Below are 72,089 nucleotides of genomic sequence, written 5' to 3' on the forward strand. Positions count from 1 at the left end.
AGATTGCAGCATCCCAACTTCAGTTGGTGGTGGAACTCTTGGCTTTGAGAAATGATTTAGATTGCGATTTGGAAATAGTCACCTTGTCTAAGAATAATTGGGTGGGTCAGCGCATCTTTAAAGTAATATGCTGAATTTTTTCCATCTCATTGATTTGGGGCTCGAACTCACGGACCTCTCGCTTACGCTCTACCACTCCGGTCTAGTATCATTTGACCATTTCGACAAATTATACACGGGTATTATAGGAGTACTGGTCTACTGAAATTCCACCGATAGAACAATATCCAAAGATTACGGCATACATGTAAATAACTTTAATCAAAAGATGTCGAGTATTAAGTAATTTATCAAAAAAGTGTACTAAACATAATTCAATTGTTGTATTTCTTTGTTTGATGACGAAGATATTCATAGTTTGTCAGAAGGTCTGTATAGGACTCCCCTTTCTTTACTAACAAATCAGATATAACTTCATTTCGTTCTCGCACTCTGCGAAGTTTCCTAAAAATGAAATATACCTCGATAGAGGATGAAGGAACGATATGAATGACTTCATGTAGTGTAAATTCTATTTTGTTCAGACCATAAATTCAAACCCCGTGATGAGGGAAGGACCATGTTTTGTACATGACTACAAAATCTCTTAATTAACGTCTCCCCTTTTCAAGAATCGCAATTCTTCAAGTAAAGTTGTTACATGGATACTAGTATAGGAAGTTTTGATTTTGTTTCCATACAAAGAGGAATAACCTCGATTTGGTATTCACTTATTCTGAATGTAAAACCTGCATTTCATGAAAATATGAGAACCACTTCTTTATCTTTTTAAGGACGGATTCTACATCGTCATTATGACTGAAGTCCTTTCAAAACATGGATGAAAACAAACATGTAGATATCAGCAATATTTATCCATTCATCTCAAACATCATTGCCTAGCTGAGTAGCTTAGTAGGTTAGCATGTCGACTGCTGAGCTGTAGATAATGGGTTCGAGTCCAGCAGGGATTTTAATTTTCTTTTCAGATTGATTTCTACTAAAACTGCATTTTTAAAAACTAAATAAAGTAAATGTGAAAGTTTTCAATTTCAAAATATTGTTGCACATATCCTCCACTTTTCATTCATATCAAGTTTTTCTGGTGTAGCATTTCTCCTGAAATTCCTAAATGTTTGATAACATATTGATTTTACTTTCTTTCTTCTTATTTTTCTCGGGCACTTTTTTCTCCGGAAGGGTTCTCAGAAACTACCCAAGATATTTTTTGAGATGATGTATATTATTTATACGTGTGCCACGAGAACGCCAATTTTGACTGAATATGCATTGGATTTTTGGTAGTCTATCTTCTGAATCGGTCAAACTTTTTTGCAATGAAATGGTTTGCTATATATCGGTATGTATTGGAACTCCTCGTGTCGTCATTGACAATTGGATAGAGGGAATGTGGTCATGTGATCATGATACATGTAGTCACATCATAAATATATTGATAGGATCCTTCATTAGTACGAACATGGGATATGGAAATCCCACCGATGGAACAATATTTGCAGTCTAGGACGAGGTTCTGCGAGTCCTAGACAGAGAATCTTGTTCCAGAGATGAAATCTCTCTTCCCTCAAGGATTATTTTTTTTTTTTTTTTTTTTTTTTACATTTTACCCACAGTTAAGAGCATAATTTCAGGAGCTTTCAGAAAATTCAAAATGATCAAAATCCTCATTTGAATTTCAATGCAGACAGACAGAAAGAGCATACCCAAAACTAGGATACACTGTTAATGTAAGGTACAAAACCCAAGATTGTCCATCACAAGGCTATATTTAAAGAAAACAATACAAAATATTTTATTTCACGGTATAACATAACTCATAGAAAATATATGACGTCACAATCAATGACGTCGCAGCAACGTAAGGCAGAAAATATCACATGACTGTTTCACCTGGGTACTGGTGATTATGTGAGGAAAAAAATATCTACAAGTTAGAATAGCAAAAAGGCAAATGCACACGTACATCCATGTGGATTGTCTTTCTTTGAAGAACCATAACTTTTTTCATCAAACTATTATTTTTCGTTTGAAATTTATGTTACAGATACATTTTATTATTCCTTACTCTTTCTTGTGTTCACATTTCCATGTACTTGCAAGCACGTGTATGCATTTGTGCTAAATTCCGATTTGAGGATTTCAAATCGCCAAAACTTTCAGTGCCATTATAATCATGAATTGTAAGCCCTTGGAGAAAGTGACCAGCCTCAATTACCTAGGAGCTACCCTGTCCAGAGATGGCACCTGCGCAGCAGAAATTCTAAATAGAATTAATTCTGCAACAGCAGCGATGGCCAGACTTAACAGGGTATGGAAGAGCAACATCAGCATCCAAACAAAATTCCTACTTTTTAAATCACTAGTGGTCTGTACCCTCTTGTATGGATGTGAGACATGGACACTGACGGCAGAAGTAGAAAAGAAGAATCCAAGCATTTGAAACTTAGTGATTGAGGAGACTACTACACATCTCTTACAAAGAGAACAAGACCAATGGCTATGTGAGGAGCCTGGTCAGCAGCAGTCTGGGGCCCAACGAACCACTGCTGGTGACAGCCAAACGACGGGAGATGACATGGTATGGTCATATCATCCGACATAACACATTCTTTAAAACCATCCTGTGAAGGAGGGCGCAGACCGGGTCGGCAGAGGAAGAGCTGGTCCGACAATATCAAGGAATGGACTAAAATGAATAATGTTGAACTTTATGTTGCAGATATATTTTTGTTTTACTCTCTATTGATTAGTGTCGTAAAATTTCCGTACTCGAAAGCACGTGGAGTCAAATTTGATTCGCTAATATTTAAACACCTATTACCTCTCCTATGAATACAAAATGAAATAATATTAACATCATAAGTACATACTAAAACAAACTACAAAGTGGGGATATTAAAAGTGCTGAAACGCATGCGCGTACATGCTCATGTATTGTTTTTGACTTCCTAGTTTGGACTCGCTCTTATTTCTTCTTTTCAGTTATCTTATAGTTATATATCAAGACTTTTACATGCAACATATCGATATGGTCAAATTACTTACAACCACGCGCATGCACGCGCGCTAAATTTTGCTTGGACAATACTTATATTTCTATGACAATACTTATATTTCTATGACATATCCATTTCTGACAATAACCTCTATTATGTCCAGGGGTTCGTGTTTGTTCTACTTTTGATATTGTATCCGATCAGGTAAACGGAGTAAAACGCAGTCAAAGTCAGTGTGTATAGAACGGCCTAAAAATTGGTATGAAACACGCCAAACAGCATTTGACCCAATGTCGGTTACATTGGTTACAATTTTAAAATAGTATTTAAAACGACAGTTTCAAATCTTAAGACGCACTATCCCCCTGCAAAAATATCATAATGGTACACATTTTGCTGTTTCTTTTTTCCTCTCCATTGTTTTAAATGAAGCAAAATACACATTTGTGAAAAATACGCTCATTACATGTTTCTAATTCATGAAAAGACGTCTCAGAAACAAGTAAATCATTCAAAAACAGGTGCCAATTATGAGGTGTTTGCGTACAGTTTGTCGTTTTGTTGTATTCGGACACATAGTATGTTAAAACCAAAAGATTCACCAATTTGATAATCCCAAAGAAACCAATTAATGATAATAATTTGAAAAATGTAATCATCAATGAAATTGTGGCACCTTATACGCCCTAATTCCCGCCGAATCCACGTCTAATTCGCCCACTTTCTTTGAGTAGAATTTTAATGTAAACGCAAAACTAAGCTAAATCCCATGATATTTTGAGTCGGTATAATTTATTTATTTTTTTTGGAAAATCAGATTTACAAATTTTCTTATGTTTTCATGCGCATCCAGATAAGACCTTGTCTTATCAGACTTAACATAGTTCACGTTGATTACCCTTTCTCATATAGTTTTTAATGTATCTAAGTCCATTCAAAAGACAAGTATATATGTATCAATTTTTAATTCATTTGACTGGTTTCATTATAATGTCTGATTAACGCCTTTGTAAGGGTCCTTTTCATTAATCCTCCACTTACACGAACATCTCTTCTCCTTTTCGCACCTTTTTCGTTATTTCCATTGCTTGCATAATTTAAAAGTTTATCTGTCGATCCATTGCGGTTTGATAAAAAACGTTGGTTACTGTTCGCTTCTGTAAAAAATGGTCTTGTTTTTGTAGATCCGTTTTTATCGTTTTTTCTGTATCTGAGTCCTGTATTAATTCTCGTCATATGCTGATGTGTGTTTTGTCGATAATGCTGGTACAGTTCACGTGTGTCAATTGGTCTGTCATCGACCGAATTTTGCTTTGAATTGGATGAAAGGGTCTCCTCTGACGGCAGGTCGGAAGGGTATCTGGTTCCTGTGAATGTATTAAAAAAACAATTGGCTCATAATTTGTTGACGATTACTTTTAACATTCATTCACGCTAGCATTGCATACCTGTATTACAATGTGCCTATTGACTTACTGAAATTTTAATCTAAAGAGCAGATCACACTTTGATCATCATTTTTGAACTTTACAACTATAAGCATTGAAAAGAATGAAACCTTTGTCTTGTAGATTTGTGATTTGTTTCAATATTTCCTTCTCTTCCTTCAGTCTCTCTTCCTCAGATATTTCCGGTGTCGAACCGCTTTCATCCTTCGCATTTCTGTATGTTTCCAGAATGTCTATGTGCTGATCCTTTTTAATTTTTTTCCGGAATGGATTCGGAATTTCAGTGATGGCAACAAGATGCAAAAATGTTCCCCATCTGATACAACAATAAGTAATTTTTCTAAATGATTAACAGCATAATTTAAAAGACAAAAACATTATTCCCATATTTATCCCATGTTATTTCATATGGCATTCCATAAGCCATTGTTTTGAATTTATTTGGTAATGAAGTGTTGAAGAATATTATAAGACTCTCTTATGAGTAGCCATGAAATATAAGGTGATTCCACCCGAGGGTTGCAAAAAAGCTGTGAAACCCGAGGCTTTGCCGAGGGTTTTACCGCTTTTTTGCAACCCCGAGGGTGGAATCACCTTAATATTTCATGGCAACTCATAAGAGAGTATTTTTCTCTCATATTTCTAGAGTTTTCCGTTTTCCTTGTGCCAAGCGACGCCATTTTAAGAATTTTCCAATTAATTAAATTTTCGCTGTACATCAAAAATAACACCAGAATTGAATTCTACGACCTTAATTTTGGCAACTACGTTGCCGACAAAAACTCGGCGACGAGTGTATAAGTGAATGATATTAGAGTTATTCCTCTTTGAATAAATCAATAATCAGGGTGATGCGTGACGTAACTCGACAGTCCATCAGCGCGAAACATTTTGACAGACCTAATCAGAATATGAATCCACAACTGCACATTTTTTTTCTTAGAGGAGCATTAATATTGATATTAATTGAGCAGTTATTTAATGACGAGTGTGTGAAGAGAGATTCCAAGTGGTTTTTGTTGGTGAATATGGGCATGGCTAGACTTTCGTTTTCCACGCGTGCAAGGACTCGAGTCTCATAGACATTGGAGGCACTTATTTCACCTGAGACACATATAGGGACAGTAGACGTTGACAGAGTGAATGTGGAGGTAGGCCTAGTACTAATAGACCGTGTGGGCTGGGTTTCTGTGAACTGGCATAATGCACCGAATGACATAGGTGTATGAGGAATTTGTGACTGTTGTTGAGTGTGCGGTAGTTGTTCAAGGAATGTGTAATTTTGTGTCCGGTCACATACACCTGGAGATTATCAGGGACATTACAATCTGCCATTTTTTGTACAAGAGCTTTGCAGACGCTAGTGTTCGTCAATCGAGGCGAGGCAAGTTACAAGCTAGTTGTGTATTGATTATAACGTCACGGGGTATGTAAGATAAACTCACGTGATATGAAAGATAGAAATATCTTACATACCTTTCTTTCATAGAATATCTGTATCTTACATACGTAGATATGAGAGAAAAGACTCTCTTATGAGTAGCCATGAAATATAAGGTGATTCCACCCGAGGGTTGCAAAAAAGCTGTGAAACCCGAGGCTTTGCCGAGGGTTTTACCGCTTTTTTGCAACCCCGAGGGTGGAATCACCTTAATATTTCATGGCAACTCATAAGAGAGTATTTTTCTCTCATATTTCTAGAGTTTTCCGTTTTCCTTGTGCCTAGCGACGCCATTTTGAGAAATTCCAAATTAATTAATTTTTCGCTGTACATTAAAAATAACACCAGAATCGAATTCTACGACCCTCATTTTGGCAACTACGTTGCCGACAAAAAATCGGCCGACGAGTGTATAAGTGAATTGTATTAGAGTTATTCCTCTTTGAATAAATCAATAATCAGGGTGATGCGTGACGTAACTCGACAGTCCTTTTGACAGACCTAATCAGAATATGAATCCACAACTGCACGGGGTTTTTTTTCTTAGAGGAGCATTGATATTGATATTAATTGAGCAGTTATTTAATGACTAGTGTGTGAAGAGAGATTCCAAGTGTTTTTTGTTGGTGGATATATGGACATGGCTAGACTTTCGTTTTCCACGCGTGCAAGGACTCGAGTCTCATGGACATTGAAGGCACTTATTTCACCTGAGACACGGACAGTAGACGTTGACAGAGTGAATGTGGAGGTAGGCCTAGAAGTAATAGACCGTGTGGGCTGGGTTTCTGTGAACTGGCATAGGGCCTAATGTACAGGATGGCATAGGTATTTGAGGAATTTGTGACTATTGTTGAGTGTGCGGTAATTGTTCAAGGAACGTGTATTTTTGTGTCCGGTCACATACACCTGGATATTATCAGGGACATTACAATCTGTCATTTTTGTACAAGAGCGTTGCAGACGCTAGTGTTCGTCAATCGAGGCGAGGTAAGTTGCAAGCTAGTTGTGTATTGATTATGACGTCACGGGATATGTAAGATAAACGCCACGTGATATGAAAGATATAAATATCTTACATACCTTTCTTTCATAGAATATATGTATCTTACATACGTAGATATGAGAGAAAAGTTGATCCATGTCGGCATGTATTCAAAATTTTATTTGATGAAAATTCAACTACTTCTCCCCGGAACTATTACGTGAAAGGTGAAGATAAGGAACAGTGATTAATCTCCTAACTCCTATAAGCAATACAAAGTAGAGAGAGTTCGGCAAACACGGACCTCTGGATATACCAGCAGTGGGATCAGGTGCCTAGGAGGAGTAAACATCCCCTATTGACCGGTCACACCTGCCTTGAACCCTATATCTTAAACAGGTAAACAGAGTTATCCGTAATCAAAATAATTGTGCCAAAAACGTTCAACCAATCGGTATGAAACAAGTTGGACAACATTTGATCCAATGATAGGTTGTATTGGCAAAGTACCTTTGTATCTAGACGTACTACAGTATATTGTGCAGACGCTTTCGTGACTGTAATCCATGTATGTTTATCAGAACTACCATAAGATTATCAGATGTCAACACATTGTACATAGATCTTACCTGTACATTATCAGATATCAACACATTGTACATAGAACTTACCTGTGCATTATCAGATGTCAACACATTGTACATAGATCTTACCTGTACATTATCAGATGTCAACACATTGTACATAGATCTTACCTGTGCATTATCAGATTCCGACACATTGCACATAGATCTTACCTGTGCATTATCAGATTCCGACACATTGCACATAGATCTTACCTGTGCATTATCAGATATCAACACATTGTACATAGATCTTACCTGTGCATTATCAGATATCAACACATTGTACATAGATCTTACCTGTGCATTATCATGCCACAGAACTGGATCAACATTATTATCAAGAAAAACCCTATAAATAGCAATCCAAGTAGCTCTAATCGCATGACGTAATTTTCTTCTTCGTCATCTTCACTGCTTTTCTGAAATAGCAGAAATTTTCAATTACGTCTTTAACCAGGTTTTACTTCTTTTTCGCTTAGGATTTTATAATTTGTTTTGCGGAAGAAATGATAATATTAAAGAAATTTGTTTTCTACGACGTGACATCGACAAACTGAATTCACTTTCCGAAAGGACTTATTTTATTTTTCGGTTTAAAGTTAAAAGATTACACGCATGTTTTCTATTTCGTGTATGAATACTTTAGATTTGATAAATCTCGTGATAAAGATAGCACAGAATTTGATCTGCTGATGTAATTGACTTCTAATTGTGTTATTTCTCCCCTTCTATTTGACAGGCAACTTACTGGAAGTTGGATTGTCACAACCGTCGGACTTCGTAATTGAAACATGAAGTTTATAGCGATCCAAAGTAGATTGACTAGAGCCATTCCGCCACACACATTATTCCTTAAATCTCGTAACTGTCCCCGGACTCGTTTCTCTTTGTTCTCGTCCCTTTCTAAAGGTTTCAGATATCTGAATAAAACAATACAATTTGCTATCCTATTATTTACGTCTTTGTAATTTTCAACTTTTACATTTACATTATTGTGCTATATGAACGCTTTTCATATAGAAATTGGAAGTAATAAAAGCCATCCAATTGTCGTTATAGGTACCTGTCTACAAATGTTTTCCAGAATTGGCTTTCCTTTTTTCTCATTTCAAAATCTGTCCCCTGGAAGGGACCTTCATTAACCCAGTCTGGCGTACCATAACTGACACTCTGCACAAAAAGAATAGATTTGGTAATTACTTGTAATATTGTTGGAGTAAAATTACTTGTGAGATTGTTCAGTATAATTACTTGTGAGGATATTGGTGTATAATTACGTGTGCGATTTTTCAAATAGTATTACTTTTGAGATTGGAGTATGTTTAGTGAGATTGTTGGATTCATTGATTGTATATTGTTTAACGTCCCTTTAGAGAATTTTTCACTCATATGTAGACATCACCATTGCCGGTGAGGGGCTGTAAAATTTAGGCCTATGCTCGGCGCTTATGGTCTTTGAGCAGGGAGGGATCTTCATCGTGCCACACCGGCTGTGACACGGTGCCTCGCTTTTTACGGTCTAATGTGAAAGACCGCCCCATTTAATCGTTTCTTACGACAAGCAAGGGTTACTGGGGACCTATCTTAACCCAGACCCCTACAGGACTGACATTGTTGGTATATAGTTACGTATGAAATTGTTGGTATGTAATTCCTTGTGGGACTGTTAGAGTATAATTACTTGTGGGTGTTGGAGTATGATTGCTTTTGAGATTGTTGAATTGCAATTACTTGAGGGATTGTAAGATTACAATTAATCGTGATATTTTAGGATTACAATTAATTGTGCGATTTATGTTTAATTTCGAAATGTTATTTTACATGTTCATGTCGTCCAATTTCCTTCCCTATCAGTATCTTTAGAATGGAATTCATCCTTAATATAAAAAATCACAAAATACAGTCATGCAGTTTGCTGGTGGCTTGATACCCTTTAATGTTTGGGCTTTAACCACGTAGGTTTTAAAATATCATAAAAAGTGGTCAACGGGCCTTATTAGTCACCTAAGTATTAATTATATAATTATCAATAGTCGCAAGTCCTATGAAATCTAGACAAAAAAACGTGTTTGATTACTAATTTTCAACAAAAGTAATAAACCCTTACCCCCTAGGAACATGAAACTTGTAATTTCGGTAAAGGACTACTTACTCCTTCTAAATTTTTATCCAGTTTCAATTAAGTATCAATACAATTAAAAACAAAGGTATTATTTAAATGGTTTACACATTTACACTGTATACACTTAAGTTTGGTCCCTTCCTGGAGTCAGAACCTCTAACCGTGGATCATGAAATTTACAATTTGTGTAGTAGACGGCATTATCTACGATGCAAGGTGAAGATAACGAACAGTGATCAATCTCATAACTCCTATAAGCAATACAAAATAGATAGTTGGGCAAACACGGACCCCTGGACACACCAGAGGTGGGATCATACTATGCATTTAGTTGTTCTAACACATGTGCGGTTGTAAAAAACAAAATATTCAAAAATTGGTCAATTTTTGCCCCGCCTCCCAGACCCCAGGGGTGCACAAGTCCTGAAATTTACGAATCTGTCCCCCTTGTCCCAATGATGCTTCATACCAAATTTGAAAAGAATTCGAATGGTAGTTATAAAGACGTTAGAAATGTTCTATTGTTCACACATTAATAACTGACCATTTTGGACCCATATTAATACTAGAAACCCTGCCCCGAGATCAACAAATTTACAAGTTTCGTAAGTTAGTCAACTGCTCTTTCTAAATATCCATTTAGTTTTAATTTAACGTCCATAGCACTGAAGAAGACGTTATTTCAATGTTTTAAATTAAGATGCTGCGTACCAAGTTTGGCCCCGCCCTGGGGCCAGAACCTCTACCCCGGGATCATGAAATTTACAGTTGTTATAGAAGCCTTTTTGTTCTACACTACTATGTATTTAGTTTTTCTTACAGATGTGCGGTTGTCGAGAATATTGTTTTTAAATGGTCATATTTTGAGAGTTTTTGCCCCGCCCTTCAAACTCAAGGAGTGAAGGAGTCCTGATATTTACAATTTCTGCCCCCCTAGTCCCATAGATGATTGAAACCAAATTCGAAAAGAATTGGAATGGTAGTTATAAAGAAGTTAAACATGTTCAATTGTTGACGCACGGCAACCTATTGGAATACATACAAAAATGTAGGTCACGTGAGTTTACTCGGGTGACCGAAAACCTTAACATGTGGTTGTGCACTCTAATTCCGCGCTTATGTGTATTCATGTGCTGGGATAGGTTATATTAAACGAGATCGGATGTTTCTTTTTGTGCGCGTGCAAAAATGTTTTTATGTTGTAAAAGGAGCGGATGTGTAAATGTTGATGTCTCATTATGTTGACTAAACACAGGAGTACATAATAAAATACAGTCAGCTATTCACAACACACCTTTTTATCAGGCTTGTTTTCCGGTTTGTTGTTGTTTTGCTGCTCATCTTGAGTTCCCGTTGGTGTAGTTTGAGCCACAGCATCTTCTGGGCCTTCTCCTGTTGAATTATGGCCTGTACTATTCCGCTTCATTCCAACAATATCACTCATCGTAGCCAGTAATTTAAGAAGAGTGTCATTTTCTGACGAATTTGGAGTAGATAGGCTCGACTTAAGCCTTGTGATGGGGGAGAAGATGTTGGAAAATAGTCCTTCATCTTCTTTTGGCTTATCTGTTGTCGTAGCGTTTTCTCTTGTTCCCCATGACACATCGTTTAAGTTGCATAGCGAATAAATGATTAACACTAGGAATCCCGATGGCACTAGTACATAATAGAGCATGCCATATATAATATTGCTCCATTCCCTCGGATGAAGCAATGCTGCTATTATAAAGATCGCGACGAGTCCCATGATAAATATGACACTTGGATGATATGGAGACTCTGTCACAGCAGTAATTATGACGCCAACGAATACTACCATCATTACTATGACGTAAAATCCGCTGAGAACTTGAGCTACAGCCAGCTGAATTTTTGTAGGGCATGTTACACAAATGACAAAATATAGAATCGCTGGTACTAATGATGCAATGTACGAATTTGTAAGGGTCAGACCAAAAACGGAAACAAAGGCCCCGGCTATCATCATCAGGATTGTTGCTGGTCCTATAATTGTTGAAACCATCAGGCAACCTAAAATGAATGTAATATTTAGGTATGTATGCATGCAATTTTTGCATTCCTACTGATTGAAAATTATCGAAAATTCTGCCCTAACGTCACCAGTACATCCTACTGAAAATGAACACTAATTCGGTCCTACAATTTAATTTCACAACATAATGAGCATAGCTATCATTTACAAGTCGATCTGGCGTAGTAGTAATTGGGTTGTTAGCGTTGCAACTGGGAGCTCCAGGGTTCGATTCGTAATCTCAAAACTGCATGAAACCTACATACTGTAGATTCAGGTAATGACTATATTTTCGCCAAGTGCGTGGCCTTGGGATCGAGGTATGGGCCTTTCGGATATGACATTAAAAACGGAGATGTGTTACGCAAATGACAAAGAAGTACAAATGTATCTGACGCGGTCTTGTGGATCATGCTAAGGGTTTTCACCTACCCATGGTGAGGTCTTTATAAGAATTGAAAAATTCTCAAATGAAACGTTAAACAACATACGAAGAAACCAGTGCCATTATAACATTACACAGACTTTGGCATAATTTTGAAGCTTGAATTAACTGGGGTCAAAGACACCGAGAGAGGCAATATCTAGTAATACAATTAAGAACATTGCAAGAATAAATACAACATATATTAACTTGCTGTATAAATGCAAATCTGAATGTTTCTTTTACGTCCATAAAACGCTAAAGGAAGAATCCACCTTAATGGATGTACTATATAAACTTCATTCTATTAATGTCTTTTTGGCGCTTGCATGCTTTACTTATGAAATTCGAGTATATGTACCACTTAGAACATACCCTGATACATGATGTATAATCTGCTGATATTCGCGTTTGCTTCAACTGTATGTTTGCCATCTTGTAGAAGAGACATTATATTGGCAAGTGTTGATGGTCCCCATCTCTTTCGCTGGTTGAAGTATTCTTTGAAGCCCTCAGGAGCGTAAGTATAAGCATCAGCTCCAGCGGCGTAGTCCACTCTGTATCCCTGCTGTAGGAGCAGAGTGCATAACCAGCGGTCCTCACCTAATACCATACAGGGAAACATTTATTGTATCATAATCCAAATATTTCACACCTAATACCATACGGGGAAACATTTATTGTATCATAATCAAAATATTTCACACCTAATACCATACGGGGAAACATTTATTGTATCATAATCAAAATATTTCACACCTAATACCATACGGGGAAACATTTATTGTATCATAATCCAAATATTTCACACCTAATACCATACGGGGAAACATTTATTGTATCATAATCAAAATATTTCACACCTAATAGTATAAGGGGAAACATGTATTGTATCATAAGCTAAATATTTCACAATAGTGGTGACTTTCTCTGTATATAAAAACTATCAGATTCACAATGAACAAAATTTAATTGTTTGAAGTTTTGAAGTAAAAAATGATATCTAAAAGTTAAGCCCTATATAATGATTCTTTTAAAAAATGAATATGTAGAAATAGAGAATTACTTCTATTCTCGGATAATTTTATAGGTTCATGCTTTGCAATCAAACCTACCCAAGTCGTACATAAGGATTTGTGAAGCTTCTAGAGGCAATAACGTGTATTTCTTCATCACGTTATCATCCATCAATGCAGATCCACGAAAAAGACTAAAACATCCCGGAGAACACAAAACGCATCCAAGAACATGTTCGGTAGCCTTCTGGAGCCAATGTGCAACTGCGTATTCAAATTTTTGATACCACACGATAGGCCCTGTCATTGAAAGGGGAAAGACCAATTCAATTCAACAATCTTATGTTTCTTAAGTTATAGTTAACGAAATTCATAATCAGGGCAATATTGATTTATACCACTGCCAATAGGATGAATTCTTCCACACGCAGCGCCGACTCGTTGATCCTTTTTCATTCGATCAATTAGAATTCTTACAGAGCCTGGAGTGAAATCAACGTCCCCATCCAAGGCAAGAAGGAATGTGTTATCGGCCTTCAAAATATAATATCTACATTTTTCTACCATGTTCTGTTTAAAGGATAAGAATAAAATAATAAAAATAGGATATCAAACTTTGGTTTCAACTACCTGAGAATGGTTTCATATTAATATGGGTAATTATGGCCTGTTGTTTTTAGAAGATTTTTCAAAGATTTATCTTATATATATCCCCATGTAAAACTTGTATCCCTTATTGTAGCCTCATCCTACTCATGGGTCATGATTTGAACAAACTCCAATCAACACCATCTGAGGATGCTTAATGCTTGCATATTAATATGATTATTTATGACCCTGCTGTTATTGAGAATAATTTTAGAATTTTTTCTTATGTATCCCCATGTAAAACGTTCACCCCCTATTTAGGCCCCACCCTACTCCCCGGGGGACACAATGCGAACAAAATTGAATCTGTATTACCAGGTTTTGCTTAAAATGTGTAATGTGTAGTCATGGCCTTGTTGTTTTGGGGGAAGATTTTTAAGATTTGTCTTATCAAGTAACTGCAAATATTCGAACAAATTTGAATCTAGACTATGAAAGGCAAAGATAACGAACAGTGATGTCAGAAAGACATGTAAATTTCAACTTTTCTGTATCAGTGGTTCTTGGGGAGATTTGTAAATGATCCTACCATATTTTTGCTTTTTCTTGATTATATCCCCTTTAAAAAAGGCATGAGCTTTCATTTCAACAAATTAAATTAAATCCCCTTTACTAACGGATGATTTGATGAAAACGTTTTATAAACGATGCCACAATTATTTTTTATTTTTTTAATTCTTAATTATCGCACTTGAATCCCCCTTACCCTAGCATGCTTTGTAGGAAGTTTGGGTGAAATAAATCTTGTGGTTGGGGAAAATAAAATTTTTAGAAGTTTACAGATAGACGGACGTCTAACAAATAGTGATAAGAAACTCACACTAGAGCTTTCAGGTCATGTGAGCTAAAACTGCACACTAGAATATGTTTTATTTTATAACTAAGTGATTAGAGCAGATGGTAATTTCTCTTCATATCCTTTTTATGAAAGCTGCAAACACATAGTTATTGTTTATCGGCAGGTCTTGAAACCATCAGGAACCCACGCTGAGTATCATTGTGTGAGAGGAGCTAGGCCTAAGATCGGTTTATCCTAATGTCTACTCCCATTTGGAATTGAATGAAATAGTGTTTATATTAAAATTATATCTGTGGTACTTCACCAACATGTACATCTGGTGACTTTTCGTTATGAATGCAAGGTGAAGATAACGAACAGTGATCAATCTCATAACTCCTATAAGCAATACTAAATAGATAGTTGGGCAAACACGGACCCCTGGACACACTAGAGGTGGGATCAGGTGCCTAGGAGGAGTAAGCATACCCTGTTGACCGGTCACACCCGCCGTGAGCCTTATATCCTGATCAGGTAAACGGAGTTATCTGCAGTCAAACTCAATGTGCCAAGAACGGCTTAACAATCGGTATGAAACACGTCAGACAACATTTGACCCAATGCGAGGTTGTACTGATGAACTACATCGTTATAACGACCATAGAATTTGCGAAATGCTGACTTCCCCTGTATCATCAACTTGTTTGTCAGTAGCTTGCCTCGATTTAAAAACTGACCATAAGCAGAACGAATGAAATATTCTGTGAAACAAACAACAAACCTTAGTTTTGAATGACTCATTGATATTTGTAGTTCCCTTCTTGTCATCAGACTTTGTTTCTATTTCATTTTGTATCTCGGTAGTGAGGCGATATCCCAACAAGTAATACAAGTACATCACCTGTTGACAACAAGATAAACACTGTCAATGTAATGCTGTACATATATATGTATATCCACATTGCATCAACGCACGACTTCGCTAGTTTGTTGTCGTTGCCATATGCGTTAAATATGAAGAGAATCAAAGAAAAGTGTACAGTAACATGAATCATACACTTTACATGTGATATAGATATGATAATTCTTGATAATCAGCATGGGACCCATGTAAAATAAGAAACACACCTGAGACCACCTCTTCTTATGTCGAATTCTATTCTTATCTTTCAGATGAATGAAGAGTAAATTTTCCCCAGGCATTCTGTAGACGACCTGTCCTCCATAACTCGTTGCTATTATAATTGGTTTCTCTAGTTGAATTGGTTGAGAGTGAACAGAACTGTAATTCAATAAACGGATTCAACGTGGATGCATGTATTCAAGGTTAATATATTTGTGATTCAAGGTTAATATACATGTGATTCAAGAGGTTGATAGATTTGTGTTCAAGGGAAATATAAGGATGATGTAAATGCATTTCAGTTAGATATATTTGTATTTTCGAACGATATATTTGTATTTAAGGATGGTATATTTGTATTTAAAGGGACATGCTTTGAGCTTTAAAAAAATTCAAATTTCATGTTACGTGTTTTAAAATGCTAAACTAAGGTATTCATAGTGGTCAGCTTAAATTCTAGTGTCAGTTGTCGAGGTACAAGAGAATTACTGAGCTCACAATTCTTTGTTATGTAAACAAGGCTCGTGACATGTTGTTGTTTATACATAACTTAAATATACTAGTAAAAGTTTCAATTAAAGCCGATTATCAACATAATTAAACATCTCATTTTGTTTTAAACATGATATTTTCTATTATGCAATCTACATGTATATGTCAACAAAAACATAGTACGAGCCTTGTTTACATAGCAAAGAATTGTGAGTGCTGTACATGTATATCACTTTTAACACAACAGCTGACGTCCAGTGTTTTGCTGACCATTAGAAATACCTTAGATAAGCACTACAAACATTACAAATGGGAAAATAAAATTTAAAAATTTAGTTCAAATGGTGTATACGCCCTTGATACATGTATATTTGTATTGAATTCCAAGGAAGGTTGTCTATATTCGAGTGTAGTGTATTTGTTGGACTAACATTCGTAGATATGTTGCGCAGTTTTTCTAGTATACATACGTGTATTACAGTCAATACTAGGTTTACATAAAATCCACAAGAATTAAACTATGTTTAATTGCACTTGATATCGATATTTATTGATTTACATTTGATTTGGTTCGTGCATGTACTACATAATGCATTAACGCTAATGACCAAAGCGCGCGAAAAGGTTCGGGCTAAAGCTATGCATTAGTCCAGAATTTTTGGGTCACAATTTCAGAAGTACCTCATCAAAAATGGCGGGGATATTACAAAATCATATTTCCTTAAGATTACAAAATTATTGAAAGTATATAAATTCCATCGTAATTTTGTGATTCCCTACATAATACACTGCCCGAATAAGGCTTAATGTATAACGGGATGTAGTACTGTGGGGATATGATAGATACGTTATGCCACGGTCTAAGGTTTGACGTAATACAACTGAAGCAATGGCAGAATTAAATTGGAAGTTAAAGGGTGAATTTAACCTCCACGCATGTGACAATACAATCAACCTTGCCACTTATACTATGACCGAGAAATTTATCATTTTATTAACTTTGAAATCATTTCAACAAATGGTCGTTATCAACTTGATTAATTCTAAGTTTATGAATAAATTTGAATATATTGATGATTGATAAATTTAATAGATACATTGATCATTAGATGAATTTTAAAGATAATCACCACCTGTTATTTTTTATCATTTTTACTATCCTATTGTGTAATTTTTCAGTACATTGCAGATTTCCCCCGTTTTTTTTCATATCAAATATCTTAATTCCATTGATGGAGGCATGTCAGGCACGCATATGTGGGGGAAAGAGGTTCCGAACACATCATCAATGGGATACGTAGGAAATAAATATGCATGTTTATTTGTAAATATACGCATTTTCAGTTGTAAAATAATACATATCCAAAGTTTCAATTGGACCTACAAATGTGGAATCCATTTTGATAGGGAACATTTCTGGATCCGCTTATCTACAAGTGATTTCGCTCAAACGGTAACCCCGTCACCATGTTGGATATTTACCTTGCAGCCTCATTCATGACGGATGCAAACGTTTCCACGTATTCATTTACATTCCCATTCTTGAATGCGTCATCAAACATAATGTGAGCTGAAATAGGTACCAACAATCATTATATACACAAATCAAAACAAATGTAAACACAGAATTCTCTACACAAACAGTTAAGTCTTGACTCTTCTTTTTATGGTTTTTATTGCACATTGTAATATAATCAATTGCCTGATATTGAATTACAATATAAAACAATGTATTCTATAAGTTTTACATTATGACCCCTGGGTCGAGGCCCCTGCTGGTGGACTGTTAGTCCCCGAGGGTCTCTACAGCCCAGTAGCTAAGTACTTCGTTACTAGCTTGAAAATACGAATGTATATTTAATTGCTGTTATAAAATTTAGAAATTCATTTCAAAATTAAGGATTACTGTAAACGTATTACATTTGGCGTGTGCGATATTTGGCGGAAATCATTTTTTCAACAAGTTAGCTAGATTTGATTTAGCGCATTCCTGAATTACATTAAACATCTAGATTTACGGATGGCATTTAGCGATGTACTTGATTTAGCGGAAGCTGCGTTCCACCAAAGGCGCTAAATAGAATACACAGCCAAATGTAATACATTTACAGTATGTCCCTCATGCATAGCTCGTATCCTTGGACGAATTTGGCTCCACTTTTTTGGCACGCTGTTTTTGGCTATATTTAGCTTTAAAACTTTATAGTTATTTCGGATTTCAAACATTTCGGTTGAGCATCACTGAAGAGACATTATTTGTCGAAATGCGCATATGGTGCATCAAAATTGGTACCGTATAAGTTTTACATTATGACCCCTAGGTCGAGGCCTCTGCTGGTGGACTGTTAGTCCCCGAGGGTCTCTACAGCCCAGTAGCTAAGTACTTCGTTAATTGCTTGAAAATACGGATGTATATTTAATTTCTGTTATAAACTTTAGAAATTCATTTCAAAATTAAGGATTATCTCCCTCATGCATAGCTCTTATCCTTGGACGAATTTGGGTCCACTTTTTTGGCACGCTGTTTTTGGCTATATTTTGCTCTAAAACTTCATAGTTATTTCGGATTTCAAACATTTCGGTTGAGCATCACTGAAGAGACATCTGTCGAAATGCGCATCTGGTGCATCAAAATTGGTACCGTATAAGTTTTACATTATGACCCCTGGGTCGAGGCCCCTGCTGGTGGACTGTTAGTCCCCGAGGTTCTCTACAGCCCAGTAGCTAAGTACTTCGTTACTAGCTTGAAAATACGGATGTATATTTAATTGGTCTTATAAAATTTAGAAATTCATTTCAAAATTAAGGATTATCTCCCTCATGCATAGCTCTTATCCTTGGACGAATTTGGGTCCACTTTTTTGGCACGCTGTTTTTGGCTATATTTAGCTCTAAAACTTCATAGTTATTTCGGATTTCAAACATTTCGGTTGAGCATCACTGAAGAGACATTATTTGTCGAAATGCGCATCTGGTGCATCAAAATTGGTACCGTATAAGTTTTACATTCTATATACAGGAATATGTATAATATTGATAAATGCTATGTATATTTAATATTGATGATAATCAGAAAAGAATACCTTCAAATCTGTAATAATCGTTTGAAAATTCGTCATCATTTGATATTTCACTTTCTTTCTCGCGAAGGAATTGATCTTCATCCAACCTAATAAGATATACAATGAATACAATAAATGTTTATAATCAAAAGCAACCCTATAAAACCAGACAAAACACTAACCTCACAGTCACAACCAGACAAAACCTTACACTAACCTCAGTCACAATCACACACAACCTTACACTCATTTCACAGTCAAAACCACACAGAACTTTACATCAACCACACAACCACACAAAACATTACACTAACCTCACAGTCACAACCACACGAAACATTACACTAACATCACAATCACAACCACACGAAACATTACACTAACATCACAATCACATAAAACCTTACGCTAACCTCGTCGTCACAACCAGACAAAAATCTTACACTAACCTCTGCCACAACCACACAAAACCTTACACTAAACTCTGTCAAAACCACACAAAACCTTACACTAACCACAAAGTCACATTCACAGCCACACAAAACCTTACACTAACCTCACATCCACACAAAAGCTTACACTAACCTCTGCCACAACAACACAAAACCTTACACTAACCTCTGTCACAACCACACAAGATCTTACACTCATCTAACAGTCACAACCACACAGAACTTTACATCAACCACACAGCCACACAAAGCATTACACTAACCTCACAGTCACCACACGAAACATTACACTAACATCACAATCACACGAAACATTACACTAACATTACAATCACATTAAACCTTACACTAACCTAGACACAACCGCACAAAACCTTACACTAACCTCACCGTCAAAGCCAGACAAAAATCTTACACTAACCTCTGCCACAACCACACAAAACCTTACACTAACCTTACAGCCACAACCACACAAAATCTTACAATAACCTCTGTCAAAACCACACAAAACCTTACACTAACCTCTGTCACAACTACACAAAACTTTACACTAACCTTACAGTCACAACCACACAAAACCTTACACTAACCGCAAAGCTACATTCACAGCCACACAAAACCTTACACTAACCTCTCCCACAACAACACAAAACCTTACACTAACCTCACAGTCACAACCACACACAACCTTACACTCGTCTCACAGTCACAACCACACCGAACTTCACATCAACCACACAGCCACAACCACACAAAACATTACACTAACCTCACAGTCACAACCACACGAAACATTACACTAACATCACAGTCACAACTACTCGAAACATTACACTAACATCACAATCACACTAAACCTTACACTAACCTTACAGACACAACAACACAAAACCTTACACTAACCTCACCGTCACAACCAGACAAAAATCTTACACTAACCTCACAGCCAAAACCACACAAAACCTTACACTAACCTCTGTCACAACTACACAAACCTTTATAGCCACAACCACACAAAACCTTACAGTAACCACAAAGTCACATTCACAGCCACACAAAACCTTACACTAACCTCTGCCACAACAATACAAAACCTTACACTAACCTCTGCCACAACCACACAAAACCTTACACTAACCTTACAGTCACAACCACACAAAACCTTACACTAACCTGTCACAACTACACAAAACCTTACAGTCACAACCACACAAAACCTTACACTAACCACAAAGTCACATTCACAGCCACACAAAACCTTACACTAACCTCACAGCCACAACCACGCAAAACCTTAAACTAACCTCACAGTCACAACCACACAAAATCTTACACTAACCACAAAGTCACATTCACAGCCACACAGAATCTTACACTCACCTCACAGTCACAACACAAACCCTTACACTAACCTCACAGCCACAACCACACAAAACCTTACACTAACCTCACAGTCACAACAACACACACCCTTACACTAACATCACAGTCACACAAACCCTTACACTAACATCACAGTCACAACCACATGCTACTTAACACAGATTCATAGAAATGTAGGTTTGCTTTTGAGTATGTCACACCAAACTCAATTTTATATGCTTTTCCGCGCCCCTTTTCTGCGTTATCCAGCTCCTTGTCTGCTTTGAGCTGCTCCTTATGTACTTTAAATTCGCAGACTGAGCAGCAGCTGTATATTTTAATTAATGTATATAATTCAATTAAGTAGTAAACACACTCCTCATTGTTATCATGAACGAAACTATATGCACGTACCTTGAATTTTGAGATGTACGTATTCACACAAACGCGACATCAATTTAACTCCAACTTTTAGTTACTTGTTTAAATTCAGCATAAAGAAACTAATTACATGTACAGTGTAATAACAGTTTTATACTAGAGTCTATTGCGTCTTCTAGAGTATATCGCGTCTACTAGAGTCTATTGCGTCTTCTAGAGTCTATCGCGTCTACTAGAGTCTATTGCGTCTACTAGAGTCTATTGCGTCTACTAGAGTCTATTGTGTCTTCTAGAGTCTATTGTGTCTTCTAGAGTCTATCGCGTCTACTAGAGTCTATTGCGTCTACTAGAGTCTATTACGTCTACTAGAGTCTATTGCGTCTACTAGAGTCTATTGTGTCTACTAGAGTCTATTGCGTCTACTAGAGTCTATTGTGTCTTCTAGAGTATATTGCGTCTACTAGAGTCTATTGCGTCTACTAGAGTCTATTGCGTCTACTAGAGTCTATTGTGTCTTCTAGAGTCTATTGTGTCTTCTAGAGTCTATTACGTCTACTAGAGTCTATTGCGTCTACTAGAGTATATTGTGTCTTCTAGAGTCTATTGCGTCTACTAGAGTCTATTGTGTCTACTAGAGTCTATTGTGTCTACTAGAGTATATTGCGTCTACTAGAGTCTATTGTGTCTTCTAGAGTCTGTTGTGTCTTCTAGAGTATATTGTGTCTTCTAGAGTCTATTGTGTCTTCTAGAGTCTATTGCGTCTACTAGAGTATATTGTGTCTTCTAGAGTCTATTGTGTCTTCTAGAGTCTATTGCGTCTACTAGAGTATATTGTGTCTACTAGAGTCTATTGTGTCTACTAGAGTCTATTGCGTCTACTAGAGTCTATTGCGTCTGTTGATGCTGTTTTTGTATGTCTGTGTTCAGTCTTAAAAGTACAAAGCAGACACAGAAACCAGACGTAATGTTTCTGCTTTAATTTGTCTTCCGTGGGGATGTGTCTGTCTTCTGTTGGGCTTTGTCTGGTTGGAACTGTACATACGTATTCTCAACTAAAGCAATGTTACTATATACCTAAACAACGATTTGAGAAGCTGTAACATTTCTTGACGAGTCTCATGCCACATAGTAGCGCATGCGTAAACAAGTGGAGGAGTTTTTGAAGATTCAGTTTTGTTTTCTGTAACTTCTGACGGAGATTGCATCCTATAAGAAAAGAAGCAAATAATCATGAATTTTTCCCTCCGCATCATCTAGAATCGCACTTACATCGCATATGATAAAAATATCAAATCTCTAAAACTTGTAGTAACAGATGCTGAATTATCAACTGTTTGTACCTTTATCTGTATGTTAGTGATATCTCCCATTTATCAACGAGACGCAGTTTTCATGAACGTTCAAATTGTTCATTATTTTGTACATTGCATGACATGCAAAGGTTATTCAAGAGAACCTTGCATTGGTTGACAATAAATTTTTCGTGAATGAAAGTTGGTAAATGTTCTATTTTGAGGGAGGGTTTATGCCCCTGTAACTAGAGATTCGGAGGCATCTAGTGTTTTGGACCGTCCGTCTATCTGTCCGCTAAAGGTTTAATTTTGGCGATAGCTTTTGAATGCATGGTGATATTGCTTTCATATTTCACATGCGTATTTTTGTGACAAGACCCTTCTTTAAGTTGCAAAATTTTTTAACTTTTGTACTTCACCTCGGGGTTTAATCTACTTTTGAAAAACATTTAACCTTGGCCATAACTTTCGAATGATTCGTGATAGGGCTTTCATATTTGCATGTGCACTTCGTTTGACGATATCCTTCGTTAGAAAGCAAAACCTGTATCCTCTTAATTTTTAAACGGTGAGTGGTGGGAGTTTGATATATCACAAGTGTATTTCTTGTGACAGAACCTTTCTATTGGTTCCAGATCTATATCTTTGTTACCATACAGGAGCATCAATGTTTCGCAAACACATCTTGTTTTATACTTTATATTTTGGTAATGACAAAGAAAAATCAGGAATCCAGTCGTGTACCATTATATATGTAAGTCTGAAAAGACAAAAACAGATTTGATCATTTTGGGAGCAAAAGGGGCATTTGAAATCCCGCATAAATAGTTGATAACTTACACGTATACCGTTTTCTCTTCTATTTCCTTTTTCATTATATCCTGATGACCACGCTTTCTGTTTAAGATTAGATGCTGCTCCAAAAGAACACCACAGTATGATGGGTTCACAAACAACCTGTCATATGATGAAAACGTACAAAAACATGACAAAAATCACATGTTAAAACTGTTTTTCATGTGCTGTGGAAATTCAAAAGTACGAGCCTCTACAAAATCTCGTATTAAATAGTCAGATGTAACAAAGGTTGTTCTAAAGTATGCAGATGTCCTGTGATATTACTGTTATTTTATTTTCAAAGAAGTAAACGAATGGTTGGCGGCGATTTTGTCTGTTCGTACTTGTTAGAATAAAGAGACTCATAAGCCTGATTGGGCCACAACGCATACCCGAGTCAACCCGGCCCTGTTGATCTTCAGACGAAGATCTAAAACTAACCTCTCTGTATTCTACAAAAAATGGAACCCATGTTATCCAAAGGGGGTCATGACTTAAGCTGACTGGAATCCATACAACATATCCTATATTCCCCTAAATTCATGTATCAATGTAAATGCTATCCCCGATTCTAGCCTCACCTTAACCCCAAGGTCAAATTTTCTCCCATACATGAATTCTCTGTAAGACTTTGTATCTGTATTGTGATCCTAACATATCCACGGGGCATTGATTTGAAGAAACATGAACCTGCACTACTTGAGGATGGTTGTATATTGAAGTGACTAATTCTCACCCTGCTGCTCTTGACAATAGTTTAAAAAGATACTTTTCTGTAGAACGTTGATTCCGTATTGCGGCCCCCGCCTACCCTCAGATAGAACTTGAATAAACGTGAATTAGAACTACCCCAGGAAAGGCTTACATACCCTGCTACTCTTAAGGATATCATCATTAATGTTTTCCTGTCCAATTTATTAAACACTTCCAATGTAATCCTATCGTGGCCCTTCCTACCCTTGGGAGCATTGATTTCAAAGTCTTTAAAAATCTTCTTCTTCTGAACAGTTAAGCTATCATAAATCTTATTAATAGGCAGGCAGGTAGTATAGATTTGAATTGGCTGGTGAAGTCTCAATAAGAGAGAAATTCTCGAAGTGCTGTAAACAAACAAAATCCTATACATTCTAACTGAAACATTGATTTTCTACTGCGGTCCCGCCATAACCCTGAGGCCGTGACAAAATTGAAGCTGAAAATTTTCACACAAGTTTTGTCGTTTCTGTCTCAGTGGTTCTTGAGAAGACTTTTAAATTACACCACCCTATCTTAACATATATCCACGTAGGGGGACAAGAATCCTAAAAGGATACTTTGTGTCGACTTTAGATCACATTGCCGTAATAGTTCTGGAGAAGAAGATGAAAATATAATAAAATTAGAGACGGACGGACAAGAAGACGAAAGACAATTAGAAAATTCTCAGCTCAGGAAAGTTATAAACTTACTTATAAAATTAAATGTTTTAAACAAAAATCATTAAAGGCTAACCAACAATCAAAGAGCATTTAAACATAGCAGTCCAAAATCACATCAGTTTTAGATTAACTTTTCCGTATTCCAGGAAGTGACAGAAGATGCTGTCTTCTTCATCATTAAGTAGTAATTCCATAAACATGAAATGATTGATGTTCATATACAGGTAATGTCTACTTATCTTACCGTTTGACTTTAGCAAGTCGTTCTTGTCGTGGAAACCAAATGTGTTGAGCGACCCAGTAAGTGGAGAGAAGCCATAGTGATGCCATCGTCACGTGGTACCAAGGATTGTATATGGCGGCATTACATTCGGAATCGCTTTCAAAGCTGAACACCGTGGACAGATAATCGTCATCATTCTGACAATACAGTGTGAATAGAATGGCGGAGACTGGTGTGGATAACAGACAAGGCAGCGAAAAAGACAATATTTGCATCTGCAATTTACAGGCTATGTAAGCAACATAGTATCCGATAAAAGCGGATCCAATGAGACACAAGATATCCGTATAATCGGTTAGAGTTTGCTGCGATAAGGCGTCCCAGAATTCTAGTTTGTAGATTGCAAACGAATTCCCTACCGTTAAATACGTGGCAACAACTGACGTCACAATTTTCAAAACGGACACAAAAATGTAAATGTAAGATCGACTTTCTTCTATTTCGTACTTTGTTTTGAGTAGGAATTGTTGTATCCTGCCCGTTCCGTTAACTTTGTCGACGAAATTCTCCCACCACAGAACAGAAGTTAAAAGCAACGAAAGCACGATTTTACAGCCCTTTTCTGTATCGATTTGCCATTCCTCAGTAACGTTTACAGTATCGTGATCCACGTTTACAACCACAGTGGATGTTTCACAGCCGTGTAAGTACTCTATATCAGGTAATAATAAGAAGGGCAATACTGATAACTGCAAAAAGAATGCAAGCATGTTCAACACAAACAGCGCTATCCTTTTACGTGTTCCACAATTCCGCTGAACGAACGCTGTGTCTTTGGTGTAAAACAGTTTCAGAAAACTTGGAATAATGGTTGTTGCACTCAGTACGCATGCTCCACGAATAGGTGCCAGATTTGGCAATAATTGGAATACCAACAAGCACAGTCCTATAGAATGGGATACCTCAACTACAGTGCACTGCAAAAGTGTCAAACAAACAAAACAATTTAAAGAAGACAACTTTACAAATACATGTATATCTAAAACAAGTAGAAAAAACTGCACTAGTCAATTAATTTTATTCTATCGACATTTTTTAGAAAAGATTTTCTTATTTCATAAACTTCATTTCTTTGCATTTTTTTTTCTATGAATATAATATATGTTGAAAAACTATACCAAATTTGTTAAAACTACCCGGTATCTATAAACGATGCCTGCTTAAGAATAGGTTCCTTTGATATCTATTGGGCGCGTTTAAATTTGATATTATGTATGGTATACTATAGAATATACCCGAGTACCGTTGTCCAGGTCAGTTTTAACACAATGTATGAACAAATATATTTTGTTTTACAAAGGAGAAAATACCTAATCTAAAATTCTTGACAAACAAAATCAATCTAAATCGAGGGGTGGGGTGGGGTGGGGTGGGGTGGGTTTGGAGCATCTAAATCTACGTCAGTATTTTGCTCGGGCTTCAATTTCTTAAATGGGGGGAGGGGGTCATTCTTCAATACATGGTGTCAATATTTTATAATTTCAATATCCCCTGATTCTACGTGCATGAATAGAACAGCATTATAAATGTGCACTCATATACAGCTGACACATTCATAAACAAAATATGTCATACTTCACGTACTGTATGCTTGTGACGTCTCTGTATGAATGGGGAAAAAACTCACAGAGGACAACATATAACAAACATTTACCATGATGATGCTGGGAACACTAGGCCTATCGACATTTCCAAAACAAACTTTCCAGAAACTGGAGATGAATGTTAATACATAGGGTGTACAAATTGCGACAAGGAGCAAAAAGCTGTGCACGTCAGATTGTGAGATCTAGAAAACAAAACAGAAACAAATACAAGCATCAATAAAAATATGGATAATCCCCCCCCCTCCTTCAATGATTTGTAGTACACATGAAGTCTGAATATTTGAATATTTCATCTTGCTCGCCCTTTGGCTGCAAATGTACAATGCACAATGTGCTGTTATTATTATTGGAGAGGGGGCAATATATTTGAATGTCCTAGTTACCCTATATCTCACGAATTCAAAACACAATTTATGTAATGTTTCACTGTAAAATCTCCATGTCCATGACGATCCATCTACATCCCAGTGATCTTGGTTTATTTCATCATATGACGATTGTAAGTAATCTGAAGATACTTGATGTTTAGAGGACTTAATGTGTGACCCGTTCACAATCTGAATGTTAGAATTATATGTACAGTTGTATACACAGTTAACAGAAACTAATCATCAATACCTGCTGGTCCACTCCCTCAGCACCAGCCGTTGTCAGATTACCCACTGGATAATTATTTTGCGACCGTAACTTGGAGGTAGCGATGACTAGACTGATTTTCTGTACTACGAGGGATGCAAGCACCATGATGAACAGGAATGTATACATAAATAATTTGATTATTTGAAAACTGGTATGCATGTGTACATCTCTGCGTTTTCTGTCTCTTTCCATGATACGGAAAGCATCCCACGGTCTATGAAAAGAGAAAAGAGGTGTCCGTATAGCAAATGATTTATTTAGTAATTCATGCCTGATTAGGATCAGATTCTGCATAAAATATTTACGAGCATCGTGTTCAATTTTATTTATTTAATTATAAGGCAATAACAGTTTTATTTCACGAATTTGCGTACGACCAACTAATCCCCCTTTTGAAATTCATTTTGCGACTAAGCTGATATTCTACAAATAGACATACATAGAAGCACACCCTATATAGTATGGTGGAACCATGACTTTGGGGGGAATGTCTCATTTTACGAGCAAATCCGTGAATTAGGATCTTCAACAAAAATCAGACAGTTCATAATAAAACAAATATCAAACGCGATATCTCCATTCCTATAAACATGGATTTCCCCCTCAAATTTAATTTGAACTAACGACAAAAGTAGAATTGTAACTTACTCTGGCTTCTGCTTAAGACTGGATCCTGTTGTCTGTTTTACGCCATCTAGTGGCGGCTTTTCACCAGAGTCTTTATTTTCTTTCTGGAAAAAAAAAACGAACTTACTTTCGTTCTGAATAAGATATTCTTTTTATCTTGCATTGTGTGTGTGGAACATTGATATTCTGGAATTTCAATATGTAGTTTTCTTTATTTCTGATTTTAAGAGAAACATCTCTGGACTGATTAATGGACAACAGTACAAGTAACTTACTTCCTCGGTAATGTCATAATAATCCGGTTCTGGGTCGTCCGGATCTGCTTGTTCAGGAACTGCACCTTTCTTATCTTGAAATGTCTCTGTATGCTTGGAAGCCTGGAGGATTCATGTGACAACAATAGAATAAGGAAATCGAATGTTAGAAGACAGCGTTACTGAAGAACGAAATCATTAATATCATAACGAACGTCTGGAGTAAAACGTTAATCAAATCATAAACTAAGGATAGACTGCAGGATACATAAATTGTCGTCCTTAATATTTAGGGGTATATACAGATTGCGGAGGTATAATACCGTGTTGGTTGGAAGTTTTAGATATTGAATTAAGTGAGTGGAATGTTGTAAATGATCTTGTCATGTCGGAAGTTTGTATTTACAGCCAACCGGTACATGCGTTAACATACTTATAGGGACCCCATTTCTCTTTTTACAATCCAGTTGTTTTCTGCTCCAACAGGACAATGGCGTACCTTTTTTTATAGACATATTTTGTGTGTAGATCGAATCTTTCCTTAATAATTCATTTTTTATTTTTTAATTATGATATCTAGAAGAGAACTGATTATTAAATATAGTGGTACTCCCCTCATTGACGACATCGTGATAATCCGGGGCTGGGTCCTCGACGACTGATTCCTTTAGCGCTGAACCTCTTTGTTCGTGAAATGTTTCTGTGAGTTGTGTCCCCTGAGAAGACAGCATGATACAATAGAAAGGAAACGAAATAAATGACAAGAGTACTAAAATTGGAGGTTCAACATTATTTACTTGGATACCCAATATGATTTCGAGTTTGAACAAACCACCAGATCACTACAATAGCTGTCCACATACTTCATTTCACTTCATTGTTCCTTTTATATCGTTTTTATCAACAACAACAACAACAAAACAAACGTTAACTTTGTTCCTTTGCTCATTCAAGTTCAATGCAAATGTCCGGGGGCGAAGAAGCGAAAGCGCAGGGGCGAAGGATTTGGAAAGTGATGGCGATTTAGCAAACACTAATATCGTCATTTTGCCTTCGTAATTTTGCACCTTCATCCCTGTACTCTCGCGCTTTTGTAGTCTGAATCATCTCAACGTTTGCGTTTTTAATGTTTCTCTACCAAAGTCTGGACGCTTTCTAAAGAAAATACATTGAATCAGGCAAACATAGAGATACGTTTTGTTCCTGGATAGTGATGGGGAAAAAACTTGATAATCAAGGCATCGCGTCTATCTTGAACACGTGTACAAATCTTAAAACCTCCTCTCACAATGAACCAAAATGGGGGAAGGGGCGATTTTAGTGTCGTTTATCATTTCTTCACCAAGCATCTGACCTCAAACAATGGCGATCACAAAAGAGTAGTGCTTCAACTACAGCCGGCGGTGTTCTACAGGCGGGAGAGATTTCGAACGGCACATAAAACAAACAGATGGTATACCTCACTCCTTATTAAAAGAGGAAGCAGCAATTTAGATAACTGTACTCACTCCCTCCTTTAATTCGTTATAATAATCCGGCTCCGGGTCCTCCCTTATCGTCGGTTGATAAAAGGTCCCCCTGTCTCTCCGAAAACTTCTCGCATTATACGCCTTCTGAAAAGAATATTAAGTCAAAATTGAATCAATTATCGGCGAAGCCTGCTAAAGATTCAAATAGTGTATAGTGCAATCAACGACATTCGTGTGCATGTAATCAAAATTTAAATGTAATTAGCACGGTACAAACTGGTCCATATAATTGCTTCCCTTCCATCGTCAAAATGTTATTCATGCCACAATATCCTATCAAGACTTCCGATGTGTTTACTGTTGTAGTAATCAAACACGGCTCGGGGGCTTCCGCTTCCCTCGTGTGAATTGAAATAAGCCACTCACTGATAATCACTAACTTGATGTGTTTGTTTGCAGATTGAAACATACACAAAATGTATTTAAGTGAAACAAAGAATATGTAACAAGTACATACAGTGTACATTGAAGGAACTAACTTCCTGATCTGAGTCTCTTTCAGTTGATTTCATGAATAAACATGCTCAGTTTTCGATTTAAAAATAGACTATATCTACTCTCTTGTCGAAATTGCCTCAACATTACATGACATGTACTGTACAATGTATTCTTTTATTACAACATCTTCCGGTTCCCTATTTATAGGCGGGGCAAACTCTCTCCACACTCCGCCCCTAATCGACCTATATAGTAGCTGGGGTTATGATAGCTTCCCCTTTTATTTCTGGATCCGTCCATGTTATATTATCGACCGTCAGGAGGCGCTGGTCTATTTGTGGGTGTGTTCAAAAGATTAAAAATCATTGGTCAACGTCCATCGTACGTTAACTATTAGACATGTTCACATGAAACTTCTTGATAACTACCATTCCAATTTTTGTGAATTCTTTTTAAAACATTAAACTGTAGAATCACGCGACTTGCGTAGCCAATAGAAATAGAGCAGACTATTTCCCTGTCAACAGTTCGTATACAAGTGTTAGAGTTGATTTAAGAATTAAAATGTTGATTCTAAATCGTATTAGTTTTATATAGGAAGTGTGTAACAATACAAGATAGCGCTTTCAGCAAACATGCAGAAGTCGCGTTTTACATTACGCCTAGGGATACATTAAGATAAATCACAAGACCAGTATTTAAAGGTCATATTGATTTGCAAGCATACTCCAGGTAGCGAGTATAGATTCAAGTTGTTCAAATGGTGGTCCCGGAGTTAGGGTGGGGTCACAATTGAGAACTTTTTAACATTGTAATAAATGCATAAATGGGGGAGGTATCGTCTTCTCTAGACAGCAGGACCATGACTACTTATATAAATATGCAAGCATCATCATATAGTGTAAATTACAATTTATTGAAATCATAGCCCAGGAGGGTAAGATGACGCCACAACAGGGAATCTGAGCTTTACATGGCACTATATGAGGAAAATTAATATCTGCATCATTTATAAACTTTACTTGTGCTCATGCAAAATAAACATTTCATACGGTCATTAAAATGAAACAAATTATTTGCGCCTGTTTTTCGTCAATGTTTCTTATTTTACATCTATTTGGCGTTTGAACAAATATTTACACGTAAACAGTTTAAATTACTTCACACATAAATCATGCAGATTAATCTCAGAATGCACCATATTTCGTCTTCCGTACATAACCATTTCCCCTCGTTTCTCGCCATGGCCTATGTCTTCATACACACACCCCTTAATAATCCTGGATCCACTCCTGTACAGTATGTTGATATCGAAGGAAAAGAACTTGATTTTGAGATAAAATGTTAAAGATGGGAACGCAGCGTACTTTTAAATTGTCTGGGGATATAAAGGATCTGTGACCTTGACTTTGTTTGTTTAAGGTCGAATTACATTCCAAATATTAGCTAGGCCTAAAGCATGCTGATAAATTTGTTTTAGAAGTAAAAACTGGCTCCTGTTTACACATTATACATTTAACAGCTTCTGAAGTACATGAGGCAATACATTCGAAAATAGTCCGATCCTGAAAGCAAAGGTCCTGTTCGTCCTGTACACCTCAGAATTGAAAAATATCAGGTTTACCCCATTTAAATTCAATGGAAATTTTTGTTTCTCTAATATTAGATTTCAAATACTTGAGTCGTGTGATTTAATTGCCAGAAAATTGTGACATTTGCAATAACTGTCTATTCATTAGGATTAAAATCTGATGTTATTTTGAAAGAAAAAGCGGTCTTGTTTATCATAAAAACGGATAATTTACGTGCAAAATGAAATTTATATGAATGTCCAGTTTTTTAAAGGGCATGTCGCATGTTTCAAAAGTATACAGTTATATGTATTTTGTATTGTGTTTCTTTGGCACAATATAATTATGGTAATTCTAATAGTTCGCCGAAATATTGCGATAATTAGTCACAATACGGCTTTAAATCTTGGGCTTGATTGCATGAAATTTCATTAATTAGTTACTATGCATGTAGGTAATCATGTGTTACGGTGACCTCATATGCGACCTTCTTCGATCAGCTGATTGTGAAAGTAGTGTTAGATATGTTTTAAAAACTCAGTTTTTATTCACCTTGTACAACATTTCTTTCGATGTTGACAAATTCCCCGAATCTTACATGAAACATGCACACCGTATTTTTGGCCACTAGTGCATTCAAATAGCGTTGTAAATAATCAAGAATGTGACGAGGAAAGCGGTAATGAAATCGGCATTGCGAGTAAATCGCGGTCTAACCATGGGTAAGGTTATTCCTTCACACATCTGTAATTGGCGTTGTTTTATAATATACTGCAATTATTATCTATTTTTGATTAGAAAAATTATGCTACACGTACGTGTTCCAACGTTGACAACTATGCCTACTTCTCACGGGTGCATTTCGAAAAAGAAGTCAATGAATAAATTATAAAAACAAATTTAAAGTAAAAATCACAATATTTCATTTTAATAAAGTAATATTTTTTTCTTTCTTTTTTAAATTGTGATCTATATAGTTTAGGAAGTGGGAGCACGGCGTTACATTGTATACTGTTTTTGATGTTATGAGTTCATTTAAAAAAGATTGAAAACATTTATAATTTAATTCAAATTTAGGAATTACAATATGATTTTATTATTCATAATTGCAAGTTCAATTATTTTCTATCTTTATTTTTTGTAAATCGTCTAGTTGTTAGGAACTGGGAGCACAAGTACATATTGTTATAATTGCAAGGTCAGATTTTATTCCCAAGCTAGGGTGGGAATGCGTATTTTGTGAAATGATGAAGACCAAAACAGAATGTACACGTATATACTGTAGGCCGGACAAAGACGACTGTAAAAAAAAAAGGGGGGGGGGGGTTATGGTAAAGTGTTTGCACGGAGAAAAAATTATCCCCGATTTCTTCTTCACACATTCCTTCGAAAATTTGGGGGGGAAAAGTCCGTTTACATCCCTTCTTCTGACAGCTAGTACACCCGTAGACGGCACGAAACACTCTAATGCAATCCGTTAACGTGATAATTGACTTTTTTGTTCATAAGATCTAATCCTTTTATGTACTGGCGAACTGCCATTATCAAACCTTCTCGCTTGAGGTCGCAGATGACTTCACACACATTGGCGCATAAAATATCGAAAGTAAATATGCAGAGAATTAATTTTGCCAAAAAAATTTAAAAAAAATTAGAAAACATGCGATGTCCTTTAAATGATAAACGACTGAACCGGTACCTAATCTCTAAAAATGCAAATATGTTGATAGTAAAAATGTTGGGCTCATCCCACCGCATTACAAAGAAATCTACTTCCTTCTTGATTGCCATTGTGTCTCTCGTTTCGTGTCACGGAACGCAATCATCTTTTAAATTCAAAGATAGAACAATTCTGGGGCCCTATCAGGTATTAGCACAAGAGCATACGGTTTACAGGCAGGTATTAAATACACCACATACAATATACATGTAGAGGGGACAAGAACATTCATCAACTACATAGAGGTTCACATCAATATACAAATACAATAATACTGCGTGGACAGTGGTGCACACGACACATAGTATACCATTAGTATACTAACATTAGCGTATATATATATATATATATAGAACATTTTATAAAATTATTCATTATATCTTGATAAGCAATTGATTATATGACCTATAGGCATACAGTATTTTCCATGAGCAATTATAGCTTTTTGAAGACAGATACAAAGATCGTGAAGTTGTTTTCTGTTTCTAAGCCTAAATAACTCAACAAGCTTAATTGGTACCTTGTCCAATAATTCTCTAAATGTATATACTATATCAAGGTAAAATTCCGTGACTTTTCATTTTATCACATTTATTCGTATTGGATCAGACGTTATTGATAAAAGTGAAATAAAGTTATTTTAAAGTTAATGTCAGTTTAAATAATTTAGAAAGTTAATGTTGATAAATAAATAACCATCATTTAAGAATATTCGTGTTGAAATAATGGGGGGAAAACTCACTAAGTGTTGAAGAAAATTAAGCTTCTAATTTACTTTCTTATAATCTATTAACTAGGACCTACGTACAGTACATCTTTTTGATGTCCCCTCATTAACAGTTATAACAAAACATTAATTACCCCTTTTATAGTATTAAAATGTAGACATGAACGCCAAAATGGGCTCAAACGGACATCTGTTATTGTAATACACTCAAACGGACACCTGTTATTGTAATATACTAAAAGTTTAGACCTGTTATTGTAATATACTAAAAGTTTAGACCTGTTATTGTAATATACTAAAAGTTTAGACCTTTTATTGTAATATACTAAAAATTGACACCTGTTATTGTAATATACTAAAAGTTTAGACCTGTTATTGTAATATACTAAAAACTTAGACCTGTTATTGTAATATACTAAAAACTTAGACCTGTTATTGTAATATACTAAAAGTTTAGACCTGTTATTGTAATAAACTCAAAACTTAGACCTGTTATTGTAATATACTAAAACCCTAGACCTGTTATTGTAACATATTCAAAACCTTGACCTGTCATTGTACTTATACCTATTATTGTAATAAACTCAAAACTTAGATCAGCCTTTCCCTGTTTACACACCACCAATACATGCCATATTTTGTGGGGTTGTTTTTTTTATATTAGAAAATGTCTAAGAGTTGAAACCTCTGTTTATAGAGACAGAGAGGAAGGGTATACTTAAACCGTGGGTTTTGTTACAACTACATAAGCTTAAATAGGATAGTTATGCACAGCAAAGCTACAACTTTCATCCTGCCTCATTTCCATTGTCTTTTTTAAATTCTTCAATGTGTTTGTTTTATATACTTCCTTGTTTTCTAAAAAAAAAACAAAAAAAAAAAAAAAAAAAAACACACACCCCACAAGGCCACAACAATCAAAGCTGTAGGGGCGTCGTCGTACAGTCAATTGTTTGTATCCAATGTCTACCACCAATGTTATAAAAATAGTAAATAAAAGTGTTTAACTAAGTGATATTCAGAATGTGGACATTAAATGTATGTTTGATTTATTTCAAGAAGTTAGTACATATAGCTGTGGATATGCCCCTTCTTTTCTTTGTAACAATTCAGTGGGGATAAAACTTAACCATTATGAATTTCAAATCATATGTAAACCTGTTGTGCGAGGAGATTCCAGGAAACTAAATGAATCAGCCTGGTGTCATTTCAACAAGCAGCTATGCATAACAAAACTTGTTTGGTTCTATATAATTCCAGTTACATAGTTCTTTGTTTAACTTTATTACTAAATACTTCATATATATCATTAAAAGCTAAGAAGAATTTATTGTACAATTTTTTCCACGATTATCTCATTATTTATTTCGGAAAGACTTTGATAAATGTAAAGATAAAAAGAATAAAACTTACATATACATGGTCTTTCTTAGACATCGATGTAAAATAAGAACTTTCCTTGGCCATTTCACTAAAGCCCCCTTTATCGGATTAATTTGAGGGGCCGAATCCTAGACCCCCTCAGTAGCGTCTGCACTAAAACACATAATGACACTCTTATGGGAAAGTAAGTTTTCTCGTTTAAATAACACGTTATTCGATCTAGGTCATAAATGGTGCCGTATTTCACTCAAACTGATTTAAAAGAAAAAATGTTTCAACACAACTGAAATATATGTATCCTTGTAGATTACTACTATATTAAAGAAAAACAAATTATTTTGGCAATAGTCACGATAAACGCTGCAACATATTTTTTTTCCTTTCCCTTTGAATCTTAAAGCATCGTGTGGGCGCGCGCGTGTGTACATCGAGTTTTTTGGGTTTTTTTTTTTTTTTTTTTTTGGTTTTTGTTTTAAAATCATGTTGATTATGTGCGATATCGAGCTGTGTTCTTTGATTTGTTTGGTAATAAAAGATGATTATATTGCTCTGTAATGTGATAAAACTTTTTAAAAAACAAAACCAGAACTACAGTATGCATAGATTTATATCGGTAAGAGGATGAAGTGCATCGATGAGTGCAATGTATCGAGAATTTACAGTTTCGTGGCCTTTAGACTGTTAAACCATTCTTATGCACAGTTAATGCACGGTTCAAATATAAAATAAGTAAATCTAATACATGTATACAAGTTGCCTGTCTTGTTTGATTCGGACTTGTCGAAAACGAAAGTAGCAACTATTCGGGTGTCGCTGAAACGCGGTACAGAAAAATGGAACGGAATGTTCCGAGTTCAATTAGTAGATACAATTTTTGTTCTAGCCCGCGTAGCAATCTGCATGGTCTTTAAATTACAGTCCCGCAGCAGAATACGCTTTTTTCTATTTAAATCATGTCTGATTAATAATTGAAATATAACGAGAGTATATACCGCAAATGGTACAACATAAAGGGTGTTGCTAAAACGCGGAACGGAAAACGGAACGAAAAACAAGAATTTAAGAATTAGAATGTTTAATGTAGCTAAGATAGCACCAAAAATCGGAAGAAAATACTTTCTTATGAATAAAATCTAAATTGTGGGAATTTGTTTACAAGCGGTAAAACAATCGTATCTATCTTAAAACTATGTATCATAAAGTGATTTTAGCAAAGTTAAACGTCTGTACAAGAATTTACAAAGCATTTTACAAGAATTTGGAAATGTCGACATTGACAGATGTGTTAGCGAGCAGCGACACCTTTGGGTAGAAAATGGAAAGAACACACGTACTTTATACCCCCCCCCCCCCCCCCCCCCCCCGTTGGCAAAACGTCGTTAACGCACATTTACATGTAATTTTACACATAGATGTAATACAGTATATGTGTGTACCTACAACAGGGAGTGCGTTACGTATATAACAAAGACAATTCATGATCTTATTAAAGGACACATCTCATGTTTTCAAAGTACACAAAATCACATGCATTTTGTCTTCTTTATGCTTATAACAATTAATTCTAATCGATCGTTCGCCGAAATATTACGATAATTAACCACAATACATACTTAAATCTAAGCCCCGATTTCAAAAAGTCTAGTTAATTAGGTAGGTAGTCACGTGGTACAGTTACGTCACATGCGCCCTTCTTCGATCAACAGATTGGTGTCCGGGTAGCACACAGGTAGCGCTCTCGCTTCTCACCGCTGCGACCCGAGTTCGATCCCCGTGATTGGCAGTGGTTGTAAGTGAGAGGGTATGGCGGTCGCCCGCTCGGACACGTGGGTTTCCTCCGGGTACTCCGGTTTCCTCCCACATAAATGACTCCCTAGCGCAAACATCCGTGCATCAAAAGGACCCCATTGGAAATAATCTTTCGAGCTTTCATGGGTTATCCTTGATATGTATGTTTGTATGTATGTATATACCGAATAAATATTTATTTATTTTTTATTTATTGTAAAAGTAGTGTGAGATATAAAAAAACAACTCAGCTTTAAGGGGTCTAATTTATTCACCACGGGCAACATTTAAATCGATGTTGACAAATTATCCGAGTTTTATATGTGTTCGCCACCATTGCATACAATATAATACCGATTTGAATACCCAAATATATCGAGGAAAGCATGTATAAAATCGGCAATATTGCGACTGGTTCTGGTTCAATCTTTCTTTCCCGCTTTTTCTCTTCAAATTCAACACTAATCCGCAGGATGTCAGTAAATGTACGAACTTTTACAAAAACTCATTCCATATCCTTTATACGCATCGGGTTCGTTCGCTTTAAATTTGATGTGATGCATAAATAGATGCATGTATTATACCAGATGTAGAACTAAATTACGAATAAGAGCAAGTTCGATTTAAGAAGGCTATATTTGGGGGAAATTGTTGAAAAAATTATTTTAACTTTTACTGTTGTTTTCGGGGGGGGGGGGGGGGGGGCTTTTCTTCATTGGATATAAAATATGAAAATTCAAGTATTTAAGTATGATTATTTTTTTCTTCTTCTTTATTAATATTTTTCATGGCAAATTAATGATTTTAAAATACTTATGCACTAGTTAGTGTGAAGTATGTGAAACGGTGGATTATGTGGATGACTTCCCACTCTCTCGGTAATTTCTGCTTCCCTTGTTCATGATAAACCTTTTATTTTGCAAATTACTGACCTCCTCATAACATTACTGCACACAATATTTTCTGTTTTCCTTGCGTTCCGTCTTCCGTTTCATTTTCCGTTCCGCGTATTAGCAACACCCCAACATAAGCCCCCTAGGCCATCAGTGGAATATATCTGTATCCATGATGAGGAAAAAATCCCAAAAAACTATTTGACTTACTTTTATCCCTACAGTACATTGTAGGTCACGATGCACCAATCAAGTTGAAATGTAAACTGATTATATATTTCTCTGAGGAGAGGTTGTGACAAAATTTCAGGGCAATACATGTACGGTATTCATTACGAAAAAATCTGGAAAACTATTTGACCTACTTTTACCCCTAAAGTAGGTCATAGTGCATCGATCCAGCTGAAATGCAAAATGATCTTATATTCCCCCGAAAGAAAGCTTGTGACTATTTCAGAGAGAAAGCTTGTGACTATTTCAGAGAGAAAGCTTGTGACTATTTCGGAGAGAAAGCTTGTGACTATTTCAGGGCGATATCTATATCCGTAACGAAACAAGGTTTTCGCTACTACATGGTAAGTGATACTACAACCTTGATCCTCCACTTGGCATAAGGTGTACATGTACGTTTACCAAGTTTGACGGTCCAAGTCCCAACTGTTCGGTCTGTATCCTGCCAACAAGGGTTTCCTACTAAGTGATACTACGACATTGACATTCGAACGCTGACCTTGAAGAACATAAGGCTTCCTCCACTTGAAATGAGGAGTATGTGTACCAAATTTAACGGTCCTAGCTTCAATAGTTCGGTCTGTAGGTTTTCTATTAACTGATATTACGAACTTGACTCCTGACCTTGAGGAACAACATACATTATCCTCCCATCATGATGATTATTTTACAAAGTTGTAAACTCCTGGACCTTTAGGTTTGGTATGTATCCTTCCTACAATGCACTATGACTTGACCTTTAATAACAAAATGTGTCATCCACTTGGCATGAGGAGTGTGTATACGAAGTTTGATGGTCCTAGCCCAATAGTTCGGTATGCACTCTGGATTTCTTATTAAGTGATACTACAACCTTGACCTCTGACCTTGAAGAACAAAATCCATCCTCCACTTGGCATGAGGAATGTATATACCAAGTTTGATGGTCCTAGCCCCAATAATTCAGTCTATCTTATCTACAAGGTTTTCCTACTACATGTAAGTGATACTACGACCTTAACCTTTCACGTTGAAGAACAAAGGACGTCCTCCATTTGGCATGAGGAGTACATGTACCAAGTTTGACGGTCCTATCGCCAATAGTTCGGTCTACAACTACCTACAAGGTTTTTGTATTAACTGATACTACGACCTTCATCTTTGACCTTGAAAACATTAGGCATCATCCTCAAATCATGGTGATCAAATATACCAAATTGTAAGATCCTGGAGCTTACGGCTCACTTTGCATTTTGTCTACAAGAACTTAGGTCTGGACAGACGACGTATACCATAATATGGGCGTCTAAAAGTCAATTGACTATTTTGATGGGAAAAAAATTATAACTTCCACGACCTATTGCGGACATAAACAAGTATACATATACGTACACTAATATATTCATTACGTGTACATAAACAAGTGTATACGTGCACACATATATTTATTACGTGTGCACAAACAAGTGTACATGTACGTACACTAATTAATTTCACGTGGCAGGCCTCCGTGGCGGAGTGTTTAGAGCATCGCGCTCAAAATCACACGGCCTATCACTTCTGTCGGCGCGGATTCGAATCCCGCTCGCGCCGGTAAGTGCGAAAGTTTCCCAGTTTACTTGCAGAAGGTCGGTGGTCTCTTCCCAGGTACATTGTATCTGGGTTCTCTCATCCACCAATAAAAACAAATCATTATGTGTACACAGACAAGTGTAATTGTGAGTTACCTGTGTATCTAATATATTTGTTACGTTTACAGAAACTAGTGTACATATAGGTACACTAATATATTTATTACGTGTACACAGACAAATGTACATATACTGTGTACGTACACTAATATATTTATTTTTTAAACAGTATATATCTTTAATTGAAAAATTCCTCGCAATGTTTGGATATTTTAAAACCTTTACGTGTCTCTCTTATATTCCTAATTCCCAGTAGTCAACACGATATTGTATTCTCATTTCACATTAAGCGACGTTTTGTTTTGGTATAAGAATAAGGACTATAATAGGTCCTTCATCTTCTAAACATTTCTTTTTGAATTTCTCAGGGCTACAGTACTGCTTTTAATTTGAAAATATTAAGTAAAAAATCAATATATGCACACAGGGGTACATAAGCCGAGTTGCATGGGACACATTGTAAAGTCAGGAATGACGTGGCATATTTATAATTGTGAAAAACTAATAATTATTTCAGTTTTAAACTTTTTGAGTTACTTTCCAGAACCATATTTGTCTGAAGTTTTCAATCTATTTTCGGTCAATGACCTTGACCTTTGACCTTTTTTCTCCAAAATCAATAGGGGCCTTGCTTTGCTGGTACCAAACAATATGTCAAAGTTTTATTTCATTCGGATTTAAACTTTCTGAGTTATCATCCGGAAACCAAATTTTTCTGAAATTTCCATTCTATATTCGGTCACTGTGACCTTGACCTTTGACCTTTTTCTCCAAAATCAATAGGAGTCTTCCTTACCTAGTACCCAACAATATATCAAAGTTTCATTTGATTCGGATTTAAACTGTCTGAGTTATCCTCCGGAAACCAAATTTTTCTGAAATTTCCATTCTATTTTCGGTCACTGGGATCTTGACCTTTGACCATTTTTCTCCAAAATCAATAGGGGTCTTCCTTACCTGGTACCCAACAATGTATCAAAGTTTCATTTGATTAGATTTTAAACTTTTCGAGTTACCATCCGGAAACCAATTGTTGACGCCCAACCGCCCGCTGCCGAGCATTTGGCGATGGAATTGTCACTACCTGTTTAAACGACTAATTTCTGTCGCGGCCGGGATTCGAACCCCAGCCTTCCGCAAGCGAGGCGAACGCTCAAACCTCTAGACCACAGCGGCGGTTCTGTCAGTTACTACACGGGCTTGGCGTTAGAGGTTATAACTGCATTCATAATTAAACTTATGATTATTCAGCTTGTAATGATGGCTTAACCGTCACCCCCAGGAAAGACAACATGCACTGTTACTTGTTGCCAAGAATATGTTCCAATATGATGCTCTATAAAGTTTGATTTTATTGCATACATATGTGCTTTGAATCTACCCACACAATCAATTACTTAACATAAGAATGATGGTCTTGCAAATCTGTCTTCTGTGGATTTTTATGCCCCCGAAATCGAAGATCGGGGGACATGTTGTTTTTGTCCTGTCTGTCATTCTGTCTGAAACATTAACCTTGCTAATAACTTTTGAACAGTAAGTGCTGGAACTTTGATATTTTACATGTGTATTCCTTGTACTAAAGCTTTTGACCTTGACATTTGAACTATTTTTAAAAAAAAAATGACATTGGTCATAACTTCTAAATGGTAAATATTAGAGCTTTCATATTGCACATGAACATTTCTTGTTACAAGATCTTTCTACTGGTACCAATATATTTGTCCTTGTGACCTTGGTCATCTTTGGAATTGACCATTATCGGGGCATTTGTGTTTAACAAACACATCTTATTTCCTCTTCTTTTTTAAAATCAATTAATATACATGTGGGTAGAATTCACATTCACGGAATTTTCTTACGGATCCTTACGTATCCACAAATCCGTAAAAGTACACGGATTGTTACGATTTAGACACTTTAAAGAGCTAATTAAGAACGTTTTAAGAGTATTTACTGGCCATTTATGGTTTATTACGAGTTCTTGCGATGCATTTACGGCAAACATTTACGATTTGTTCCGAGTGAACACGGATAAATACGAGCAATTTACGAGCTTTTTAGGGATTGTTACGAGTATATTACGAAAATTTACGATTTAGCTTAGCTTTTACGTGTACATCACGACATGTTAACGTGTTGCTATCGTACTGTTACGAATAGTTAGGAGTTAGTTACGATTGTTTACGTTTTTGACTCAAAAGTGTTCGCAATTGGCTTTGTATCATCATTCAAAAACTGACATTAATGTGTAACTTCTTTGATGTCTTGATAACAACTGAAGGAAACTGTAAGATTTTGCGTATTTTATACCTTTCCTTAATCGTAAAGTTTAAGTAGTACTCGTAAAGTAATCGTGTCTATACGTAAAGTGCTCGTAATGACTCTGAACAATCCGCAAAGCGATTGTAACCCGACGTGAATGAAATCGTAAATATCACTTAGGCATTCGTAATAATCCATAAACAACTCGTAAACTATCCGTAACATATCGTAAACTAGCCGCAAAGATTCGTTAAAAAAATCTTTTTACGAGTGTTTTACGGATTCTTACGAGCAGTTTACGTGTTCTTGCGACCAGTTTACGATACTTACGGATTGTTACAAGTTATTTATGGGTTATGTACGGAAAATGAAATCTGTGGACAATCGTGAATTTATTTTTTGACATGTCAAAAAATTTGCCCCTACTTTCACGGATCCTTACGAGTGGGTGCGAGTTGTGACGAGTTATTAACGGATACCGACGAGTGATTTACGAATGCTTGCGATTGACTACGAGTCGGAGATCCGTAAGGACTTGTAAGAAAAATCCGTGAGTGAAATTGCCAATTCAACAAAGGACGCACATGTATTAGATATGTATTAAATAGACGAAAACTTTATTTCTATTCTTTCAAAAAAAAGGCCAGCTTGATTTGAATAAGAAACTATATATACTACGTGTTGCTCTACTATGACACATACCACGACTAGCTTTACTATGAAACTGATCAACTAGGTAATCATGCTGACGTAAGCAACATGCTCACGTGGGCAGCTCGTGTAATTTTACTTCTTGTAAAAAATCCTGTGAAAATCAATTACGTTTAAGATGGGAGACGAAATATGGATATATTATGCTTAAATTTGATATATGAACATATACTTATATTTAAGTGGTTTAAAACACCTCACGTAGAGATAGTACCTCTGTGAGACAGAAGATTATGTTCAGAACACCACGAGTGACACGAATATTCATGGAAGATAAAAAGTTGATCCAAGCAAATTTGAAATTTCTTGATTTTCTTTTTCCGATCTCCTCCGAATGATTGATTTCCCTATGCATCTGAATTATGCTCTAAACTCATATCAACATGTGATTTATTACAGATTCACCACAAGTATACATGTACGTACACTGACGTGTTTACTAAAGCTTTACTTTGTGTGTGTACATAAACAGTACATTCAGTACGGCCGTACTATATCTATCTGCTTACCAGTGCATTTATTACACCTTTGTTGCATGTATACGTACAACAGTATATATTTTACTACCGATCGGTAGGAGACAGTCGGTTATACGATATTCAAGTTTTGAGAGGCTCTGCGTTTGAGTGGGATTAATATATTATTATATGTATATTTCAAGAAATAGAAACATATCTTTTATGATATGTATTTTCAGTAGTATTAATGATTCTTAACAAATATGTACTTAGTTTGTTTTTGACAATGAAAACACGGTTTAAAGTATTATTCCATCCAATCCTGATCAAATAGAGTTGTTTTAATGTTTGTCCGGGATTACATTGTACCCAAGGCTAAAGGTACTCGGCATCATCTAAAACAAGGATACATTCATATAAATCCTGATATACTTTTCTGTATTTTCTGATATTTAATTAGAATTTTACAAAATTATGTAATGTCTCGTTCACACGAAGAATTTGATTCATATATATATATATATATATATATATATATATATATATATATATATATATATAATACTATAAAGTGCTATGGGACTCCAAAATGCGATGGTCCCGCCAAAGTGCGATGCTTTGCGCCAAACCCGGATGGTGTGACACGCCAAAGTGCATCCGCACTCAAGCGCCAAAGTGCGATGGTGTGACATGCAATCGTCACTACTCGGCTATTTCCGTAACCACAGATGACGGGAAAAGACGAGCGCGTGATCCGATTGAGGACTATGGTGTGAGACGAATGTGCCAAACCCCGATGGTGTGACACGCCAAAATGCGATGGTCCTCACTCATGCGCCAAAGTGCGATGGTAGACATTAATCAAAGTGCGACGGAGTGACACGCCAAAGTCTGTTGGTTTGCAAAACTGAATGGACACAGTGTTTTTGGTACAGACTGTACCGACCGTGTGGTGTTTCACCAAATCATCAATCCAAAATGATGATAATAACTTATTTCATTATCATTTAGTTGTTGTGTACTTAAACACAAAATCTTCAAACGTGAAATCGTATAAAATGTTTTGCTTCACCCCCCCCCCCTCTGGAATTTATTATCTGTATCGTCGACTGCCCTATTTCGGTGACTGACCAGAATCGGTGACCTTTTGTTTACGCGTGCGCGTTGCCATTTCTGGGTGTTGACACCGTAGTGTGTGTAAACATACTCAGAGCACGACTGCAATTTCCCCCCGATAATGAACCAAAGACAAGAGTGGAGTTGTTGAAAGGAAGCACGACGGGATCTGCCGGAACGGTTTCAGACAGTGGCTGTTCCAATTCAAATATATTTCTGGAATATCTTAAAAACCATTTTTTAAAGTTTGCACAAAGATCAACCCGTCCTTCTTTTATACGATGGTCACAAATCGCATATCAACATACCTGTCATTAACTGGGCGAATGCAAATAATATAATTCTCTCCATTCTTCCTGCTCATACCAGTCACATTCTCCAGCCACTTGATGTAGGTTGCTTTGGTCCTTTGCAGAGAATTCTCAACTCTGAGTGTCATAAGTTCATCAGAGATAACCCGTCCTCCCAGATTACAAGACACAATGTAGCACCACTATCTTCAAAGGCTTACGAAAACACATTGTCACCAGCAAATCTGAAGGCATCATTTAGACGTACAGGCATTTATCCGTTGGACCCATCAGTTATTAAATCATCAGAACTGGCCCCCTCCTTAGCATTTATTCCTCCCACTAATCCGACTGAACTGAATGACAAAACTAATAATCCCGCGGAAGAGGATGTCGAACCTCTGTCAGACTCTGACAAGTCTTGTCATGGTGCAGGTAATGATAACAGTACAGTTGATTTTTTTTTAAATCCTTGCACAATGCATTACCAAAAAGCAAGAGTTGGAAATTAAAACTTCAAACGATATCAGTAAGATTGTTACTGGGACGGCCATTTTTTGATTCTATGTAGTGATAAAAGCATTCTATCTATCTGTTTTAAAAATACTAATGTATTATTGATATACATTTGTAGAAAACACCTCCTGATAGTATGAATACTTCGATGGAAGTAAAATCTCTGATTTCCTTAGGCGTGCACATTACATCACCAGGAATTAAGTTACACAGCTACACGTGTAAGTTTTCCTCAGTGATTTCGGAAAGTTAGTTAATGACATCGACACGGGACACTTAGTGGGATGGTTTTCTACTAGTGCAGTAGGACGATACACTGTACAAGCCCAATGGTCAGTATTCAAATATTAATTCTAAAAAAAATTATTGAGATTAAGATTTATATAATTCATTAAAAATATTTGTTCACATGCAAAATAATTAGGAATTAGTTTTTATACTTACTAGAACAAAAATTATCGTTCTTTAAAAAATGTTTTCGTCTGATTATAGATTTTCCATATCAGCATTTTATTATTTGAACATTGGAAATGATAAGGTCTTTGTGATAATACAGTCCACCCCCAATAAACTCTTTTGAATTTATGGCATTATAATGACTTTGGTGATGAATTGAATGTCCGCCATATTAGGGAGAGAGAGAGTTATTGATCTGGTATGCATAAGATTTGTACGAAAGTCCAGAAGGCTCATTGGAGATTCGAAATTCAAAATACGAGATTCGAATTTCGAAATTCAAAATCCAAATTAACCAATCAAAATGTAGGTCACAGCAGATTAAAGGTTAGAGGCTACATGCATTTAAACTTAAAATATGACAAAAAGCTTATTCTTTTTAATATATTTACCAAACAACGAAACATTTCTTCTAAAACTATAAATGTTTTGATGTATGCTTAGCATGCAGACAGGGCCATAGAAAGCGGGAAGGGAGGGGGACAGAAAACTTGTTCCAGCTCCCACATATTAATTCTGCACTGTATGTGATAACCAAGTCAAATGATAACGAATACACATCATGATATACCTGAAAGTGAAGTCGTATATAAAGCCTATTAACCGATGATACCCCTCCAACAATTGATTCTAGTTTGATTTTTTCAGTTACATGTATCTATATATAAACAATGAAGGAAATTTGAACCATGAGTATATATATATCTCGGATCTAAGTTGTATCTTTTTACATTTTTTTTGTGGATCCAGGAAGCTTAAATACGTGCGTGATAACGACAGAATACTAATCTATCCACGTTTTAAAAACGATCTTATCCATTGATTCATATTAGCCTATATGTCTCTTTTCGTAATGTTTGCATGTAGGAGTTATCGTTCGTGTGGGACGGTATACATGAACTTCCGGTAAAGAGTATACAAAGCACCCAAATACAAACATTTACATTTTATGGTTTGGATTCGCTTATTAATGCATTACAGCCTAGCCATTATCTCTTAACGCTGACGTGGAATGCATCACAGATTTCCAAACATTGCAAATCCAAATATTTTCTCGAGTAAGTTATTTATAAGTAGCAACAAACTCAAAGTTGCTAAACCTGTGCGGGACTCGCAGGTTGGTTCCATTCTAACAGATAAACACATCAGACATTAAAGATATAAAGAATTTGTGTTCAGGTTGGCCCAGGAAATCGAATGCATTGCCTGAATCAGATCCACACCTTATGATAACCTTCGTTTTGCGACCCAGGATTATTTTGCGTACAGTTGAGGTCTTAAATTAAATATCGGAGGTAAAAATTATACAATAAAGTAATATATTTTTTAAAAATGAAATAAAATAAACTGTAAAGATATAATTTTAAAAAATCATAACCTATTCTCCCACTAGTAATCTTATTAAGGAAGACTTCTCCACTAGCCCCCCCCCCCCCCATACGCGGTATGAAAAAGTAAATATAACGAACGAATAGTCATTGTTTCTATAAAGAATACAAAAGTAAGTGTTTAGCAAACACACCAGAGGTGCAAACACTGAAGATCTTGTTTGTGAACACAGCAGTAATATTTAGTTAGTAGGAATGACAATGCCCTGGGGTGAAAATTTGGTAACCGATTAGTCATATTTTAAAATTCTTTTGACTAATTGCATGTAATTAACCAGTTAATCGTTAAAACTTATAAATCTCAATTACTGTATTATTTCATTTCATTTTAACTTCAGTTTTTTTTAAATTCACCAAATAACAGTATGACGAGTGCTTCGATAGGTAAAGACGTGAACAAAAACTGCATGAAAGCAGGAATATTTGTAGAAATTCAAAATGTTCACTTTTTGCAAAGCCACACCAGAAAGGTGCATCATATACTTATTTTTATTACAATATTTGGCTTCAAGTTTATGTTAAAGAAATAATTCTATTGTCTTCGAAGTTTGTTTACAAGAATAGACTAAGGTGGCAAAAATCCGTTCGGACGCCACTAAAGTTACTCAGGACCTGCGAGTCCGCCCTACACAGCTGACATTTCATCTCTTTCTCGTTTAAGTATTACTATGCGTGAAACATTGAGAAGTGGCTCAGAAATTGTATTGGAAATATGATTTAGTCTGACTTCCATGATTTTAGGCGTCCCCCTCCACTTTTATTTTCATCCTCTAACTTTGTACAATGTATAATAATATATCTTTCTCTGACCAGAAATATATATGTGTTACTGGTCCTCATTGCCATGCATTGTAATGGTACGATTCATTGAACTGATTATAAAATCCATCCAGAAATTATGCTGGCAGCATTGAATTTATCAATGTGATACTAGTAGGCCTATTGCTTGTTATTTTACGCATGCATTATAGAGCCTGACTGGGAACTTTCAAGAAGGTTTTACCTACAAAATGAAATATAAATATCAGTATGAAATTTACTTTGAAGATTATTGAATTTGATCAGTCATTTAAAAAGTTAATATTTAAACATCACCTAGAATATTACGACCCCCCCCCCCTCCCCTCTTTTTTTTTAAACACTTGTAATACAGGCATGACAGCATTTTTTACTACAAATAACCCGGCCAATCAGTTAAAAATTTTCTAATCAGTTAGTTTTTTTTTCAACCGAGTAATCGGTTAGCCGGCGAATCGTTGTTATCCATAGTATTTAACACATGTATATATATAAACCAACCAAACTTTGGATACATACTGTCCGGTATGAACGACAACTCGTACAAGCAAGATTACGAAAATCCGGATACGTACAACAGGAACCGGTAATTTTGTCTGTAATATAAGAATAGTAGGGGTCTATACTATTTCACCTCCTAATATTTGTTAGGGGGTGATATAGTATAGAACAGTACTATTACCGGTTCCTGAGATTATACACATTACATGAACATAGAACATACAATGTCATGTACATTATGAATCAATGGGGTAAGCTATTTTTTTTTAAAACGTGGATAAATTAGTGTTCTATGGTAGACAAGGAATACACACATTTCAGAGAAATTATCGCCGCAAAAAAATTCAGAAAAAGGGGGATGGGTGTTGGTGGTAGTGTCGATACTTCAGGTGCCTGTGGATATTTGGTCAAACACTAACATGAATGGTTTGTTCCCAGTTAGTTTTCCCCTTCCCCTTTTTGAAATTACCGGCCGGCTACGGGTCTGGTTAAACACTCGATAATCGATACCGGTAATTACATTGTAATTTTTCCTTCATACATATAGTTCACAGGTGCTTGGGTTGACCCCCCCCCCCCCCTCGAATAAGCTACATGAGTTGAGTTATAAGTATGTTTGTTGAACATTTCTGTAATGGATATTATTTTATCTGGCTGCCACCACTTAATTTATACATGACGGCTGCCAATTTCAAAAGGTATTTGATTCATATTGCTGAGTTATTATTTTTGAAAGATGTAGAATAGTATGCAAACACGTAGCATCGGTTTTCAAAGTGTGGGGACAGTCGTAGGAGAAAATGTCTTCTACAATTGTTGAGAAGCAGAAAAAGAAACTGAAAATTTCGCTTTTGCCCAAGCTGTATACTCTTTAATTGGAGGGAAGTGTCTCCGTCTTCAATTCATCATTATATTTTTACCATTCATTACTACCACCAAAAGAGTGGGGTGGGGGACAATCCGCCAATTAGTCTTATTGCACACGTGAAAATAATTTAGTGTGCTTATGAAAATAACAGAATGAACCCTGTCAAAAAAGTGGAGGGTCAGCCCCTTGGTTCTACGTGACTGATACGTTGGTATATTAAGTACACATGAAGATTTGCTCGTGCGCAAATGTCGATATTTGAAATCATGAACATTTAGATAACTTTGTAAAAACAGCACAATCGAAAAACAATAATTAATTGTAAATCACATGCATATTACTAAGCATTGGGGAGGAAGATTGCAGGGATTGCACCAATTTCATTTTGAGAGAGAGAGAGAGGGGGGGGGGGGGGTTGACCGCCACATGAATAATTACAATAGAGTGACAGCCGCCAGGGAAATTAATCGGCGGCCGCCAGATAATTACTGACGCCCGCCAGGTATATTAAGTGGCAGCCGCCAGATAATAAGTGACTGTTAATTTTTTTATTAATTAAATCCACGCTCCTCTCATAAAATACATTATACACCATCTTTCCAATAACAGTGCGTCGCTTAGCTAAATATCGGCCTACATTTCACTCTCTGATTGGCCGCATAGCGTAAGTAAGTGAATTTGGATAGCCCTTTCAATAAAAGGTGAAGATGACAGTGAGTAATCTCATAACTCCTCTACGGAATACAAAATAGAGAGTTGGGCAAATACGGAATCCTTGATTGATTGATTGAATATTGTTTAACGTCCCTCTCGAGAATAATTCACTCATATTGATACGTCACCATTGCCGGTGAAATATACTGCAAAATTTAGGTCTATACTCGGCGCCCACGGCATTCTTAATCGTGACACACCTGCTGTGACACGGGGCCTCGGTTTTTATGGTCTCATCCGAAGGACTGTCCCATTTAGTCGGCTTTTACAACAAGCAAGGGGTACTGAGGACCTATTCTAACCCGGATCCACACGGGAACGGACTCCTGGATATATATCAGAGGTGGGATCAGGAGCCTAGGAGGACTAAGAATCTACTATCGAGCGGTCACACCCACCGTGAGCCAGAGAGAGAGAGAGAGAGAGAGAGAGAGAGAGAGAGAGCGCTATCGTACTAACGTACGTGTAAAGCTTGTTTCATCGAAATCGATGTTAACCCTCGTCAAACATTTGCACGCTCGAATAAGCGAAGTGACACGCTATTATTGGAACATTGTTCTATCCTAATGGAGAGCGTTTCGTTTTTATAAACCATTTTTGAATTTATGTATTTACGTTATGTAGGTAGCATGGGGCCTATACGGCTGAAAAATAGTTTACTTATATTCATTTTCTGCCATCATATTGTCTTGACAACCTCTGCCACAACCAATGACAAACTTATAATGGCTGCTGGGATTGTGACAGCTGCAATGATGTCATCATCCTGTAAGTTAAATTTCTACTTATCACCCTTAAAGTAAAATTGACAGTGTGTTTATATTGTAAATTGTATTTGCTATATCTGATTTTGAGGTTGAAATACATAAAGAAAATGTAGTTGGGACTTCTAAATCACTTTGACTTAACAATGGTATGTTCGAAATATCGAAGTTCAGCTGTACTTGTAGGATAATGACCGTTTAATGTAAACAATTTATAATATTGTTTTAACGGAAGAAAACGTGTGTTTATGGGTTTTTTTGTTTGTTTTACGCCCCATTCAAGATTTTCACCCATGCGGAGACACACCCAGTTGTGGGGGAAGTGCCGCAAAGTCTGACCTATGAACAGCGCTCGGGGCCGTAGAAATACGGGTGGGAGATTAAAGTTCTTTATCATGTCATCGCGAGACTTCCGGTTATAAGGCTATATCCGAAAGATCCATGAATTTCTTTTCTATTGTCGGACGCTTCATAAAGGAACAATTACTACATTTTGAAAATGTTTTGGGTTTACCATTGCCGAGATCGAGAATTTGCCCAAAAATGTACAACACAAAATGACTTACCTGTTGGTAGTGAGATGTATACGTAAAATAATTCATACATTCTTTAGTATATGGATTAGGGATGTGCGATATTACTGTTATATCAGTATGTCGTGGTAATTCGTCCCACAATACGTATTGCGATACGACGGAGAAAAAAAAGCGGGTTTTTGGACATATGTAAATTCCGAAAAAAAATTACATTTATGCGTTAGGTTTTGAATTAACTGTTGTAGGAAGTATAAAAAATATCAAGATGACGATGATATTGTAAAAAAAAATCTCGAAACATATCGCGACACAAAATGTTTGCCGATACCCATTACTAATACGGATATGTATGGGTTCTCGATCCCAGCGCTGCCTCAAACTGAATGGCATGGGTAATGACTATTGCAGCCCCTGGCAAGTGGTAGGAGTAACGGGTCATTCAAACATCACCTTTAAGGAGGAATAACACACTAGTAAAATCTGATATGGATGAAGAGTGGATGATATGTACTATAAAAAAAAGTTTCATATTTACTTTATTTGGTTAAAAATGCAGTTTTATTAAAAGTAGACTGAAAAGAAAGATTAAAAGATTTATAACACCTACTGGACAGTCGACATGTTAACCTACTGAGCTACCCAGCTGGACAATTCGATTTAAAAGAAATATAAATGCATTGCTCATATTTTTAAAGGAAAGGCAGTCATTATGATGAGAGACCCTCTCTTTTCTCACTGTAGTCATTGGAACCACAAAGAACCCCTTACTGTTACGGCCTTGATCACCATACATGGATGTTAGCTGTAGGTCAAAGTTCGCAGTACATTAAATAACCTAAAGCTAAAGTCCATGTGCGAGTGAAAAAATCTCGAATAAACATTAAACAACAAAGAAATGTTTCATGATTATTCGTGGTTAATCATTCACATCTATGTGATTTGATGGTATAGTATGGTATGCAATGGTGAAAATTTTCAATGTTACTCTCAACTACATGCAATATTTGTTTTATTATATTGAATGTTATATAAACAACAAAGCAGAAGACTTACGTCTATTGACATTTGATAAATCACTGTCATGCGATATTTCGTATATTTATGCGCGTATTGGCGTTTATTACAAACGCCCAAACAACGTCGTCTAACAATCTACGGCGAACCGTGCGCGTATAAATTTGACGCATGTGATAATTCTTATAATATCATCCGCTGTCAAGTACTGTTACCCGTTGCTAGATACTATCACCCTGGAGCACGTGCTTTCTGTTCTTAGAGGGTAACACTATGCTTTTTTTTTTCTCACTTGTTTCTCTATCAATCAGATTCGAGTATTCTAAATGAAAGTGTGATAAAATACGATATCACACGATATACTGCATTGGTTTTTTTTTTTGCTGTATATTTGAAGGCATAAAATTAATACTAGGCTAGGTGACAATCGGCAAATAAAATAGTGGACATACATTGTAACACGCGATGTCTATCCTCTAGGTATGGGGTATGCATGGTATGGTATGCGTTATCATATAAAATATAAGTTTTAACTGTATGTACATGTAAGTAATGCATGTCGTCAGAGCCGTAAATTACATGGAGGCGGAGGAGGCAGCTGCCTCCTCCAACTTTTGAGCCAAAAAAAATTAAAATTTAAAGTTCATTAGAATTTATGTTGTTTCCAACAACTAAGAACATGATACCTCTCTTAAAAAGCATTCCAAATCTTTCTTTTAGAATGAGTTAGTCAAGTAACATCTTAGAAGGCCCTAGAATCAAGGATTTTGCACGAAGCGTGTTCAGTGTGCACAAAATATGCTCAGCGTCTGGGGGCCTGGGCGGCCCCCAGACCCCCGCCTAATTTCCTGCCTCCTCCAAATTGAAGGTTAATTTACGGCCCTGGTCGTGTTAGGCATCACTATTTTTCAATCATCAATATGTACACCCCATACCCTCGCTATCTGTTTGTAGACGGATATAATTCTTGGACACCCAGCGCAATGCCTCTGTTAGCCGCAACCCTCGTCATCGCACTGACACCGACCGAGTCCAATGCAGGTATGGACATCTTTACTGAACGAGTAACGTCTTTTTTGGAGATATATAAACAAGGAATGCTTGGTGTAATTAGATTATTCGTATTTTATCGTAAATTTTATTAGAACTCGGAAACTTTAAGAGGGCTTAGCAAGTCCCGCTCATTATGACGTTTTGATACCCTTACCCAGATATGTCGAGGCAGTGTCTGAGAGTTTCGTGACGTTCTATTTTTAGAACGATGTTTTGAAGAGTTCAATACAAACAAATGACGTACTCTCTGGAAATAAAATTCATTAGATTTTTGTAGTAGTATACAGGTGCGTATAAATTGAAGCTTAGTCTGGGGGAGGTAGTAGATCAGGTGGCGGTAAGGTCCCTCAGAAGTCTGGGAGAGGGAGCAAATCAGATGGGGGTCAGGGCCCTCAGACGCTGAGGAACCCCCAATCCTTGATTCTAATGCATTGTGAGTTGTTGGTGTTCTACGTATTTACGATCTTCGTCAGAAGAGTAGGTGTATCTCTTCATTAATTGCATTAATTCAAGAATCTATTTCTTTAAACGATATGTAATCCAAGAGGTCATGCTACTATTATATAGTCTTCTTGGTTTAATTACGATGAACATGCAGCCTCTAGTCATTGCTTTTTATGATAAGGAAGTTTATTCTGTTCTATGGAAAAGAAAATGAAGTTGCAGAGAGCGAGAGTAAAGTGAAATAGAGGAAATGAAATTGAAAGAACACATACACACACACACACACACACACACAGAGAGAGAGAGAGAGAGAGAGAGAGAGAGAGCACAAAGAGATAAAAAATGAAATAGTAGAGAAAGAACAGGAAAGAAAATGAAAGAGCAGAAAGAGAGAAAATGAAAGAGCAAATAGTGAAAGATAGTAAAACAAATAGAAAAAAGTGAAAGTAGAAGATCAGAGAAAGAGAGAATAAAAAACACATATAGAGAGAAGATTGGTTGTATTTTGTCTAGCAATTGAGAATATTCCACTCATATGGAGAGTCACCATTGCTGGTGTAGGGCTTCAAAATGTAGAACTATGCTAGGCGTTTACAGCCTTTAAGCGGACATGGATCTTTATCGTGCCACACCTGTTGTGAAGCGGAACCTTGGTTTCTGCGGTGTCATCCGAAGAGCCAGAAATGTTTGTAAAACATATCTGCTCCTCGTAGTACAAAATAGAATAAGGTTACACACAAGCGTCTTTAAATAAGAGTAGTGCAAAAGCAATTCAACATATTGAGCGGATAATATCTTCCTATGACAAGACTCTTGGCCTTTGACCATGTTACCTCAAAATCAATATGGATCGTTTACTATTAAGATGTACCAGTGTATCAATTTTGGTGTCAATCAAGCACATTATTCTTAAAAGATGGCAGACAGTGTTTTACACTTTACTATGTCCAGCTTGACCTTTAGCCATTTGGACCCAACTTAAAGATGGGTCATATATTTCTTGGGGCGTACCAGTGTACCAAGCTTGATGTCTGTCAAGCAAAGAATTCTCAAGATATTGAGCGGATAGTATCTTCTATGTCAAGTTTAACCCTTGACCTTTGATCCTGTGACCTCAAAATCAATAGGGGTTATCTACCAGTGTTCAAAATTTGATGTCTGCAAAGAAAAGGGTCATTGCGTGAACAGTGTATTTCCATGTCAAGTTTGACCCAGGAACTTTGACCACGTGAGCTCAAAATATATAGTGGTCGTCTACTCCAATGTATCAAAATTGATTTATTTCAAGCAAAGTATTCTCCAGATATTGAGCGGACAGTAAATTCTCATGTCTAGTTTGACTCTTGATCATGTGAACCCAAAATTGATAGGGTTCGTTTATTTCTTAGGGTGTACCAGTGCATCAAGTTTGATGTTTGTCAAGCAGATATTTCAAGATATTGAGCGGGTAATATCTTCCTATGTCCAGAGTTGATTGACCTTGTTCATTTGACTTTAAAATAAATAGGGGTAATCTATTTTGTTATACATACTATCAGGTTTAATATCGATTTCATAAGATATTGAGCAGACAGTCCTGTCCAGTTTGACCCTTGAACATTTGATCTAAAAATAAAAATACTCCTTACGATGTATCAGTCTACCTGGTTTGATATCTGTTTTTAAGATATTGAGAGCGGAAAGTATATTCCTATGTCCCTTGACCTTATGACTAAAAAATCAATAGGGGTCTTCCGCTCCTTACAATATATCATGTTTGATGTCTGTCAAGAAAAGGGTTCTCAAAATATTGAGCGGAAAGTATCTTCCTATGTCCAGAGTGGATTGACCCTTGACCATTTAATTGATATTGGTCCTGTTTTACTTATAACCAAACCGCATATCAAATATCATTGTGATCAAGTAAATGGTTCTCAAGATACAAGTAAATGGTTCTCAAGATACCTGCAGACCGACCGAAAGGTGGAGAGCAATATGCCCCTCTTCTTTGAAGGGTAAGGCATAAAATTGATAGAGTAGAGAGTGAATTTGTGTTGGGGAAATTTAGATTATAGAACGAATCTGAATTTTTACTTGTTCGAAATGAATTCGTTGCAGTTAGAGGTATTGAATTATTTCTAAAATTTCAAGATGAATTAGTAGGTAAATATTTCCCACAATTTGAGGATACGTCCGCGAATTTGGTAAACCATGTTACAATGGCTGCGGATAGCTGATAATTTAGACTATGCCAATGCCAAGGTTGCGGCCTTAAAAGTATCTGGAAAAAACAGACAGACATTCAGAAAGTAAAAAAAACCTTTGGCAATCGAAGTTGTGCTGAATTTACTAGAAAAAAGATTTAAATGATCAGTTGTTGAGATGCAAAAGAATTGCTTAACATTTCAAAATTTCCATCCACTCGTCCTAGAAGAAGTTTGAGGAGTGTGTCCCTCAAGATTAGAAGAATGTTAGCACCCTTAAGGACGCTGTACTTATTTCAGATAAATACATTCTCATGAAAAGGATTTTGTTACTACATCTTAGAATAGCAGTTTTTCTTGAAGTTAAGATTTTGATAAAATATCTACATTGCTTCAGAGTTTTGGTCATCCATTTCCCCAAGTTCGAATCTCTTCATCTTTTGGTATTTCTACCTTAGGTCCAAGGTCAGGAGGTTCGGAAGGTTACCCGAGGTGATTCTACGTCAGGTCAAAGGTTAGGACATTCGGAAGGTTCCTCTGGTAATCGTACCTTTTGTGAGAGATTAAGCCATTTTGTTAGGTGAATGTTTTAATCATAAGCGAAAACCAATCACAACAAACCACAATCACATGCTTCTACAGCAAGTAGAACTGACAAACAAGAGGCCCATGGGCCACATCGCTCACCTGAGTCACCTTGGTCCATATCAGAAGATTTTCCATATCTATTTGCATGTAAAACCGTAGTCCCTATTATGGCCCAAACCTTCCCCTGGAGGCCATGGTTTTTGCAAACTTGAATCTACACTATGTCAGAAAGCTTTCATGTAAATGTGAACTTCTTTGGCCCAATGGTTCTTGAGAAGAAGATTTTTAAAGATTTTCCCTATATATTTGTATGTAAAACTTTGATCCCCTATTGTGGCCCCATCCTATTCCAGGGGGGCATGATTTTAACAAACCTGAATCTGCACTATATCAGAAAGCTTTCCTATAAATCTCAGCTTTTCTGGCTTAGTGGTTCTGGGAAGAAGATTTTTAAAGATTTTTCCTATATATTTGTATGTAAAACTTTGACCCCCTATTGTGGCCCCATCCAACCCCCGGGGGCCAGAATCTTAACAATTTATAATCTGCACTATATCAGGAAGCTTTCATATAAACCTCAGCTTTTCTGGCTCAGTGGTTCTTGAGAAGATTTTAAAAGATTTTTCCTATAAATTTGTATGTAAAACTTTGATGCCCCCCTTGAGGCCCCATCCAATCCCCGGGGTCCATGGTTTTAACAAACTTGAATCTGCACTATATCAAAAAAAAAAAAAAAAAGACCGAAAAAAAAAAAAAAAAAAAAAAAAAACAAGAGGCCCAAGGGCCTAGAATCGCTCTTCTGATAAATTGTACAACCCCACCATTTCTATTTTTAGCCTCTTAGTATTCTAAATCTTTAGTTAAATCCTAAGAATTCAAAAAAGTAGGTCAATGTGACCTACTTTTTGGTTTACACATTTTGAGAACCCAAGAAATATCAACTGACAAAGTTTGATGATTTTAAGCCAATTAGTATCTGAATATTGAAATATAGCTGTCAAATTCCAATCCTAGGTCATGGTGACCTACTTTTTGGTCAGCGAACTCCGAACATGCAAGACCCATCAACTGACAAAGTTTGATGACTGTAGGTCAAATAGTATCTGAAATATATAAATATAGCCGTCCAATTCCAAAAGTAGGTCAATGTGACCTACTTTTTGGTCGACACACTCCGTAGACTCAAGATGCATCAACTGTCAAAGTTTGATGATTGTAGGTCAATTAGTGACTGAAATATATAAATATAACTGTCAAATGCCAAAAGTAAGTCACAGTGACCTACTTTTTGGTCGATACACTCCGAAGACTCAAGATGCATCAACTGACAACGTTTGATGATTGTAGGTCAAATAGTGTCTGAAATATAGTAATTTAACTGTCAAATACCAAAAGTAGGTAACGGTGACCTACTTTTTGGTCGACACAAACCGAAGACTGAAGACGCATCAACTGACAAAGTTTGATGATCCTAGGTTTTACAGTGCCCAAAATATGCATCTAAAATTGAAAATGTGAAATTTGAATATCTGCAAAATTCAAAAAGTAGGTCACTGTGACCTACTTTTTTATAAATATGTTTCAAGGCCTCAAGATACATCAACTTACAAGATTTGATGATTCTAAACCTCTCGGTATTTGAAATAACAACTTAATATATATATATAAATGATAAGCCATAGAATTCAGAAAGTAGGTCACGGTGACCTATTTTTCAGTTGACGCATTTTAAGGTCCCATGATCCACTAACTGACAAGTTTTGATGATCATAGGCTTCAAAGTGTCCAAGATATGCATCAAAATTAATTTTAAAATAAATACCTGCAAAATTCAAAAAGTAGGTCACCGTGACCTACTTTTGAGACAACTTGACACAAGGTCCTAAGATGCATCAACTGTCAAAATTTGATGATCCTAGTCCTTATAATGACTAAAATATCAAAGATTTAAGGAAATATAAATTTAGGTCAACTTTGAAGTGACCTTGAGACCATGCCCTTTGCCCCAGGGTAATGCCTTGAACAATTTTTAATCTACAACATATCCTCATCCTTATTTGTAAGTTTGGTGATAATCTGCCAAGTGGTTCTTGAGAAGAAGATTTTTTTAGCAACCACTACTTTTGTTTGTATTTTCCTGATTATCTCCCCTTGTTAAAGGGTCACACCCCTCTATTTAGTATGTATGAAAGCCCTTGGGCCAATGATACCCTGTAAGAAATTTGAAAAAAATTGGCCAAGGGGTTCTTTTTCTAAAAAGTTTACGCACACCGCACACCGTACAAATGGCCATAGCATTAGCTCTTTGAGCCTTCGGCTCAGAAGAGCTAAAAACTTTGACCCCCTATTGTGGCCCCATCCAACCCCCGGGGCCATGATTTTAACAATTTAGAATCTGTACTATATCAGAAAGCTTTCATATAAACCTCAGCTTTTCTGGCTTAGTGGTTCTTGGGAAGAAGATTTTTAAAGATTTTTCCTATATATTTGTATGTAAAACTTTGACCCCCTATTGTGGCCCCATCCGACCCCGGGGGCCGTGATTTTAACAATTTAGAATCTGCATTATATCAGGAAGCTGTCATATAAATCTCAGCTTTTCTGGCTCAGTGGTTCTTTAGAAGAAGATTTTTAAAGATTTTCCCTATATATTTGTATGTAAAACTTTGATCCCCTATTGTGGCCCCATCCGACCCCCGGGGGCCATGATTTTAACAATTTAGAATCTGCATTATATAAGGAAGCTTTCATATAAATCTCAGCTTTTCTGGCTCAGTGGTTCTTGAGAAGAAGATTTTTAAAGGTTTTCCCTATATATTTGTATGTAAAACTTTGATCTCCTATTGTGGCCCCATCCGACGCCCGGGGGCCATGATTTTAACAATTTAGAATCTGTATTATATCAGGAAGCTTTCATATAAACCTCAGCTTTTCTGGCTCAGTGGTTCTTGGGAAGAAGATTTTTAAAGATTTTCCCTATATATTTGTATGTAAAACTTTGATCCCCTATTGTGGCCCCATCCGACCCCTGGGGGCCATGATTTTAACAATTTAGAATTTGCATTATATCAGGAAGCTTTCATATAAATCTCAGCTTTTCTGGCTTAGTGGTTCTTGAGAAGAAGATTTTTAAAGATTTTCCCCTATATATTTGTATGTAAAACTTTGATCCCCTATTGTGGCCCCATCCGACCCCCGGGGGCCGTGATTTTAACAATTTAAAATCTGTACTATATCAGAAAGCTTTCATATAAATCTCAGCTTTTCTGGCTTAGTGGTTCTTGAGAAGAAGATTTTTAAAGATTTTCCCCTATATATTTGTATGTAAAACTTTGATCCCCTATTGTGGCCCCATCCGACCCCCGGGGGCCATGATTTTAACAATTTAGAATCTGCATTATATAAGGAAGCTTTCATATAAATCTCAGCTTTTCTGGCTCAGTGGTTCTTGAGAAGAAGATTTTTAAAGATTTTCCTATATATTTGTATGTAAAACTTTGATCCCCTATTGTGGCCCCATCTGACCCCTGGGGGCCATGATTTTTTCAATTTAGAATTTGCATTATATAAGGAAGCTTTCATATTAATTTCATCTTTTTTGGCCCAGTGGTTCTTCAGAAGAAGATTTTTTAATGACGTTACCCTATTTTTACCTTTTCTTGATTATCTCCCCTTGGAAGGTGGCCTGGCCCTTTATTTTAAAAATTTAGAATTCCCTTTACCTAAGAATGTTTTGTGCCAACTTTGGTTGAAATTGGCCCATTGGTTGTTGAGAAGAAGTTGAAAATGTGAAAAGTTTACAGACGGACAGACGGACGGCCAGACGGACGGACGCCGGAATACGGGTGATCAGAAAAGCTCACTTGAGCTTTCAGCTCAGGTGAGCTAAAAACCTTAGTTTCGTCTGATGTTTAGGATCCAAAGTCCAGTTTTGTGTATTCTTTGGAGAATTGAAAGCTCTTTTATCTGAGGAATTTGTTTCACTCAGTGACTTAAGGTAGGTAAATACTATTAGAAATTTCTGTCAATCAATTTTTTTTTTCATTTAAATAACTTTAACAATTCATAAACTAACTAAAAAAACCATATTAAACATACCTTTGCGGGTTTATTTTTATACTATGTGCTACAGAGCACATATACCCCCAAATGCAAAAGCCAAATTTTAACACAAGAATGCATGATCTCATGTTTTATTAAAAATATGCACCAAAGCACATTATATTAAGCTATAATATATAAAGACCAATAGCTATTCATTTACCGAGAGAATTTTTAAAGATATTCAATTGAAAACATACACAATTGCTGTTTAATCTGCGCACATCCTTCAGAAAAAAATCACAGAATATCGCAATTTTGAAAAATTCTCAAAATCTAAATTGTTTACATGCCAGTTTTTCTTTAAAAATATTTAGATTTATATCTAAGGTTAACAATAAAACATATTTTACCATAGTTGACCAGAGATATTTTTGCAAAATGGTCTCTGGAATACGTAAACCCCCATTTTTAAATTTAAGTTTTACATTTATTCTTTGCACACTTTGAAAATAGTAAATTGTAACAGCAAATACAGTCTTAAAATCAAGATTAACAGAATATGACAATATATATATATATATGTAAAACATACTGAAAATTTTGTCCTACCAGACAATTAGAACACAAGGAGTGGGGGGGGGGGGACCCCACCCCCCACCCCTTCCTTTTTCTCACAATTTTTTTTGGTGTGTGGGTTATTCTTTTTTTTTTTTGTTTGGCTATCAATCATATGATACATAACAATACCTACATGCTATCTCATACTTATAGAAAAAATAAATATAGTGTAACATATGTGTAGATTCTAGCAACTACAGCTCATGTACAAATAATTTTGTTTCTTGAAAATACTTGTGAAGAAGAGTTCAAATATTCAACAACTTTACTGATAATGTTCTGAGGATTTATAATTTTGGTTTCTTTGAACCAAACACAAACTCACTAAAAACAGTTTGAATTCCATTGTGAGGGTCACACCTATGTATGATTTTTAACTTGTTCAGGCTTAGATTGCAAGCTATGAGCCTTTTAGAGATCAGTGTAAATATTACATTGCTTTGTACCATTGGAGCTAGTGAGGACTTGACACTATCATAAATCGTGGTAAATATATCTAAGATTCACATTTGAATGCTAAATTTGACTCGTACAGTTCTCGTAAACTACAAACATCAGACAAAGAAGTTATAACTGGAACTTTCTAGTCGGTGTTTAAAATTTAAAACCGGATACTTAAAAGCACGGACTTTCCTTAAGTTAATTTAATCCTGTTCAGATTTTGAAAGATACTGGTACTGCCAAGCCTTTAAAAGAAGATATATAGTGTATTTGTCAGAGCGGTAATTCGTCTGAGCAGACCTCTGCTGGTGGGTCGGTTTTATTACATGGTGTAGAACTAGGCGTCATTGATGTTCCCCTACATAGAATGTTTCATTATTTATATGTACAGGAACAGTGATCGTATATGATCGACTACCCTTCCTGCTCAAGGCGTTTCCTTGTTTCTTAGCAACGGTTTAATCGGTGACAAAGTTGTACCAGATTTCATCGCTTGTGAGAAATTATCTATTGTCACGTTCGATATTGAAGGCAAAGAAAATGTCAGAAAGGTCGCGTATGTTTTTAACATTTTAGACTACATGTACGTATTTAGTTTCAGAGAGAGACTCAACAATAGTTGCAAACGGGAACAGTGGAAGCCCAAGCCAAACTTAAGGTATGGTACATGTAGTATGGTATGACAACGACGCAAGGTGATAGAGTTTTTATGTTTCGACCTGCCCCTGGTCATCCTTTACAGACATTACGGTCCTTATGAAATTTATTTTCTTTTTTCAAGGGAGCACCTGCACAGCGCCTGGTTACGCCATTAACCCAGTGCTTGGATGTATCAAGCTCTACACATTCAGATCACCAGCAGCAACTATCAGTGTAATGGCAGCTCAATGTGCTAGTGATGGCGGAGAACTCCTTCTCGTTAACTCAGAGGCAGAAAATACTGCACTTGTCAATTTTATGAGTGAGTTCTTTATATATTTCTTTTTTACAGAAGTCCATCAAAGTGTAAATAACATACATTATATTAAACAGAGAGAGAGAGAGAGAGAGAGAGAGAGAGAGAGAGAGAGAGAGAGAGAGAGATAGCTTACCTATTATTAAAGGATAATCAATTCTCAATTTCGGATCTTATTCAACATTTCATTTATGTAGTTTTTACGATACAATAACAAGCTTTAATTCCGTATTATTTGAATCATTTCGTTTTATGTAGGAATTTCATTTTCTAATAATTGCGGTTTTTGATTGATAAATTGATTTTTTTAATTTAATGATTTCAGTAAGAAAAAATTGAAGTTCATATTATTTGAACGATTTCGTTTTTATGTAATTTCCTTTTCAAATAATTGCAATTTTTGATTAATGATTTAAGCTTTTCACCTAATGATTTAGTTTCTAATGAAATTATTCAGTTGGTTTTGATGTTCCCTTAATAAATTCGGAGGCATATATTTTTTGGTCTGTGCGTCCGTCTGTCCATAAAACCTAAACATGCAAATTGGCCATAATTTTTTCAACAGTTAGTAGTAAGGCTTCAGTATTTCTTGTGACAAGACCATTCTTTTACTACTAGATTTTTTATCTTTACCTTCAACTTTTGAAAAACCTTAATCTAAACAAACATTTCAACGCTTTTTGATATGGTTTTCATATTCCGCATTTGTTTGTTTTTTGTGTGTGTGTGAAAAAGACCATTCTTTTCTTACTATATGTTTAACATCATTACGCTGAAATTCGACTTACTTTTAAGATTTTCAATTCTTACCGTTACCTTTGAACGGTTAATGATTTCATATTTCGTATTTCTATTTTGCTTTATTGTTGGTGACAAAACCTTTCTCTTTCTACCTATTCCGGAATTTTATAATTCTTTTTTAAGTTGTCGTTCATGCGGGACGGTATAAAAAAAAATTGGTCTATAAAGGTGGGGACGCATGAGTTAACCGGCTAACCAATTACTCGGTTGAGAAATGCTAGCCGATTAAGTTTGTAACCGATTAAACATGTTATTTGTAGTAAACAAATATTGTGATGTATGTATACCTGCGTTTCAAAAAAGGAGCGGGGTCCTAATACTCAGAAGTCTAGATGATGTTAATTAATTCGTCAACAAAATTTCGGAGCACAATTTGTCCAATTGAACTGTTGTGAATTATCCAACACAAGATATCTATATCCTTTGACAATTTCTCTTAAAATGAAGGTATACATTCTTTAAGATTTGAACTTTATACGACATTCCGTGTTCCGCGGGGATCCGGGTTAGAATAGGTCCACAGTACCACCCCCGGGATCCGAATTAGAATAGCTTCTCAGTATGCCATGTTTGTCATAAAAGGCGACTAAATGGGATGGTCCTTTGGATGAGACCGCGAAAAGCGAGGCCCCATGTCACAGCAGGCGTGGTTACGATAAAGACACGTTCCTACTTATAGGCCGTTAGCGCGAAGCAGTGGCCTAAATTCTGCAGCCCTTCAGCGGCAATGGTAACGTCTCTACCGTATATGAATGAAAAATTCTTGAGAGGAACGTTAAATAACATACATGCATATACAACCAACCAACCTGTATGGAATTGTTGTGAAATATCCAACACACAAGCTATTCAAATTCTGTGGCGATTTCCTGGTCACGTTATCGGGACTGTGAATGACAGCAGTTTGTTGCATGTCCAGATATATCTTAAAAGCGATTAAGTTTGTTGTAGCAATATTATGGCACATCATAATCGCAAAGAGAAAAAATCATGCTCAATTATCATACCGGGGCAATTGTATAATCATTATTGAATAACATTATATATTATTCATGTATATGTACATGAAATTCGTAGAGTTCAACCGTGTCTGTAACTATCTCTCTCTGTCCATCAATGTTACCCTTGTTACTCAATTTTTCATATAGTAGCCTTTGGACTATAATGAATTTAGTAACATTTATTAGCTGATGATTATGTCTTTTGACGATTATCTTATGTAATAATCGTAGAGTAGCTGGAATGAAATATGTGAGCCCCTTCACATCTTCGTTTCACTTGAAATAACACATGTCCCAGGAAACGTTATCCAAACAGTGTAATCCTATGTTCAAAAGCTACAATTTACAACAAAAACAGATTATTTCAAATATAAGCATCATATAAAAAGATATGTGCGTTTTACAAAATGATCGAAAATATACCTTCACATGGATTTTGTCTTTTATATTTGTTAACGAACATAGCAAAAGAGGCATTATAGGGATGAGTCCATTGTTGGTTAGTGGGGGTGAAGGTTATATGCTATAACATGTTATGACAGTTTATAACACGCCTGGGTCTCTACATATAGTAAATATTCATTGAACCAGAGTCTCTGAATCAAAGTCGAAGATAACGAACAGTGATCAATCTCATAACTTTTCTTAGCAATAAAAAACAGAGAGTGGGCAAATACGGACCCCAGGACACACCAGAGGTGGGATCAGGTGCCTAGGAGGAGTAAGCATTCCCTTTCGACCGGTCACACCCGCCGTGAGCCCTAGATCTTGATCAGGTAAACGGAGTTATCCGTAGTCAAAATCAGTATGCCAAGAACGGCCTTACAATCGGCATGAAACACGTCAGACAGCACTTGACCTAATGATAGGTTGTAGTGGCAAACTAAATCGTTATAACGATCATAGAATTTGCGTAATGTTGATTTTAAACGAGACGGTTGGAACTCCTGCACCATCAACTTGTTTGTCAGTAGCTTGAATGTGAATGTTGACTGCAAATGTTTGAATATATTATTATATTTTACAAAAACAGCGGAAGTACTTTGAAACACACAGGAATACGCTCTATTACTTGATGATAGACGGCTTATCTCATGGTACAGTGTATACCACAACAGTTTTCGGTAAGCCGGTCATCTCTCTAAACTGGCCGTTTTTGTTGGTCCGAGAACTGGCCGGGTATTGTTTTTGTTTTATTTTTCTCTGAAATTTTGATAAATCCCGGGAATACGTCGTTTTCTATGATATACATGTATATATATATATTTTTTTATTTCGCATTTAAATGCAATTTACAGCATCTTATTTCTGTTAATTTGGTCATGTTTCGTAAAGTTTGTAATTAATATTTTTCAGACTCTAACGGAGTGTTCAGTGTCGGCATACAAGGGTCAAGGGTCACTGTTACTGACCCCTGGCTCACGGATGCTGGAGAGCCTCTCCCCTACATAGGCAATATACCAGGAACATCGAACATAGCAGGTCTAACTAGACTTATGGCAAGGTTTGACAACACGTGGTTCTCTTTGAATTCTGCTTTCCTGCTTGACCAATGCGTTTGTGAAATATTGTAATGAAATTATGTAAATACCACTCTGTTAATTTTCCCCAATAGAGAAAATTTCAAACAATATATGGGTACCATGTTTTTCTATCCATATTTTGTTATGTTAGAATGATATTAAAGGATATTAAACAGAAAGGTGATGTCTCTATACATTGATGCTTTATCTATTTTGTGATTGTTTTGACTAACCTCTGGACAACTATGTGTTTGAATGGAAAAATGTCGTACACTAACAGACTACCGATTTTTCAAGATTCCTTATTTCAACTTTTCTATTGGCATTTTTAAGAAGAATATGTCATAACTAGCGTATATGCTAGTAATGTAGTCAAGTCTTCTTATGTTGCATGTGCTTAGAGTGAAAAACTGTGGTGCTTCTGTGCTCGGGTGGAATGATTTGTTGTGACAATAAAGAATGCCCAAGTCAGTGGTTTCGTTATTATGCCTCCTTCAAAGAAGAGGGGCACATTGCTTTGCACTTGTTGGTGTATCTGTCTGTCGGTCGCTAGACCACATGCTTTCCGCTCAATATCTTAAGAACCATTCACTTGATCGTAATATTTCCTATGTGGGTTGGTTATGGTTAAAAGATGATCTCTATTGTTTTTCAGGTCAAAAGGTCAAGGGTCAATCTACTCTGGATATAGGAATATGATGTCCGCTCAATATCTTAAGAACCCTTTGCTTGACAGACATCACACTTTGTACTCTGGTACGAGCTAAAAATTAAATTATCCCTATTGATTTTGAGGTCACATGGTCAAAGGACAAGGGTCAAACTGGACATAGGAATATCCTGTCCGCTGCATATCTTAACAACCCTTTGCTTGACAGACATCAAACTTGGTACATTGGTGCATCGTCAGGAAAAGATTACCCCTATTGATTTTGAGGTCACATGGTCAAAGGTCAATCTGGACATAGGAATATACTGTCCGTTCAATATCTTGAGAACCCTTTTTTTGACAGACATCAAACTTAGTACACTGGTACATCATCAGGTGAAGATGCTCTTATTAATTCTAATGTCAAAGGTCAAGGATCAAAACTGGATATAGTAATATATTGTCTCGATTATGTTAAGAATAATTTGTTTGATTGACACCAAACTTGGTACACTGGTACAGCATAAGGAATATATGACCCCTGTTGATTTTTAGGTCACATAGTCAATCCACTCATGACGTAAGCAGATATTGTCTGCTCAATATTTTGAATTGATGATACCCCTATCAGTTACATGATGTGTGTATATAACCCTTTTAAATTTTACACCATGGGGCATATGCGTTTTACAAACATATCTTGCTTATGCCTTGGTATCAGTTGTGTACCTAAGGGGAAATGGTACTACCCACACTGCCTTAAACTATCTCATATTAAGTCTAGACGAGTGGAAATAGGTGAAGTTCAATTAAAGATGTCCATGCAGCGTTGTCCTATATTTAACCATCAGGCGGGGATGAAGTTGGATTCTATTTCATTATTTTTAGTTATGTATAGCTACAATTCTACCTCCGTTGACAAAGAGAATTAAGAGTCGGATATGTCTGTCCTGTTCTAACAGTATGGCGTGTTTGTCTGTTTATATAATTTGTATTAACATTTATTTGTTATTGAAAACGTTTTGTATAGTCAGTTCAAGTGAATTCAAACAATTCAAGCGGTCATGGTTTCGATGTGTAAATTACTGTTAAGGTAATAACAACATTACTGAACAGGGATACATGGGCATGATTTCAAACTTTAAAAACTCAAGAATATGCAAAATATAAAGTGTTGAAAATGACTAAGGTCCTGAATTTAATAGAAAACAACAGTAAACTCTGGAGGTTTTTGTGAAATCTCTCTATTCCATTGAAAGAGTTACACTTAGATATTTTAAATTTGAAACATGATGTAGATGGAGAACGAGTTAACTTGGCTGTCTTTATGTTCCTGTATTCTTTATACTGATGGCATCCCTTATCAATTAACTTAAAACTTGAATTTGTTTAATCCTGGTATCTCTTGTTTAACAAAGTTTGTAAACTTCAACCTATGCACACAGTTTTTGTTTGTAGCATATCCTCTTATGATAGACAACATCATAGCCAAGTTTCATCAATATCCATCAAGATATATAAACTATATAGAGCAGACACAATTTCTGCACACATAGACAGACAGACAAAGTGAATATTATATCATAAAGTAAAGCCACACGTATCAGTACAGTTAGTATACCACACGTATAACTACCGTCATTATACACACACATATGAGTACCATCAGTATACCACACGTATAAGTACTGTCAGTATACACACATGTATAAGTACTGTCAGTATACACACATGTATAAGTACTGACAGAATACATACACGTATAAGTATAATCAGTATACACACACGTATAAGTACAGTCAGTATACATACACGTATAAGTACTGTCAGTATACATACAAGTATAAGTACAGTCAGTATACACACACGTATAAGTACATTCAGTATACACACATGTATAAGTACTGTCAGTATACACACATGTATAAGTACTGTCAGTATACACACATGTATAAGTACTGACAGAATACATACACGTATAAGTACAATCAGTATACACACACGTATAAGTACAGTCAGTATACATACACGTATAAGTACAGTCAGTATAAACACACGTATAAGTACAGTCAGTATACATACACGTATAAGTACTGTCAGTATACATACACGTATAAGTATTGTCAGTACACACATGTATAAGTACTGACAGAATACACACACGTATAAGTACTGTCAGCATACACACACGTATAAGTACAGTCAGTATACACACACGTATAAGTATTGTCAGTACACACATGTACAAGTACTGACAGAATACACACACGTATAAGTACAGTCAGTATACACACACGTATAAGTACTGTCAGTATACACACACGTATAAGTACAGTCAGTATAAACACACGTATAAGTACTGTCAGTATACACACACGTATAAGTATTGTCAGTATACACACACATATCAATACCATCAGTATACACACACGTATAAGTACTGTCAGTATACACACACGTATAAGTACTGTCAGTATACACACACGTATAAGTACTGTCAGTATACACACACGTATAAGTACAGTCAATATACACACACGTATAAGTACAGTCAGCATACACACACGTATAAGTACAGTCAATATACACACACGTATAAGTACAGTCAGTATACAAACACGTTTAAGTACTGTCAGTATACTACACGTATAAGTACCGTCAGTATACCACACGTATAAGTACAGTCAGTATAAACACACGTATAAGTACTGTCAGTATACACACACGTATAAGTATTGTCAGTATACACACACATATCAATACCATCAGTATACACACACGTTTAAGTACCGTCAGTATACACACACGTATAAGTACAGTCAGTATAAACACACGTATAAGTACAGTCAGTATACACACACATATAAGTATTGTCAGTATACACACGTATAACTACTGTCAGTATGCCACACGTACCACGTGGAAAACAAATATGGAATGACACAGTACGAAATTTTCGTGGAATGAAAATGCATGGTTTTGAACAGAGTTTGATAATTATGATCAGATACATTTTGCGACCGTATACGTATGACGTCATCAAAATATGTGTTCTAGACGGACATCACATTTTGTTTGTTATGAGTTTTGACTTTGTAGAGAGTAATCTACATGTTTGTAGGAAACCGCTGTCCAGTCGTTTGAATTTTATATCTTAAAATCTGGTCAAATTGTGTAATATTTCCATGTATGTTTCAGTCAATGAAAGGGTTGTAAAATAATATATCGAGTAGATATGTTGTGCTTACACTGTGCCTGTCGGTTTCCGTCCGATATCACCAAATTTATCATTTATGAGTTTCTATACAATTACATGGATTGGAATTGAATAAAGTTTATCATGCATTGACATGATGACATCCTTGATAACATTTACCCACTCCCCCTTTCGCCTGCCCCCCCCCCCCCCCCTTTTAGCGAGATCAGATACATGTTACTACGAGAAGTATCAATTTTTGTAAGAAGTTCAATCGTCTCTTTTTATAACAATATTTTCCAGCCACAAATGAAACAGGATTTGATTTGCTGACATTAAGCTAAAATTCTTAATGACTTCTTTTTTATTTTGTTAACTTACTTCTTGTTTTAGATATTTTTTGACATTACAGAAAACTCCTTAGGCGATACAAAGTGCTTTTAGTCCAGTGGCTACGCTGTTATATATTCTTACACACAATTTCGCTGGGAATCATCAAAGTATGCATCTTACGCCACATCAATCGGATCATGCGCTCGTCTTTTCCCGTAACCGATAAGACTCGTCTGTGGATCGGCCCAAGAATTGCATCAAATTGATGGCATTTCTTCGCCGGAAGCGCGCCTGTGGATGGGGTTAAAAGGCCAGAACCGAATCCCTGTATAATGTGTTATCTATATTTTCACCACATGTTCAGTTTTGGTATCATTAACATCTTATTTACTATAATACATAAACATGTAAGTGGAAAATGATGGTGATAGAATACCTTGGATATGTACGATATCTTAGATGCATTTGAAAGCTCGCGTTTCGTATTGTAACGTACGACTGTGACGTCATAGTTACATTTGTGTACACATCAAACTTCAACCAGAGTTCGTTTGCTTACAAACCAAACTCTTCCACTTATGCATTATGGGATAGCGATTTCTTAAGCCGCGTACACTGTGTGACGTCACTGTAGAATGGCGAAAAAACATAACGTCAAACGTAAACAACTTTCAAAACAAGAGCGTAAACATCAAGTTCATTACTTTACACAATAATTAGAACAATGTCTCCCTACTGTTTAATGATCTTTTGATCATTTTATGTTTAAAATAAAATCCAGACTTTTATGTCAATGCTCTTAATGTCAATATCTTCAAACTTTTAACTACGAACTACTTCTTTAGTGTTATTCCCCTGCATGATAATCGCGGACTCACAATGTACAAATCTGTATATTGTACTGTGTCACATAGGAGAGGTCTATTCGTAGGTGACGTAATGAGGCCTCGACGGGGAGTTTGGTGTACACATATCAACAGACTCTGATGGCGTCGATCCACATACGAGGTTTCATAGTGTAACGTACGACTGTGACGTCATAGTTACGTTTATGTATACGTAGCAACCAACCCTGATGGCGTCGATCCACAGACAAGGTTCATTTGTGATTACGGAAATAGCCGAGTAGTTACGATTGACGTCACATAAGAAAAACGTTGGTTCACGGTATTCATTTACAGTCACTATTAATACACACAAACATTCCGGGAATTTAATTTCTTTTTTATATGATTTATGTTTATTTCTTTTATCGAATTGTTATTTATATTGTTATGAAATATGTGTTGGCCTGTACGTGCTATCAGAGGAAATTCAGATTAAACTTAACTTAGTTCCATTCTACCATGAAATGATCGTTATGACATGTAAATCTGTAATTATTTGTTATTCCATTTAGAAAATTATTTACAGAAAGTTGTAATACAAGCAACTTTATCACGTGTTGAAGATGCGAACACCGTAGTTTGTTTACATTCGATCTGGAAGTCGTCTCCACCGTTTGCAATCA

The 72,089-nt window shown here is 36.2% G+C and overlaps 2 protein-coding genes and 1 long non-coding RNA gene across 5 annotated transcripts; 2 read left to right on the forward strand and 1 right to left on the reverse strand.

Annotated features, from left to right (window-relative positions):
* Positions 1 to 4,004: 4,004 nt before the first annotated feature.
* Positions 4,005 to 36,193, reverse strand: LOC125661489 (chitin synthase chs-2-like). Of its 3 annotated transcripts, none has more exons than XM_056147017.1 (23): positions 35,804 to 36,193; positions 29,914 to 30,018; positions 28,427 to 29,121; positions 28,173 to 28,255; positions 27,504 to 27,738; positions 26,933 to 27,067; positions 25,240 to 26,195; positions 23,581 to 23,697; positions 22,523 to 22,654; positions 19,275 to 19,360; positions 17,674 to 17,761; positions 15,705 to 15,858; positions 15,358 to 15,477; positions 13,549 to 13,684; positions 13,250 to 13,450; positions 12,510 to 12,737; positions 10,973 to 11,709; positions 8,620 to 8,726; positions 8,305 to 8,476; positions 7,854 to 7,975; positions 4,615 to 4,820; positions 4,400 to 4,423; positions 4,005 to 4,366 (listed from the first exon to the last, which is right to left on the reverse strand). In XM_056147017.1, exons 5-23 carry the CDS (start codon positions 27,714 to 27,716, stop codon positions 4,020 to 4,022), a joined length of 4,281 nt encoding a protein of 1,426 aa, XP_056002992.1. In that variant the 5' UTR covers positions 27,717 to 27,738; positions 28,173 to 28,255; positions 28,427 to 29,121; positions 29,914 to 30,018; positions 35,804 to 36,193; the 3' UTR covers positions 4,005 to 4,019. The 3 variants fall into 3 exon arrangements, with proteins under 3 accessions (XP_056002992.1, XP_056002993.1, XP_056002991.1); XM_056147018.1 differs by having other exon boundaries at positions 4,005 to 4,177; positions 4,262 to 4,423; positions 35,804 to 36,191; XM_056147016.1 differs by having other exon boundaries at positions 4,005 to 4,423; positions 35,804 to 36,186.
* LOC130049439 (uncharacterized) lies at positions 6,331 to 8,418 on the forward strand. Its single transcript, XR_008797936.1, has 3 exons — positions 6,331 to 6,935; positions 7,066 to 7,329; positions 8,296 to 8,418. It is a non-coding gene; the product is annotated as an uncharacterized LOC130049439 (long non-coding RNA).
* Positions 36,194 to 53,670: 17,477 nt separating the features above from the next.
* Positions 53,671 to 66,557, forward strand: LOC125662889 (uncharacterized). The gene is made up of 3 exons (XM_056147466.1): positions 53,671 to 53,791; positions 62,903 to 63,082; positions 66,229 to 66,557. Exons 1-3 carry the CDS (start codon positions 53,671 to 53,673, stop codon positions 66,450 to 66,452), a joined length of 525 nt encoding a protein of 174 aa, XP_056003441.1. The 3' UTR covers positions 66,453 to 66,557.
* The last annotated feature ends 5,532 nt before the right edge of the window (positions 66,558 to 72,089 follow it).

The sequence above is a fragment of the Ostrea edulis genome, chromosome 8 (genome assembly GCF_947568905.1).
Source record: "Ostrea edulis chromosome 8, xbOstEdul1.1, whole genome shotgun sequence".
Classification (NCBI taxonomy): domain Eukaryota; kingdom Metazoa; phylum Mollusca; class Bivalvia; order Ostreida; family Ostreidae; genus Ostrea; species Ostrea edulis.

Excerpts from the sequence above, each read along its gene's own strand:
- LOC125661489 (XM_056147016.1), bottom strand. The coding sequence starts at position 27,716 with ATGGAAAGAGACAGAAAACGCAGAGATGTACACATGCATACCAGTTTT. Across the intron at positions 27,068-27,503 it reads CTGAGGGAGTGGACCAGCAG|ATCTCACAATCTGACGTGCA; the intron begins GTATTGATGATT and ends TTTGTTTTCTAG. Across the intron at positions 4,424-4,614 it reads CACAAATCTACAAGACAAAG|GAACCAGATACCCTTCCGAC; the intron begins GTTTCATTCTTT and ends ATACATTCACAG.
- LOC125662889 (XM_056147466.1), top strand. The coding sequence starts at position 53,671 with ATGTACACCCCATACCCTCGCTATCTGTTTGTAGACGGATATAATTCT. Across the intron at positions 53,792-62,902 it reads ACCGACCGAGTCCAATGCAG|GGAGCACCTGCACAGCGCCT; the intron begins GTATGGACATCT and ends TCTTTTTTCAAG. Across the intron at positions 63,083-66,228 it reads TGCACTTGTCAATTTTATGA|TTTCAGACTCTAACGGAGTG; the intron begins GTGAGTTCTTTA and ends GTAATTAATATT.